The sequence below is a fragment of the Momordica charantia genome (genome assembly GCF_013281855.1).
Source record: "Momordica charantia cultivar OHB3-1 chromosome 9 unlocalized genomic scaffold, Mcharantia_2.0 BLBB01000009.1, whole genome shotgun sequence".
In the NCBI taxonomy this organism is placed as follows: domain Eukaryota; kingdom Viridiplantae; phylum Streptophyta; class Magnoliopsida; order Cucurbitales; family Cucurbitaceae; genus Momordica; species Momordica charantia.
In genome coordinates, this window is record NW_028275167.1 from 6,484,595 (window position 1) to 6,545,542 (window position 60,948).

General features: G+C 32.6%; 5 protein-coding genes and 1 pseudogene across 7 annotated transcripts; 1 reads left to right on the top strand and 5 right to left on the bottom strand.

The window, feature by feature from the left end:
• Window positions 1-10,287: 10,287 nt before the first annotated feature.
• Window positions 10,288-16,883, bottom strand: UVH6 (RAD3-like DNA-binding helicase protein). Of its 2 annotated transcripts, none has more exons than XM_022294585.2 (12): window positions 16,206-16,882; window positions 15,585-15,865; window positions 15,183-15,265; window positions 14,691-15,094; window positions 14,008-14,201; window positions 13,687-13,867; window positions 13,461-13,585; window positions 13,141-13,230; window positions 12,817-12,895; window positions 12,651-12,727; window positions 11,602-11,710; window positions 10,288-10,846 (listed from the first exon to the last, which is right to left on the bottom strand). In XM_022294585.2, exons 1-12 carry the CDS (start codon window positions 16,737-16,739, stop codon window positions 10,727-10,729), a joined length of 2,277 nt encoding a protein of 758 aa, XP_022150277.1. In that variant the 5' UTR covers window positions 16,740-16,882; the 3' UTR covers window positions 10,288-10,726. The 2 variants fall into 2 exon arrangements, 1 of the variants encoding a protein (XP_022150277.1); XR_015787431.1 differs by having other exon boundaries at window positions 10,817-10,846; window positions 12,812-12,895; window positions 16,206-16,883.
• A 1,471-nt stretch (window positions 16,884-18,354) lies between these two features.
• On the bottom strand, window positions 18,355-22,472 carry LOC111018414 (non-structural protein). Of its 2 annotated transcripts, XM_022294478.2 has the most exons (8): window positions 22,275-22,472; window positions 21,093-21,150; window positions 20,707-21,012; window positions 20,589-20,637; window positions 20,395-20,489; window positions 19,749-19,873; window positions 18,709-18,790; window positions 18,355-18,609 (listed from the first exon to the last, which is right to left on the bottom strand). In XM_022294478.2, exons 1-7 carry the CDS (start codon window positions 22,409-22,411, stop codon window positions 18,733-18,735), a joined length of 828 nt encoding a protein of 275 aa, XP_022150170.1. In that variant the 5' UTR covers window positions 22,412-22,472; the 3' UTR covers window positions 18,355-18,609; window positions 18,709-18,732. The 2 variants fall into 2 exon arrangements, with proteins under 2 accessions (XP_022150170.1, XP_022150169.1); XM_022294477.2 differs by having other exon boundaries at window positions 18,355-18,790; window positions 22,275-22,471.
• A 1,178-nt stretch (window positions 22,473-23,650) lies between these two features.
• LOC111018471 (uncharacterized) lies at window positions 23,651-26,653 on the bottom strand. Its single transcript, XM_022294571.2, has 5 exons — window positions 26,495-26,653; window positions 26,318-26,419; window positions 26,015-26,201; window positions 24,965-25,054; window positions 23,651-24,124 (listed from the first exon to the last, which is right to left on the bottom strand). The coding sequence occupies exons 1-5, from the start codon at window positions 26,579-26,581 to the stop codon at window positions 23,973-23,975; spliced, it is 618 nt and encodes a 205-aa protein (XP_022150263.1). The 5' UTR covers window positions 26,582-26,653; the 3' UTR covers window positions 23,651-23,972.
• Window positions 26,654-31,245: 4,592 nt separating this feature from the next.
• On the bottom strand, window positions 31,246-33,154 carry LOC111018495 (small ribosomal subunit protein eS19x). The gene is made up of 4 exons (XM_022294603.2): window positions 32,979-33,154; window positions 31,952-32,042; window positions 31,635-31,818; window positions 31,246-31,494 (listed from the first exon to the last, which is right to left on the bottom strand). Exons 1-4 carry the CDS (start codon window positions 33,060-33,062, stop codon window positions 31,422-31,424), a joined length of 432 nt encoding a protein of 143 aa, XP_022150295.1. The 5' UTR covers window positions 33,063-33,154; the 3' UTR covers window positions 31,246-31,421.
• Window positions 33,155-34,939: 1,785 nt separating this feature from the next.
• On the bottom strand, window positions 34,940-39,676 carry LOC111018434 (pentatricopeptide repeat-containing protein At4g21705, mitochondrial-like; annotated as a pseudogene).
• Window positions 39,677-40,142: 466 nt separating this feature from the next.
• Window positions 40,143-54,982, top strand: LOC111018454 (mitochondrial Rho GTPase 2). Its single transcript, XM_088117575.1, has 14 exons — window positions 40,143-40,408; window positions 40,886-41,018; window positions 41,120-41,269; window positions 42,328-42,504; window positions 42,608-42,859; window positions 43,886-43,954; window positions 44,092-44,147; window positions 44,579-44,660; window positions 52,611-52,822; window positions 53,003-53,072; window positions 53,311-53,423; window positions 53,859-54,009; window positions 54,215-54,401; window positions 54,522-54,982. Exons 1-14 carry the CDS (start codon window positions 40,215-40,217, stop codon window positions 54,593-54,595), a joined length of 1,920 nt encoding a protein of 639 aa, XP_087973701.1. The 5' UTR covers window positions 40,143-40,214; the 3' UTR covers window positions 54,596-54,982.
• Window positions 54,983-60,948: the final 5,966 nt, after the last annotated feature.

Consider the following 60,948-nt stretch of genomic DNA (forward strand, 5'->3'; position numbering starts at 1 on the left):
AATATAAATAATCTAAATAGGATTAGATAAATTAAGTCTTAGGATTTTTTAAATCATAATTAAATGGTATAAAATTTCTTAATAGAGATAAAAAAATATTTTTTAATATGATTAAACAAATCAAATATAAATAATTTGTTTCAAAATTTGAATTGAGTTCAGAGTTTTGTTTTGAAAAATTTAGGTTATTCTTTTGTTTTTGAAAAGGGTTTAAAATTGGATTATAAATTCAGATTATCTGAATAAATTTTTAATACAAGTTCTAAATACTTAATTAACTTGAATAATAATTGACTATTTAAGCTGATCGAAATTAAGTAGAGGCTAGCACCGTAACATTCTAAATTATTTATATGGTTATTTTATCAAATTATTTTATTTTTATGCTAAAAGTTTGAATGGATGGTGTTTGTATTATGTTTATTTTTATGCTAAAATTTTAATGTTTGTGTTTTAATTTTTTTCATATTACTATTTTCTGTTTCAGTAAAAATGATTTCAATATTGGCTGGGGAGAGATTGACCGGTGAAAACTATATCACATGGAAAAATGGAGAGGAAATTTTGAAGGGTGAAGAATCCAACCAAGTTAGTTTTGTTCAAGAAACTCCCCCTATCCTGAACAAAATTGCTTGTAATCTCCCTACTCTTCTAGATAAACTGCAAACCATTGGGACTATGATGAAAAATAAAGGCAAAAATGAAGAGGCAAATGTTACCAACTCAAGCAAGTTAAAGTGCGCAATTTCGATCTTGAGAACTGAGTCTATAGCTTCAAACTCAGTTTCGATCTTGAGAACTGAGTCTATAGCTTCAAACTCAAATTCGATCTTGAAAAATGAGTCTGTAGCTTCAAACTCAGCTTCGATCTTGAAAAATGAATCTGTAGCTTCAAACTCAGAGACTAAGAATTGGAAGAGGAAAAGTAGGGAGGAGCAAGATACAACTAAAGTTGCTCCAAAAAGAAAGAGAGCCAAGGTAGAAAAAGCTGCAAAAGGAGAGTGTTTTTATTGCAACGAGAAAGGGCACTGGAAAAGAAACTGTCCAAAATACCTAGAAGAAAAGAAAAGAAAAATTCAGAGACTAAGAATAGTGAGGAGCATAATACAACTAAAGCTTATCCAAAAGGAAACAGAGGGTAGAAAAAACATCAACAGAAAGTGTTTTCATTGCAACAAACAAGGACACTAGAAGAGAAACTGTGGAAAATGCCTAGAAGAAAAGAAAAAGTCGAAAGAAGGTAAACATGTTTACTAGTACTTGAATTATTGATTAGTGGAGGATGTTAGGTCCATCAAAACTGCATTTATGAGCCACTAATCATTGTATGTTCTTCTTTTCAGGAAAATGATTAACATGAGCAACTAGAAGACGGACGGATGACCTGCAAGAAATAATGTCTATAATACCAAAAGAAATTGATTTCCATTTCTTGTTTAGTTGAACAATCTCGCTTTTTGAATTTTATTAATAATAGTAATTGTTATTTCAAAAAACTATTTTAAGAACTATTCTGTAAATGAAAACAATTTGTATGTGCAAAAAAGTAATTGGTACAGTATCTATAATTTGAGATATGTTTGGGCATAATTTCAATGCTTCCAAAATTTCATTATCAATTTTTTAAAATTAAATTCTTTTCTTTTCTTTTTTTTAATCCTTACCAATGCAATATTAAAACTTGTAATTACATTATAATAATTACTTTTTTTATTCGAGATCGATGCGTCCTTAAAATTTCAAAGGTCAAATTTAAAAAATCGAAACTTATTTAGAAATGAGTCTCCAATTATAGATAGAAATTAGAGATAGAATAATATATTAAAATTTGTAATTACTTTAATTTCCAACCACTTATAATTAATCACTTTGGTTTATCAAACCTTCACCCCTCTATTATTTCTTTAATCATTGAAAATATTCTAATAATGGTTACAAATTTAATTAACTCATATTTTTTAGTACAATAAATAAGAGTGGGGATTTGAACTCATGACCTGTTCGTTAGGACAAATGTCAACGCTGAGATAAGTTTATGTTGGCAATTAATTGAGATTTAGTTACTAAAATTTATACATATATGTTCTATTTAAATAAATGTCGGAGTGTTTGCTTCTCCCATGCAAGTCATCCTCGCTTAGTGAACCTGCAAGCCCCACCCCGTATACCCAATCTTCAACTATTCCGATTAAGATCAAAATCCAACATGATAATTACAAATTAAAAGCATTTATCTAAAAAAAATACTTAAAATTTTAGAATAAATATTAACTCACATCAATAGACTATCAAAAAAAAATGTGGGACTCACAAAATTTAATCTTGTGGGGAAAGGTCGCTCCTATGAAAAAGATAATTTGCCATAGTTTTCTTAAAGCAATCAATATCCAAATTTTAAATTTTCACGTGAAAATCAATTCTAATAATTCAAAAAAGAAATCAGTAAAGGCGAAATTTCCTTAAGAACACGTCATCAAGCGTTCGACAGAGGACCATGTTCACAAATCTCACGAAGCAAGAGTTCGAACGTCAACACGGAGAACTTGACCCAATGAAATTGTCAAACTCGGAGAACTTGACGCATTGAAATTGTCAAACTCTATTGTTTGCATTGCAGGAATTTCCAACGTTCGAATGGATAACCACACAATTGTATCTCACTTTAACGCATATTTCACGTCTAAAATCTCAGAGATAACCGTGAATTTGAATACGATTATCTGAACTCCCTATAAATACCCTTAAGTTAAAAGGGAAACCTATAAATACCCTTAGATTAAATGGGAAATGTATGCAAACTTTGAGATTGAAACTGATATTAATTAATTTTTTACTTGTATTCTGTATTGACAAGATTTTGGAGTGCTAACTCTTTTTTTGTTGGATCTTATCTTCGAGTGTTGTTCTTGCATATCATATTATTTTAATCGAACTTTTTCGGTAGCAACATAAATAATGGCTACTTAACGAGTTGATGTAATTGTTTTTAGGTGTTATATCTCATCTACATTCCTGCCCCCATTTCCTTACTTATTCTCACCATATTTTCCATGAAATTTTGCGAGATTAAGTAGTGTTGGGTAAATATACGCTGTATATATGAACTGTGTAGTACTTACAAACAGATTACAACGTAACTGGCTACAAATGATATAAATTTGAACAACTGATGCACATCAAAACTTGATAAAATAGTCGAGGCACACTTCACCTGAACACAATTATTCGCCCTGCACAAGTTGCTAGTAGACTACAACAATCGTCTCAACAGGATACAACGACTAACTCCGGTAGAACTGCAACCTCAAACTACTCGAATCTGGCAGAACTCTTAGACATTTTCTCTCAATACAAACAAGAACAAGAACTCAAAAAGAAGAGAGAATTCTAGAGAGAGGGGGAGAATAATCAATTAAGGTATGCTTGGATATTTCAAAATGAAGAAAATCACAACTATATATAGTTGTGTAAACATGAAACTCCTCACACAAGAATTAAGTTCAACTTTAACAACATGGAGAAAAACTTCTCATTTGAAGTATAACTTCAACTTTAACGTGTAACTTTAACAATATGTAATTTTAACAAAATAAAGTTACATAACACAAGATTGAAACAAAAACAACTTATGAAATAAATAATGAATTTATTACAAATATAAAATAAGTTTCAAATTCTTAATACACAAATTTAATTTCCGGACGTCAAATTTGTATACTCAATAGTTTTCTCACTTTCTTTCCCATAGAAGGGTGCACTAAACTAGAACTCATAAAATTGATTTTTTAATAATGTCTCATAATTTATTTAAAAGCAAATCTACAAATTTAACTTTCATATGACAAATTATCAATACAATAAACTTTAAAACATAAACATCATTGCAATAATATATATCCAATAAATTTCAGATTCAAATATTTAAGTTTATGATTATATATATCTCAAATGAAGAGGTTGTAAGTTCACTCCCTACTCTCACATGTTGTACTAAAAAAATCATTTGAAAGAAAAAAATGTTTAGTTATTTATGGAAAATTAATTAGTTTGTAAGTTTAATTAATTTAAAAAAATTCATTTTGAAATATTGAAATTCATATTTAATATATTGGATAAATTAAATAATAAAGGAAATAAATTAAAGAGAAAATTTATATTTTATTAATCAATATGATGTAGTCATCAAATATTTACTTAAATGATATTTATATAATTTAAAAGAATTTTAATAGATGAGATATTAAAAGAACATCAGATTAAAGACAATTTTATATACAATATGTAGTAAAAATTTGATTTGTTTAAGGACATAAATTCAGTGATCGTTAAAATTAGGGCATTGAAATTCAAATTAGTTTCAAATTAGTGTTTTTTTTTTACTGTTTTTCTGTGACAAAAAAATAATGATTGCAAACTACTTCGAACAAATCAATTTTTTTACTACATATTATATACAAAATGATATTATACTCGGAAGGTTTTTAGGAATGAAATCAAAATATAAAGAAAAAATACATTATAACCCCTGTGTACTTTTTTTTTTATTTTGTAATTTTTGAATTTAAAATCTTTAATTTCTAAGATATCCAAAATATGCTAGTCAAATTTACTTAATTTTATATTTTTTAATATTTGAATGTTGCATGAAGTAGGTCATTTATATTAAAATATCATCATATAGCTTATGCATTATGCATATCATGTATTTGTTTTGAATATAATTCTTATATTTGAAATAATATATGATGATTCCCCGTTGATAATCTGTTTATTTCAAATTTTTAAATGATCTAAAATTTGAACTTTTTTCTGAAATATAAAAAATTTGTATTGAATGGATAATTATCATTTATATTTATACTCTGATTTAGATTTGGCTAGAATGTTTTTTTATAATAAAATTTGAATTGAATTGATAATTAGCTTTTATATTTCTAGTATGAATTGGATTTAGCTAGATTTTTTTTTTTTTTTTGATAAATAAAATTTAAATTGAGTTGACAATTATCTTTTATAGTACTGATATGATTTGGATGCTAGATTATTATTTCATTCTCGAGATATATAAATTTTGAAGTTGATTTGATAATTATTTTTACGTTTCTGGTAGGATTTGGGTTAGGCTAAATTTGTTTTTCTTTTTTTTTTTTTTGAAATACACAAAATTTGAATTGGTTTAATAATTATTTTTTATGAGGTTTCAAAAATTTTCTATAAATACAAAATTTGAGTAATCCAAGCTCACATGCTCTAAGAAATTCTCTCAATAGTTTTTCTTCCACCAACCTTGGTTTATTGTTCTTAGCAAAGAAATCACAAAGGTAATTTTCTTAATTTTGTCTATAAATATATTTGGTTTTCAATTCATGTTTTCTAAATTGTTTAGAAATTAAAATTCTATTGATACCTTTGAATTTTTTTTAAGAGATATAAAATTTGAATTGAGTGATAAAATTATCTTTTATTATTCAAATAGGATTTCATATGGCTAGGATTTTTTTAAATATATAAAATTTGAATTGAGTTGATAATTATGTTTTATATTTCTAGTAGGATTTGGATTTCGCAAGATTTTCTTCTGAGATACATAAAATTTTAATTGAGTTGATAATTTATCTTTTATGAGATTTGGCTAAAAAAAAATTTTATAAATAGGAACTCTAAATTCAAACATTCTAATTAACTAAATCTCTCAATAATTTTTCCAAAACCAATGAACCAACTCCGATCCATTGTTCTTAACAAGTGGTACTCTTTTTAATTTTGTTTCTAAATATAGGACGTTTGAATTTTATTTAGAAATAAAAATTTGTAATGATAATTATATATACACGTAATGCATGTAAGTGTTGTGGTTTTATTCAAATTTCTTGTTGAAGATTAAAATTTTACAATTTTAAATTAGAAGTCTTTAATTTTTAGTAATATGTCAAAAATATTAAGCTTAATTTATTTAATGATATGTTTTTTCAATATTTGAATATAGCGTTATGTCATTTGGATAGAAATCTCATTATAAGTGATGCATATCTGATATCCTGAATTATTGTTTTAAATATAATTGTTATATCGATAAATAATTTGTTTATTTCAAACTCTAAATGGTTAAAATTTTAAATTGAGTTGACAATTATATTTTGTTTTTTAAATATGATTAGAGAAATTAAGTCTAAAGTTTTAATTCAAAATTAAAGAGTATAAAATTTTAATAGATAAAAATTATTTTTTTAATATGATTAAAAAAGTCAAATATAAATAATTTATTTCAAGATTTTAATTGAGTTATGAATTATCTTTCTATATTTTTAATAGGATTAGGGATATTCTATTATTTATGTTCTGAAAAGGGTTTAAAATTTTGAATAACAATTGACATTGCGTTTAAATGAATTAGTTTTTAATATCATTAAAAACAAGTCTTACATGGTTTATTATATAGTTAAGTCAAGATTAATTAACTTGAATAAAAATTGACTATAAGAGAGCTAAGGAAATTTTAAGACGGTCGAAAGGGGAAAACTTCTAGGAACTAAGATTGTTTGGGAGTTGCATTATTCTAGTATAATTTTTTTTTTGTTGAGATTGTCTCAGTTTAACTGAGGCTAGAACTATAACATTAAAAATTATTTATTTGGTTAATTTATCAAATTGGTTGATTTTTAAGCTAAAAATTGAATGGATATTGTTTGCATAGTTTTTTTATGCTAAAAATTTAATGGTAGTGTTTTCAATTTTTTTAATATTACTCTTTTATATTTTAGTAAAAATTTATGCCTTGATTTCAGTATTCGCTAGGGAGAAATTGACCGGTGAAAACGTGGAAAAATAACATTAATATTATCTTGTTAGTGGATGATTTGAGATTCGTTGTGTCAGAATGTCTTCAAGAACCTACTGCAAATGCTACACAAAATGTTATTGATACATATAATCATTGGAAAATGGCCAACGAAAAGGCCAAGGACTATATTTTGGCAAGCATGATTGATGTTTTGGCCAAAAAGCACAAGAGCATGACTACAGCATAGCATATGAGATGATGAAGTCATTGCATGAAATGCTTGGTTTAGGGTAAGCATGATGCTCTCAAATACATTCATGATCCATGCATGAGAGAGGAAACATGAGTGCGAGAACAATCTACGGCCCAATTTAATGTAGTTGAGATGAATGGTGAAGAATCCAACCAAGTCAGTTTTGTTCAAGAAACTCTCCCTAATATGAACAAATTGCTTGTAATCTCCCTACTCTTCTAAATAAACTGCAAACCATTGAGTCTATGATGAAAAACAAAGGTAAAAATGAAGAGGCAAATGTTGCCAACTCAAGCAAGTTCAAGTGCGTAGGTTCGATCTCAGGAACTGAGACAGTAGCTTCGAACTCAGAGATTAAGAATCAGAAGAGGAAAACTAGTGAGGAACAAAATACAACTAAAGTCGCTCAAAAAGAAAAGAGAGTCAAGGTAGAAAAAACTGCAAAAGGAAAGTGTTTCCGTTGCAAGGAGGAAGGGCGCTGGAAGAGAAATTGTCCAAAATACCTAGACGGAAAGAGAAAGTCAGATACTAAGAATTGGAAGAAGAAAAGTAGTGTGGAGCAGGATACAGTGAAAGTTGATCCAAAAGAAAAGATAGTCAAGATCGAAAAAGCTGCAAAAGGGAAGTGTTTTTGTTGCAATGAGGAAGGGCACTGGAAAAGAAACTGTACAAAATACTTAGAAGAAAGAAAAGGTCCAAAGAAGGTAAATATCATTTACTGTACTTGAAATATTGATTAATGGAACATGTTAGGTCCACCTAGATAATTAATTCATGAGCCACTAATAATATAGGTTCTTCTTTTCCGGGAAGTAATTCATAGGAGCAACTACGAGCCGGACAAGTGACCATATAAAAAACGTCAAGTTAATTTTTTTTTGTTTTTATTTACTGTCGAACATTTATTTGATTCCTAAATTTAAAAGGAAATTGATTTTCCATTTCTTGTTTAGTTGAACAATCTCATTCTCTGAATTTTATCAATAATAATATTGTTATTTCGAAAAATGGTTTTGAAATCTATTTAGTAAGTGAAAATAACTCGGATATGCTAAGATCGACTAACACAATTCTATGTTAGGTTAGTAAGACTAAATAATGATTTTCTTTTTCTTACAGAAGTTCTAGTAGGGCGGGGATTTAAATTTTAGAGGTATTTAACTGATTTGAAAGTTTTTTTTAGTACAACATGTAGGATGGTCTTGGCATCCATTTAAAAGTTGTTTATTGACAAAGTGTGGTGGGAGGGTTTAATTTTTAGGTTAAATTATATTTTGAGTTGATAGTTTTCACCATCACTTCAATATAATTTCGTTTTTCTTTTTTAAATACAACAAATGTGAGGGTCAAGAATTGAATCTTAGATCTCAAGAAAAATAATTAAGGGTATGGTATGTATCGACATAGACTTGAACATAATTTCAATGCTTCCAAAATTTCATTATAATTTTCTTAAACTTATATTATTTTCTTTGCATTTTTGTTAATCCTTTCCAATAACATATTAAAACTTTGTAATTACTTTATAATAATTATTTTTTATATTCAAGATCTAAGTCAATGCAATCCTCAAATTTCAATGGTCCAATTTAAAAAATCAAATCTGGTTTAGGAGGGAGACTCCAATTATGAATAGAAACTAGAGAGAGAATAATTTATTAAAATTTGTAATTACTAATCACCCCCTTAGTTTATCAACTATATAGTTGTTATAGCTCAACGGTAATTGATATATAGTTACGAGTTTGATCTCCACACAACAATATTGTACTAAAAAAAACTATATAGCCGTCTATTATCCCTTTAATCGTTGAAAATGTTTTAATTATGGTTAAAATTTTAATTAACTCAGTTTTTTAGTTGCTAAAATATATACAGTATAATATACTTTCCATTTAAATAAATAACGCGCTGAGAGCGGGGATCCCAAAGCATAAAATTGTTTACTTTTTTTTTAATATATAAAGAAAATTGTTCAGTCTTGGAGTTCATATGATTTTATTATATATAGTGAATTAAAACGTCACAAAAAAAATTGAAATTGCATCTAAATGTTTGTGTGCTGATGAGATTTATTTGAAGAATTGCTAAAAGAATAATTATTTGGGTTCAATGGTCAATTTTGTGCACTATCAAACTTAATTTTATGCAAAGCTTGATTTTTCTGGTACTGGCAGGGGCTATTATCATGTTATTAACCGATCGAAACTTTAATACAACTTTTTTCTGATCTCACTGAAAGGGGAGACCCCATATTATACCAGCATCTCTTTCAGTTCTTCAGTCATCCGAGGTGTATATTCCCATTCTGCCTGGATCCGGTATCATAAGTCATATCGTTTCTACTTTTTCGGGAAAACCGATTTTCGGGTATCTAGGCATGGTTTATGCCATGATCAGTATAGGTGTTCTTGGATTTCTTGTTTGGGCTCATCATATGTTTACTGTGGGCTTAGACGTTGATACCGGTGCCTACTTCACCACTGCTACCATGATCATAGCAGTCCCCACTCGAATCAAAATCTTTAGTTGGATCGCTACCATGTGGGGGGGTTCGATACAATACAAAACACTCATGTTATTTGCTGTAGGGTCCATCTTTTTGTTCACCATAGGAGGACTCACTGGAATAGTCCCGACAAATTCAGGGCTAGACATTGCTCTACATGATACTTATTATGTGGTTGCACATTGTTTTTTGTTAAAATTATTTTGTGAATAAGCGGGAAGTAAACAGATGCTAAAAATTACCACACTTATCTAAGTCTATGGTCAAATTTGATGAAATTGATACAACTTTCCAAGCTTATGAATAAAAATTATTTTTTTTCTCAATAATATTTATTTATTTATATAATTTATATTCGGCCCCCTCATTTTTGGTAATTCTGGATCCGTTCCTGTTTAGAAACAAGCTACCCGCATCTATCGGTGAGAACGAGGCTTGGCTTGTACAAAGGTGTGAGATAGAAAGGTGAGGACATGGCTTGTTTACTTGTGAAAAAAACTCATCTAATTAGTTCTTCTCCAACTTGCTTTGTTAGGTCAAAGTATCGACGATGTCTAGACATTTATTTAAACACATGAATACACAACGAACATGGATTATTTTGACTCTCTAACATTCATCTAATGTAATTTTTCAGTTAAATTGTTAGTGTTACTTTAGACTACTCGATGGGTCAAGACAAGGTCGGGAGTGGTATACTATCCTTGACTCACACGATCAAACGTGTAATTTACCGTAATAATATTGACTGAAAAATAATAATTCAATTGATAGCAGAACAAACTCAGCCAGTCAGTTAAATATAGGAAACTAATGCAACAATAAACTTGTTGATAAATAACAGTGGTAGGCCAAAAAGAAAAACAAAAGAAAAAAAAAAAAAAGAAAGAGCAACATTGCAAGTCAAAAGGTAACAAGAGATCATTTATATACATATTACTATAAGCTATTTGTCAAAATTTCTTTTTTGGGAGAACCCATTCAGAAGGTTCTCAACCCTATTCAATTCCACAACCAGGCAACATTCAAATTTGAGTTCTTTGTCAGCAGAATCTCGGTAGGGGATTTCTTCTTTGAGTTAACGAGATGAGGACTCTCACGGTCTCGGTCGGTAGGATTCGGAGAAGAATGTTAAAACAGCACTCTCGCCTAAAAAAGAGTCCATTTGCAGGTAGTTTGATCCTTAATACAACATCTCATTCATGTTGCCTTCAGACATCTTTTCTAAGTCTTCTTGGGACAATAAGGTCTTTCTACCACTGCTCCCTGCCTTATCATAGGGTTGTGCCATCTTCCTAAGGAACTGCACCCACATATTTAGAGTTCAGATTCGATTATTTTATTGGCTATGAAAATTTTCCAAGGAATTTTCTGATGAATCTTAAAAGGCTTAGCAAGAATGCATACAGATTCTTCATAATTTTGAAGTTAAATAGCAAAAGAGATCTTATTAAAGATGCATTTTAGATAATAAAATTAGAATGCGAAGGAATCCATTTGAATGCCAAATATTCATAGATGTGTATGAAAGGGGAAAGAAATGGTAATTACCAAAAACACTCATGGTTTTAATACTACTTGAACTTCCATAAATGTTTCGAAAATATTCTTTGAGGCTAAGCAAACATTTGTTAATATGTTAATGTTTTGAAAGGAAAGTTGATGTAGCAATTAACGTCGCACTTTTGCCCTAAAAGTTTTCTTCTTTCATCATCAAGAGAGTTTGTCTACCCAATTTTGACATCATTCCCCCTTTAAAACCAATAACTTCTTCCATATTTCTTATCATTTCAGACTTAATCCAAGTACACTTCCACGTTAATTGCCACGTCGTTCCAAATTTTGCCATGTCAACTTTCCGTTCAAAATATTAATGGACGTTTACTCAAAGGGTATTTTTGAAACGTTTATGAAAAGTCAAGAATATTTTTTAAACTTTTGATTGGAGTATTTTTTATTGAAAAGACAAGGTTCAAAGGTATTTTTTGTAATTTATTGTAATTTAGCCAAAAAAAAATGTCTATATCTTGAACTATGAGATGGTAAGAAATTACAAACCTCCCGAGCTATGTGCAGAGCCATGTCTGTGCTCAAATTCAAGTGTGCATCGCGTAAATGTGACAATATCCATCCAGGCAATTTTGAGCGCTTGTCATGACGACTATACCTGCACAATGACAAAGTTTAAAATATAATATATGGTAGTTTCCTATAAAATCATCTTTTCAAACGATGATGTCATAAGAGACCTCAACAAAAATCACCCATTGAGGATATGATTTAATGCTAAATAGTAATTGCAAAATGTTTACCCTCCTGCCAACAGTTCTCAAAGAATACCAATGATATTAATGAGTTTTCAACTTAAAATGATGATTTCAAAATCTTTGCGATGTTTAATCTCCAGTTTACATATATCTCATAATGAAACAAAGAAGAGCTCGTGGCTAGCATGGTGAGCATCTCCAACCAGCAGTCACCATGAGCGCCATTTTATCCCTATGTTCACGAGTTCATGGAGTCGAGACAAATATCCATGAAACGAGAGGTAATTTTACACTTAATTTATCAAACAACTCAGCCATCTCTTCCCTCGATTCTCCTTCCCAGATAATTTCTGCTTCACACTGCAGAAAAAAAGCTTCTCGGTCAGACCTAGATTGCAATAGATTTTTCTTTCCAATGTTCTTTTCTTTTTCCTTTTCTTTAGTACTCCTTTGTCCTCCATCGTCTTTGTGTCTGTATTTCTCTTTTTTGGGCCCACTACTTCATCTCTAACTTTTCCACTTTCAATTCCCAACTCTGTTCCTTCTTTATCGCCCCCTCCCCTTTCTCACACCATTTCTCTGGGGCCCCCTCCCTCTTTCCATTTTCTTCAAGATTTTTTGTTATAGATGAGTTTTATTTATTTTAAGTACCAACTTCATTGAGATTGACATCTCTATCGCACCTCTACGTCAACTCAATTTCTGAATTTAAAGAAGATTCTTTCCATCCAATGAATCAGTAACTTGTGATTACTTCTTGCAGTTAAAACCGAAAATAAGTTCTGTAATGGAGAAATTAGTTGTAACTACATAGTCTAATAATTTAAAGAAAAATCTAACCTTTTATCAGCAAATATCATCATCCCATAGTCAGCCTTTGATCGGATAACTCGACCAACACATTGCGCAGCTTGTCTCTGTCCAAATTGTCAGAACCGATTATGTCCAGTCCACCATACACCAAAAAGAGCTTCTATAGAGAGTAAGAGGAGCAATTTTACCCTACCAAAGCATCAAAGGTTAAAAAATCTCCTTCCTTAATTTGAAATGTCTCCCGTAGATATTCCAACCGAGCAAGCAAAATTCTGAAAACAAAAATCATTATATATACTGTCAGAAACAACCAAGTATAAACAAAAATGGCCCCCCATCACCCTCCTGACAGATTCTGTTTTTGTTTTTTGATAAGACAGATCCTGTTTTTGTTAAACTTAGAAACAATGGTCATGTAATGATAACTCTAAATGGAAAGAGAAAAATGTTTTACATTGATTAATCATCTTTTTGCCCCACAAATTATGACATTAGAAAGTCGTAATATAAAACTCACTTGCTTAATGTATACTGGAAAGGAACACCAAACATTATCACCAATCTTCCATAATGTCGATCGAAATCTATACCTTCAGCAACTTTTCCCCTGCATTAACATAGATTAAACTCCAAATTACATCCGCACCATTCTTCTTGATCAATACTTATTTTTTAGGAAACCAATTAATTCATAGATGGTGCGAAATTACAAGAATGGAGAGGAGAGCCCAGCCCCAAGCGAAGAAAGATAAAATGGTTTGGGGCTGGGCTGGAAGGGTTCCAAAGTCAAGAAGGAAAGGGTAAAAAGGGGAAAGAATTGACAGCGGAATAGGATACCTGGCTACAGAGAAAAACACAGCACCTCTCCCACAATCACAAGCCTTGCGGTAGTTGTCAAGAGCCAGCGTAGTCTCCACCACATCCTGGGTCTCAATAAACACAAGTTTATGCTGCATTATTTCCTGAGAAAACGTATTCAACTGTTTAGTATGACCAGGGTCGATCATGTTAAGACTACTTTCCACTAAAATGTTGTAACCAAGCCAAACATTAGTATTGTCACCTTTAATATGCCAGTTTCATTCCAACTGTTTATAATCCCATCCATATATGAGTAACTGACGAAGAAACATACTATCCCATCAGGAACGGCTGACACCATCTCAAGCAACAGCCTGCCGTAATTCCTTACTACACCAAGATCGCTTCTCATATCAAATTTAGTACTTACTGGGAGCTGGTCGCTAGAGTAACAAAACAACCAATAGTCAATATAGGAAATCCTACTTTACTACTAAGAAATAAAAAATAGAATAGAAGAATTTCAATAATAATATGCAGAAGCCAGAAAGAAAACATAATATATTTCAATTGAAACGCACACCTGCCACGAGTGAGAACCATTGGGCATATGCAGTCTCTGGTCAAAGACATTGTAAAACTTCTACTAACAACAGGATTAAAATTGAGCAAACGAGGGTAGAGATCAATTGGGCTCAGAGTTCCCGATGTTATCACGACTGATTGAAATCGTTCAAACACAGGCTTGATAGCAAGCGAGGCATCATGACAGCTAAGCTGAGGAGAAAATAAATGAATATTTAATAAATCACTTTTAAACAAAAAGATGGACATAATTATTGAAAAACACAATATAAAGTTCAAATCAAAACTTCAGTGGATAGCATCATGTATAAGCTGGGGGATATGCAACTAGAGACTGGAGATCAAAGAGATTTTCACTTCTTCAGAATTCCGTTTCGTCTCCACATGGAAATAGGAGAAGAAATACGGCCTCCTAGCCCAGAGAAAAGGAGTTAAAAAATTATGTGTATTCTCCTGATCTCTGAAGTTTCCACTTCAAGATCAAAACTCTTGCTAAAGTAAAAAACCATCTACCGTAGGTCCGTATCTATGAAGGAACCCAACTCAAACACTTCTCTATCATCAAGAGATCATCTAAACCTAAGATTCCAACATTTATCATCCAAATTCCATACTCCTAAAACGTTTCAAGAAGAAAAGGTGTATATATAAATATATAAATTAAGACAGATATAAACCAACCTGCAGTACAGGATCAGGAATATGTGGCATTCTCTCATCAACAGGCTCAATTATAATTGAGAAACCCCGTGCATATGTTCCAATAAGTGTTGCAAAGTCACATATGGTCTGTATATGCAAAAACTCATCGGTGTCGGTAATTTCTAGAGTCAGCAAGAGGGAGTGGAGGCGATCATAACAAAACTTCAGGGTTTTTTGGTCAATTCCAGCCTGGGAACCAACAGAGCCAACAAAATTAACAAGCCCTTCCTTCTCGACATTTTCAGTGTCCAAACGCCCTTCAAGATACTGAACCAATCTCCGCAATACATGTACAAAGTGTTCGGCTCGACGTATATTTCCTGGCACAGCCTCCTTCAAAATATCATCTGGAAGGGCAGGGTTTGAGAGCCAGGTATCCGTGACTGCACCACAAAATTAAAGAGGCTGAGTTTATTCTACAATAAGAACAAAACACATTCAATTTTGTTTGAATTACAATGTCCAACATACTAGGTAGGTTCCCTCTTTGTGCCAAACCCTCTACCAGCCTGTTATATTCTGCACGCAATCTACCTGCATCAGTTTCCTTGAACCTTCCTACCATATCAAGGAAAAATACTAATTAGATACCAATTCAAGAGTAACAGAAACACCAAAATACCTAGACAATGCACAGAATCGGTCAACTTATTCATATTCATGCTCCTCTACATGAGAGACATGACATTTGAAGGAGCACAGAGACCTAAATATATCTCTAAATAAGAGACATTAGCACATTAACTCTCAAGAACATTGAAAACAAGTGAACCATGTCCTTTAGACTACCACTGATGTGGAAAATGCACTGTCATACACCATTTCCAGATATGGAATGATATTAAGAGAAATCAACTTAATATCTGATTATACCTCTCAATCTCCTGGCGCATCTTATTGAGATTTCTTCTGGCGCCTTCAATAGTCTGCCTCCTCACACTAACACTGAGGGCTTCAATACACACGTTATCAATATTGTGTGCCTCATCAAACACCACAACAGATTCTCGCTGCATTTCCTTGGATATAATGCTAGCCACTTTGGGATCAAGCAAGTACTGATAACTATATACTACCACATTTGCAAACTGTACCATATGCCGTGCCAAGAAGTAAGGACACCAACCCTTCTTTGTCCCAAAAGCCCTCAGATCCTATAAATCCAGTGGTGAAGTTACATGAATGAATTATTCAAGGTACAAATGATTTCCATCTATAAAAGATTTCCATCTATAAAAATGAATAAATAGAAGAATTTAAATGACTTAAGAAACAATTCGTCTTCATACTATAAAACGTAAAGTAAAGCCGTAGGTGACACTAGAATTTGATTTGGAAATCGTCATCAAAATTAAATGCTATAGAATTGATAGCTCTAAGAATTTCAACACTGTCTCACTAACTACACCAACACCCCAAAGAAGAGAATGAAATTTTAATTTTAAATCACCGTCAATGGTTAGAGAAAGAAATGGGGAATTCAACCAGTAGTACCTGCAACGTATAAACCCCCGGCGGCAACACCGCAGTGGAGCCGGCCTTTTCATACTGCTCAAAGAACTCACAAGTAGGCACATTCGGATTCTCCGCCGCCATAGCCCTAACCCAACTGGCGGTCAGCTTGCGGCAACCAGCGTCGACAGAATCCCGATTCTCGGACGCCAAAACCCTCGGATTGACACAGAGATTCTTCCTGGACGAGAGGCCGACAGCCAAGATCTGAGCGCGAGGGCCAAGCTGGTGAACCTGGTAATCATGGAGCAGTCTAAGCTCGGCGAGGGTCTTCTCCATTTCGTGGACAGTGCGGGTGCAGTAGATGAGCTTGACGGGGTTCTGGGGCTTGGAGAGGGTGTAGCTGGTGATGAGAGAAAGGAGGGCGATGGTCTTGCCGGTGCCGGTGGGCATCTCGAGAAGACAATGGCCCTTGGCGTCGAGAGCTCGCTTCAGCTCAAGCATGTACGCGTACTGCTCCGGGTATATGTGATCGTAAGGGAAGTACACTGTTACGTCCTCCAATTGAAACTTCATCGTGATTGCTCCGCCGGTGACGAGCTTACGACGGAGAACCAGAACGACGGCGGCGGGGAGATTCCAGAGGTCTCTGCTCAAACTCCTATGGCTCCGTCTCTTCCGTCTTCCCCCAATTGTTCTCAATTATTAATGCAAAATAATAATACCATCCTAAATATGAGATTTTGGATCCCATTTCATACTCTTTTTTTATTTATTTATTTAATTTTTTTCTCTCTTTTAAGTTGAATTACGGTGCAAATTTGAATTTCTAAACAAAATCTAAAACTTGGCAAGTATTTATTTATTTCTTTCTTTTTTTTGAGAAAATCTTGGCAAGTTTATTTTACATCAAATCTAAAAAGTTTATTCACTTGAATACAATATAATATTTCATCCCTCGCAAATCTAACCATAACTAATCGGAGGGATATCAAAATAAAATAAAAAGATTAACTGATATGGTATATATTTTCGACTAAAAAGTTATGAGTTCAAATTTCCACACCCACATGTTGTTATATTAAAAAAATATATATTATTTGATAAAACAAAAAATAAAATTGTTATCAAACGAGGTTGTAATTTTCAAGAACTTATTGACGTTAAAATTTTACTAATAAATTGTCGCGATGAAACTCATAGGAATTCCGCTCGAATTTTAAAAGTTAATGAAATTATAATTTATCATATGAACTATAAAAATATTATAAATAAAATATGCCTGAATTGAGTTATATTTGAAATCAAGTTTTTGGGGGCTCATTCTAATTGTAAATGATCCCACCCTCATTTCCTCTCTTTAAATAAATGGTGATTCCTTAGTTCGCTGAGTAGGAATTGCATTAATCATGATTTGAATAATGACGATCTCTAAATTATCTTTCTATACACTTTCATTTTGTCATAAATTCTAAAAATCCAAAAAAGAAAAAACATTTTATAGAAATGAATTCAACCTTAAAAAAAATAAGAAAAATAAAAGTGTTGTCTAAACTATTAAACTTTATTCAATTAGAAAAAAGATGTGATTCAAGATTATCAAGACTTATGGTCTTGGCTTAAGGAACATTTGCTTAGGATTCACCATTTCAAGCAGCCACTAAAAAGGTTCAAAACTTTGATTTTAGATGATGGGATTTGGGGAGGAGGGGGAATGATTCCAAAGGAATGTCGAGGAAGAAATGAATTTTGCTTAAAACAATTTTTGGTGGAATTAACCGACGAACAGAATTGGAAGTTATAAATTTTGTGTCAAATAAATCCACAAACTAATAAATTTCTTCTCAATTTTGTGTTTAATGAATTATTGAATTTTATATTTTATACTTAATAGATCCTCGATCTGATTGAAAATTTTTAAAATCCGAACTTATTAGACACAAAATTGAAGGTTTACGGTCTTGTTGGATAAAAATAAAATAAAATCAATGTTATGTCTAATAGATCCATTAACTTTTAAAATGTATACTATGTAAGGAGCTTATTAGACACAAGTTACGGTGCAAACACTTTTAAAAGTTCATAAGACCTATTGGACAAAATTTGAAAGTTTAGGGATTGTAATTTAACCTAAAAAATTTTAATATAAAAAGAGTATTGATTAAAAAATGGAACTAAAAGTTACCTGGAATATTAGTAACCATATGATATGTTTAACTTTGATTAAATTCGGGAAAAAGTGAAATATTTTTCACCTTAGTAAATTTAAGATGTGTTCCTAATTTTAGAATGATTTTGGATACATCAAGATCCCCACCATTCAAATTAGCTAAAAGTTTTCATATCCGCTTAACCAAATCGATTCCGTTTTTTTTTTTCCTGTTCAAAAACCGAACCGAGAATTTTACGCCCCTTCCAAAAGGATCTAAATCCTATTCCAGACTGCCTGCATAAGTAGAGCTAAATTCTCAAGGAGCAATGATTTTTGGTCTACAAACTACAATTAGAGGTTATTCATATGCAAAGTGTACAGGTTAGTGTTTACTTGTATCTTTGGCAATCGCCATTTTCAATCTTCATCGGGTCTGTTGAATGCTAGGCCCTTGATTGCATGTCTACATTGAAACCTGAAATGCAACAACCATATTATTTAATAATGATCATCCAACTTCGTTATTGTTAAAATTACGAATGAAATATTAGTATTGCAGCATAACATGATTAACAGACGGTTCTTTTCAACCTTAAAAATAGTATAGGTGACTTTTTGACTTGAGCATATAAATGGGCAGGAATAAGAGACGTAAAGCTCTCAATTTTGGCACATACTCCCCTAGAAAGTAGCTATATAATAGGAGTTATATTAACAAAGCATGTTTCAATAACTTTTTGGTTAAAATTATAAGATTAGTTCTTAAACTTCTGGCAATATCTATTAGATTCCAAGACTTTAAAATGCATGTAATAAATTTATAAACTTTTGAGATAGTATTTAATAGGTCCCCAAACTTGAAGAAAAAAAAAGTATAGTAGCTTTTTTAACTTTCAATTTTTGTATAATAAATCTATTAGACATTTTTTAAAAATTCAAAACCTCTTCGACACAAAATATTTATAGACTACTTAATCTGAACCCTTAAAGTTATTTATACTTATATTTTCTTGTTTTGTATCACTCCCAAGAAAAACACTTTGACATTATAGTTTGAATCTTAGAAAACAAAAGGAGATTTTTTTTTTAAGTTTTCCAAATCTGGCTAAAGTTTCACAAATGCTTTTAAAATTATACTAGAAAGATAAAGAAAACTATTAATAAATAAGCATAACCAACAAAAACAAACTTGGACCGACTCTAATTAACTGCCTTCGGATTTTGGACAATCGACACCATAAATAACACTATACATAAACTAACTTTATTTCTTAACACCCTCCTTTAATTCATAGCTGGAGAAATCAATTTGAGTAAGCTTAAACACTCGCAAAACACCACACAATGCAATGTCCTAACATACTTAACCAATAATTTTTACTTGAACATTGAGTAGAAATTAATAGTAATTAATGATTAAAGCATTCCTGTACCAGATTGAATCTTCGACTGAAGAGTTGGTAAGGTCATCACAGTTTCCAACTTGAGACTCACGATCAGGAGCATTCATCTTCTGGATTTGGCCTTTGCACTTAAATCGTAGTTTGAAAGGCACTATCTGAATCAAAGACCATTTTTAGATGATATCAAATTGATTATAAAATTCTAATGCAGATGCAGGCAATGGTGTTAAATGGTTTGGACAATCAAGATGATCAACACCCTTATTTTGACCTAAGATTATGCATTTGGATCAAACTGAAAGCTCTAATGACAAATGGTGTTGATAAATGACAGAGATGTAGTATATTCTATTACAGCAGTCAAATTCTTATGTAACTGGATAATCTGATATGAATAACAGAGAGATAGATTATAGAATCCCCAAGATCAATCTCATTTTTTTATAACGGGGAGTCGGAGCTTTAGTATCCTGCATCCCGGGACACTTGCACCACCCAGGAGACATAAAGGGCTTTTGATATTAAACTCCCCGGAAGATTCGAACCTAAGATCTCTAAACCAGTATGACCAAAAGACCTCAAACTCTTACCAACCGGACTGTCTCTTGGGCCGCCCAATATCATCTCATATCAATATCTTGGGATGAAAACAAAAGCAGACATATCTAACATTTACCTTTTTGCTGTATCGGAAGTCACGTTTTGGAATGAAGTGCAAGGGCAGATTGAAAGAAGCAGGGGCCTTCACCAATAGAAACAACTTAGTAGGGCCTAAAAAAATATGTTATCATTTCTTAATAAGAGAAATTTAGAGGGTGAGAATTCTTCTCCAAACTGGATCATTATGCTTTAACATGCACAACTATGTACCTGGATACGAGGAAGAGCCAGCGTCCTTAGAGATTAATGTTCGAATGGCCTGTAATAATAATGAATTTTGAATCAAACAATGAAGAATTCTAGGAAATATATTACAATTTACGAGCACCTTTCTTGAAAGAACTTCTGCTGCTTTGTGTTTGATGAAGTCATCGGCACCTCCCACCGCAGCTTTTCTTTGTAAAAAGCACAGCTGATAGACATGTTGAGGTCGTAGTGGAGTAGCTCCAAGAATTAACAAGACTTCCTCGATATTAGGAATCTCTGTAATCAACAATTTGATAGCAGATTGAAAACCAGAGACTGAATTCATTAACTTCTCCATTCTCTTAATTCCCTGTCTGACCTCCCTCATTCTCCCAGTATGCTTTCTTCGTGATGATGCTTTTAGTTCGTTTTGTGCCAGTTCACTTCCCTAAAACCGACACTTGTTATGATGCTCTTCATATTGAAGCAAGAAAATGTAAACGAAACTACCCATTTCAGCTGACATACCAGCTCTTTGTATTCTTCATGCAAAGTATCAAATTCGATGCTCATATCCTGTAGTATTCTGCACTAAGCCACCAAACGTCAGTAGAGTACTTAAGGTACAAACATAGGAAATAGATTTCTCGTTTAGTGGTGTATTTTCTTTCTGTATGTGACACGATTCAAATATAACTGATGATCTTGAAATAAGTTACGAAATGTCTCACGGGACAACCACGTGACCCTACGACATTTGGTGTCCATAGACACATAGAAATTAATTCTTAAGGTAGGTGGCCGCTATGGAGTTTAAACCTATTCCCTCCCTAAATTAATCATAGCCTCTTTGGATTAATGAACCACCCATGACTGTTACGAAATGTTTTAACTAATTGAGCTATGTTCGAGTTGATATCCCAAGACATAGAGGAGCAAGAGTAGGTTTTTTTTTTTTAATTAATGAACTTCTGGCTCAATGATGAAGATTAAATCAGAAATAATTGTCTACTGAAACTAAAAAGAAGAGAAGTCATTGACTCCAAAAAAGACATTGGCATACTAATTAATAATTTCAACACTTCCAAATGCTACATATTTTGTTTCTTCACTGCACATATGTTTCTTATGGGCGATCTTTTCTCCTCAACATCTACTTTATAAGGTTATTCTAGCAAGGGCTTCTTGTGATAAACTTGGGAAAGAAACAATCAAACAAAAGTTGCATCACACGCCCCACAATCTCGATGCAAAAAGCATAGAAGTACACACTTCAAAACAGATAAATTAATAAGAAAGAACTAAGCAAAATTGTGCAAAATAAATCTTCTGGTAGCTCAATAACATCATTAATTTAATCGTTTCGTGCAGAATTCATTTTAAACTATAACCATAGCAACTTAAAACTCCTGGAAAGAAGTCACTAAAATCATATAACATTTAAAAGTACTTCTCATTCTATACCTATCAGTAATACATAAATACTCATCAGTAAACATAACCGGAAATACTCATCAGAATCTAACGGAGCTCACATCTGATAGAATTCCTAATTTCTCTTCACAAACTGAAATTTTCGATCACTCAATTGTTTCGCAATCAGACATTTTCCAATACGTATGACAGCTGAATGCATTTTTTTTTCCGGATTCTTGCACTTTCTAAGCTACGGAAGTGAAAATAGGTTGGAAATTGAGGGAAGAAACTTACGAAGGGAGTTGTTGGTGCATGAACAAGACGAAGGCGGAGACATCGTTGATGATATTGAAGAGAATGGAGCTGTCGAAGTAATCGGCGGAGGCTTCGATCTCTGTATACTCCATCTCCGAGGAACCTTCCCCCTCCATCCCGTTAATTTCGAAGAGAGAGAAAGATAGAGAGAGAGAGAGTATTTATTCGAAATGAAATTGCAGCGGGAAACGGAACGCAGTTGAGGGACATTATCGTCAATAGACTGATTGGGATGGTTGTTGTGTAAGAGAATATACGACGACGTTTAAAGAAAATGATAATTAAAAAAATCATTTTTTTCCTCTCTGTGTCCATTTTTACTATAAACTTTCAATTTTATTGAATTTACCCTAGACTAGATAAAATGTTGCAATAGTTAAAGAATAGTTATATATATCATGTTGTCTCAAAAAAAAAAAAAGTCGTTATATATATCATGTGTTTCAATGAATTATGGAAGAAATTGATAGGATTTTAAGAAAATGACAATAGATAATGTAATGTTATGATTTCCTTAATAAAAAAGTGAAGTTTATTATATCATAATTAGGTGGAGACAATTAAATTGGCATTTTTTACTTATTATGCTTATGCTGGATTTCGAACTATCCTAAGAATGGGTGGGATCGGATATATGACTGAACTATCTAGAACGAGTTATGTGAAGAAAGATTTGTACCAAAGAAACAAATATTTTGACGCTCAAGTCAGTAAGAGTCTGATCTAAGCTTTCAAGATGAGAAATCAGATTGCTTTCCGTAACAAGGAGTTGAACGTGTCGTACTTCGACATATGGCTTTCCTTGACCAACAATTTGTTCGACAACCAAGCTATCGAGTTATCATTGGTCAAGCTAAATAAGTTGAACATTAAGTATTTCCAAGATAATGGGAAAATACCTGGCAAATCGATCTTTCATTATTCTTCGCATGACCACATGTCCTTTTTGACCCTTTATCAAATTATATATTTATATATAATGGATATACAATTTTAAGTTAGTGAAAGACACAATAAATAGTTCGCTATGAAAACGATTGTTTCTTAGTCATCCAATCTCTCCTTGAGGTAAGTAAATCTCTGGATAAAGAATGTAATTAGATCTCTTAATAAAACATCTGATTGTTTAGTCGCAATCTCAAAATCTATGGTAAGAGTGACTATTGATGATTTGAATTCATTATCTTTTCACTGACCTCAACAACTATTAAGTTAACTTACAGTGAGATCAAAATTTAAGTACTAAAATAAGACATTTGAAAGTTGAGAAACTGTGTAACATTAATTTTTAAAAATACCAAAAACAAAATAACTATAAAAGTTAAATAACCAAAATAAAAAAGATATTGATTTGTCATAAAAATGAGCATTACAATTTTGACATATTATTCAAATGATTACGATGAAAGCATTTGAAGAGCTAGTTAGCCCTAACTTTGCATCATGAAAGTTTTCATACCTGAGTAAAATATGAAGAATGATACTTCGACTTACAGTAAGCACTCATTTTTCTTGTTGATTACTATTAAATTTTTGACAAATAAGATAGAGGAATGTAAAAAAAATTTTCTTTGTCTAGACAGAAAGAGTACCCAATTTTTAATGATGGTCAACATGAAGATGGGTGTTAACCGATAAACGTCCGGGTATTATTTAAATATGAATATTTTGGATCTCTTAATATGTCCATTCCTTGGGAAGAAATATCTCTTGGGATGAATTGGTTTGATTTTGGGACATGAAAGAGCAATTTGTGGATGTTACATCTTTGCCCTTCTTGTTTTTTACAGTTGAGTTGCACTCTCTACCCTTTTGGTTGCCGTTGGGATCTGCGAATAAGTTATATATCCAAAATAAGTTATAATTTGCATTTAGTCGTCACTTTTTCAATTTATTAAGTTCATTTTCATGGGGTTTTTTCTAATCTTCTAGAAGTTCTTGAATTTATTACAATTCACAAATATAGTATGTTATATTATTAATGTTATAATTCACAACAATATTCTTGGTAGTTTTATTTTATAAAAACCATCACAAGTCTTAAATAATTGACTTATTTATCATTTTAGATATTACGGTTAGAAATTGGCTAAATATCTCTTGATCCTCTATTTTTCGACGAATTTTATCTTCAAAAGTATTAAAAGAAATTTGATGAAGTCCTTGCATGTTCTTTTCTATTGGCTAGATGAGGTTTCTTAAATCAAGTGAAAAAAGGACAACGCATGATATTATTTATTTTATTGTATGATAACATTGACACGACTAAAAAGTAAGAAATTAGAGCTTTTGTTAAACTAGTTATAATAATAAAAGAACTTTTTATATATTATAAAAAGAATTGAGATTCATGTATCTGACTCAGAGGTCATGGGTTTGTACTACTTCTTAAAATTTTTAGAATCGAAAAATTATATAAATAAAGTTATAAGGTATAACTTTTGTCCCTTAAAAAAAAAAGAAAGAGAAAAAAAAAAGAAAATTCTATTCTAAATGATAATAGTACTTCCGAGGGTCATTGAATTTTATAATGAGTTACAGAGAGGTTAGTTTCTAAAAAATAATTTTTAAATTTAAAATTTTATTATTCAATTTTAATACATTTTTCTTAGTACAACCTAAGATTTGAACTAAAAAAGTAACATTTTATTGAAAATATATCATCATACCTTTTCGAGGAGAAATTTGAAATCCTAATGCTTGAACGTCGAGATTAAGAGCTTGAACAACACGAGCAGGGAGAAGAACGATGGAACAAACTACAAATAGATTCACACTTTATTAGTCCAAAATTAGAAATCAAGGTGACAAAGTTAGGATCATAATTCAGAAACTTAAAATTATATTTTCAAAATTTTGTTATATAGATTAATCTTTAAAAACTGTTTCCTTCTTCACACTAATTTAAAAACATACTACATTTGAATCAAACTACACTTAAAAAATAATCAGATTATATATGAAAAGTAAATAATTCAACAAAAGATGAAAAGAAAACATATTAAAACTTAAAAAAAAAAAAAAAAAAAGAAGAAGAAGAAGAACTACACTATAAAACAAGATTTCCGCTTCCAAGTTCCAAACACATCCTAAATCTATCAAATATAGTAATATGACTTTATATGGAAGAGTTCATTGATATTTATTAATAACACAAAAGCACTTGTATAAATGGTAGGTTGTTTTTTTTAATATATATTTTTAAGATACGTGTAAACCATGACTATAATCTCATTTAATACGATAACAAATACTAAATAGAATCTTTTTTTTTCTATTTTGAGTTCCGCCAAATAGCAAATTTGTTGGATTTAAATTTTTTGTTATATTCTTAATTCGTCGAATTTCATTAATTTAATAATTATGTCATGTATTCAGAATGTATCTTGTTATCAGAATCTCAATTTAATTTGATCAACCATTTTTAGTTTTAATTAATTAAAATTACAAAGAGTTGCACATCGTGCAACCAAAAGGCAAATTGCCAAATTTCTCTTTAAAAAAAAAAAGAAAAAAAAAACTCTCTCTCTCTCTCTTCTGTAAATTGATTGAAGAGAGAGAGAGAGAGAGAGAGAGAGAGAGAGAGAGAGAGAGAGAGAGGGAGAAAAAGGTACGCACGAAGGCAGAGTTCTTTCTTGTTTGCTTTATTTTCTAAATCTCTGGACGGAAATATTATTGATTAAATAGATGTTAAAAAGAATATAATCAGAAATCCCTACCTGGCTTCTTGTTTGGTTGGTAACCAGTGGCTGCTCCTCGAGGAAGAAAAACGCCGGTGCCGCCTAATTGCCGGCCGGAGTCGAGGAAAATCGCTTGCATTCCAGGTCCTCCGGCCGTCCAATTGGCCGCCGATTTCTGCTTCTGATGCGGCCGAGCAGAGACATTACCGTACTTCGATTTCTGATGCTAATTCGATTTAATTCACCGAATCAAAACAAAATCAGAATCAACATAACTTAGGGCGCTAGCTAGCTTCACAAACGAATTAACATCGGAATCGCAATCGAAATGCAGTAGCGTACCGGTGGAAGCGCGAAATGATCCGACGGCGGCGATGACAGAGGACGATCATGGCGCCGTTGCCGGTGGAGGTAAGGCTTCTGCTGTTGTTGCCGCATATACACCTGAAATTTAAAAGAGATCAGGCGATCTATGGATCGATTGATCGATGGATGAAGAAGTAGAATTAGAAGTAGAACCTTGATATCGCAAGCCTCGTCGAGAACTTGACTCGGAAGCCATGGCATTGCTTCTTCTACAGCAAGCTCGAGGTCGTCGGCAGCCATTTTTCTGAATTGTTTCGGTTTCTCTCTCTAGAACAGAGAATCGATGAGAGAGAGAGAGAGAGATGAAAGAAGTCCAATGCGTTCACCTGTAACTCAACTAAATATATATAGTTATGTGGTGGAGACCGAAAAGGAGGATCCAAAAAATCATTACATTCCATTCATTCATATTTCATTCACGGGCTTCCAGAAAAAATAATAATAATAAATAAATAAACCGTTATTTTCACGGCGTCGTTTTACTTTTACCTTTAAAAGTTTTACAAGTCAATATCTATGAAAATATCGATATCTCAATTTTATATAAAATGTCAATGTCGATGGATATTTCTATTAGAATTAGAGAAATTAAAAATATATCAAATATTTAAATTAATAAATAAACATTTTCCTATTTCAAAATAGGTTAAAAATAATTAATATTAATATTATATATATATATATATTAGTGAGATTTTATTAATATTTTCCGTATTTTGTCGAATTTTTTTATACTATGATGGAAATGTCGATTTACCTTTCGTGTTGATGTCGAACTCATAGAAATATGGATATGTTGATGGATATTTAGAACCATGGGTGAGGCTGTGAGAGAAGATCCATTTTTTTGGGTTGAAATAATTTGACCTTGATTTGTAATGCAATTTACGCAAAAACCCTTTAAAAAAGGCCTACGTGCTTAAATTTTTTATTTTGTGTCAATGAATTTTATCTGTTATTGTTTGTTCAACAACGTGTAAGAGTGGATATATATTTGAACCTCTAAACTTTTTGTAATATATATATATGTGTTTGTTTTAAATAGTTAAGTTTATGTTCAGTTAACTAATTCTGTCAATTTAATGTTTACGTAATATACATGGGCTATATTATTAAAGATTATGTAGTGTGGCATGTGCCATAGTTTACTTGACAAAATGAAATTCCAGTTTCTCGAAACTCTAATTTGAAATCATAACAAATGTTGATGCTGAACTTTGTCGAGCTATAGTCGAACTACATAAGAGGGAGTTATACCAGAAGTGACCAACACAAAAGGAATAAAACTCTGACACCCAAGTAAGTAAAGGTTCGAGCTCAGTAGGTCGTTCTTAGACATAATAGAGTCAGATAACTGCCGTTCATTTTATAGGCAAAGTGAGGAGATAAGTCCCTTAGGACCGGAGGTTGGGGAAATTATACGGATTTTTTGGCTGAGGTTGGTACCCTCGAGTTGGTAGAAGGGAACTTGGTAATTCTCTGGTTCATCTTGTCTTAACTTAATTTCAGGACGGATAGATAAGTTGTTTAGACGTTATCGAACTAAGATGATTGGTTAACATGGTCACCTTGAATTTTACTCTCCAACAACAAATTTTATCATTTGATATTATAAAAGGTCAATCAACTTCATTCACTTACCCATATTTTATGTATTAATTATTATTATTTCTTTTCAAGTGCTATACAACTCAAGTGGTTAACCAATCTTGGTAATATCTCCGAAAAATCAGAGGCTCCAAATTTCCTCCCTCATTTCTACTCTTAAAAAATTGTTTTATAATAACAATTTTTTCAAACATAATAATCACATTTAGTTAGAACTTTTAAAAAGAAAAATGTGGATTTATGCAAAAGGGGTGGAGGTAAATGTGTAATAAAATAAAGGGTAAAATTGGAATTTGGAGGGCAAGAAGTAAGTGGAAGGAGTTGGGTTGGATTAGGCTAACGAACCTGCCCTTCACTTTGGTTGTTGCAGTTATTCTGCAAATGTTGCTACTCCATAATAATTAATAATCCTTTTTTTTTCTTTCCAAAAAATAAATAAATAATCCTTTTTTTTTCTCCAAAATATTTTACTATATTTATTTTTTCAATTCAATTTCCTTTGTTAGTAAATTATAACTTAAACAAAACTCTTCTACTTCTCAACAACCCAACCCAACTCAATTTTCTTAACAACAAAAACAAATTTTTTTCCAAACCCTTGTTCTAGCGTAAGAGTATAATCATTGTGATAAACTATTAATAAAAAAAAGTATCTAAAAAATAATTATAAATAATAAAATATTAGAACATACATTTAGTCAATCGAATTGTTTTTTTTTAGTATAACCATATATCCAGGTGAGAATTCGAACCTCTGATCATTTTGATCGAGCATATATGTTTTAACCAATTAAGTCATGTTTTTTCCTTTTTTAGTACAACAAATGGGAGTGGGAATCGAACTCACAATATAATCTCTTGATTGGTAATATATATTAATTACCGCTGAACTATGCTCATTTTGACACAACTGTGACATGATGTAGCTAATAAATGATCATAACTTATAAATATATATTTTTAATGTTGCAATACATTTAGAGCATTACAGTCTAAATAGGAAGATAGAGATTTTAATTTTTAATCCAACGAACACGTGGCAATTTGTGGTGGTTATAGGTTACCAAGTTTGGAATGGAGTACTAAGCATAAGGATAAAGAAATTGTACGGTGGATTTGGTTTTTTTTTATTTAAATCTTTAAAATTAAAAAAAAAACTAACAATTGAGTCATTGACTTATTTTTCATAAAATCTTGTCATACGGTTTTTTTTTCCAATATCTAATTTAGGATTTAATTTTAATTTCATACTTTGCTGCAAATTTTTGTTTTTCTGTAATAAATATGAGAAAGCAGCATGAAAATTCAATCATAAAGAATCTCTGTTATATATTTTTGTTTTAATTGGTTTTGACTTTATGAAATGAAAGTCTCATCTGATTAAACAATATGCAATAAAGGAATTAAGTTGGTTGGGTTTTCAGTTCAAAATTATAAAACCAAACCAATTAAGATGGAGTAGGTCAACCTTTAAAACAAAAAAGCTTGTCCATTCTCAAAAAGCGAATAAAAAAATTGTTTGGAGCTCAAACTTCAAATTGTAGGTTCAAAGTGGATAAGGAGGAAAAAAAAGAGAAAAGGTCTTTTCTTTAACTTTTATTATTTTAGATGAAATTTTTTACGCAAAAAAAAATATATATATATAACTATCAGGTTAAAATACACCCTTTTATTTAGGTTTCTCTTTAGTCTCTAAATTTCAAAAACTAACGACTTGATCCTTACTTTAGAAAATAGTTTTAAAATGTCCTGGAGTCAAATTATCAAATGACGTGGCAATGGTAAGTTGGCATATAACAATATTTATTATTTTTATATTGTTTTTAGATGAAGTGGCATTTTTTCTTCCTCCTCCAATGCTCCATTTTTTCATTCCCTTGCCGTTCCGATTTAATAGTTTCGATAAAGGGGCATTCAATCTGAAAACTGAAATTCATCCATCTTCTCCTCTTCTTAATTTCCAACTGTATATTGCCATATAATCTTCAAATTGACAACTCATCGTTGCCATCCTTCTCTAACGGAAGTTTAACTCCAAGGACTTTTTAGGACTATTTTCTTATGGTCGATGATCAACTTGTCATTTTTTAAAACTTAGGGACTAAATAAAAACTTATTCTCAAACTTAGGGACCAAAAGTGTATTTTACTATAACTATAAATATTAGGTGTAATACTTAATCATTGCACTTTCTTAAGGTTCGTTTTAATCTTATACTTTTCAAAAGTGGCCATTTTGGTCACTCAATCTAAATTTTAGCACAACATTTCATTCACGACATTTTTTAAAATGTAATCATAAATTTATATTAAAGAGTTTCCCCTATATATAAAATTCATGTTAAAATCTTATAAATATGAATTAAAATAGTCACTTTTAAAAGTATATAAATCATAAATAAATAAATATATTTATTTATTTATTTATTTATTTATTTATTTTGGAATACATGGATTAAAATAAACAAAATTTAATGTCTAATAAACAAAATAAAATTTAAAAATCCAAGGACAAAAATGCATATTTTGAAAGTAAGTAGATATAGAAAATACAGAGAACAAAGCTATATATATATATATTTAGATAACCAAATCAATATTCAAACCTTAATAATATAAATCATAATATTACGGTTTCTAGTATTAAAATTTTAACCCTAATAAAGGATGATAAAATAATTAATTTTGGTCTATGACTTTGGTCTACATGTTTTTAAACTCGATACTTTCATCTTTTAAAATCAACATTTCAGTCTTTTAAGTCGAATTTTCATTCTTTTTTCTACTAAATCTTGATGCTAACATGCCATTTGCTTAAATTTTTAATATTTAATAATTAACAAAAAGAAAACAAGTATATCTCTGTTTTTTTAAGAAAAATTAAATCAATGTGTTTAGTGATTTTTTTGTATGATATATTATTAATAGATTAAAAATAAAATGTTAAATTAAAAACCAAAACAATGTTTAACCCAACAAAATTATGATAGGAAACCATTATATTGTAAATAGATATGGGGTCTCCAGCGAACGATAAAAATTGCCTTATTTGTCCAAAATAAATATCTATCACCTCTATGTTTCACTCTCAAATCTAAAAGTAAAGATTTAAAAAAATATATTAAAAAAATTTATTTATTTAAACAAATATAACACTTGTATGAATTATGAACGGCACAACTAACAAAGCAATTTAAACAAGATTAAAACGATGATAAAAATATCTTAATTATTGCAAATATATTAAGAACATCTTTTATCCAAAGAAACACACAAAAAAAGGAAAAAACAAATAACTAACGGAATAGAAGATTACTTTAAACCATTCAGAACCCGTGAGAAAAACATGAGTAACCATCTTCATCTGAAAATCTTTAAACAGCTAAATCCAAAATTTTAATGGCGCATAAGAAATTAATTGTATCTCATCAGGCAAAACATAAGTCTAATTATCAAAACAGGTAATTGATCGCTCACGGGGCAACAACAATCCGTCCAGCGACTTGATCGAGATCCCGTCGACCGCTTGAAGTGATTCTCCTTCCACTGCAAAAGAATATCAATGGACAATATAGCATTGGTTACAAATGATTTGAAATCAGAGCAAAACACAAAGCATATGGTGGAATCAAAGACAGGAAACAGAGAAGTTATAACTAAGCTAACTATTAGAATCTTGAACTCACCCCTTCGGGTCAACATCAACAATGTTCATCTCCTGCAATTGATGTAAAATGTGACGGGCAATAGCACCGCTGCTTTTGCAGAAGTGTGGTGGGCGACTTCCATTCCTCTGGCTTCCACCATAAATACGCTTAAATGCTCCCACACCAAGACCTCCCCTCAAGTAGATCTTCCTTGCCATGGATGCTAATAAAGTTTGACAAAGTAATCAACAGAGCAGCACAAACAGACCACAAATAATGGCAGTAATTAATTTTAGTTTGTTTTATTTATATCATATGAATATATGAAATCAAAAAGAGGAAAGTAGGGGACTAACCAGCTCTCACGTAATACCAATCAGGATCATAAGGAGCAAGCTCTTTGAATCTTGCAGTCTTCACTATATCTGTCCATGGTGGGAGTTCAACCTGCTCGGCAATGGTTTATGCAAAGGATAGCAATTTAAAACCACATATATTGCAAATCATAATTGATTAATTGGTTAAATAAATCTAATAGCCGTTACAGGTTAAACTTATCGTAAACAAGGAACATATAATGTACAAATTCATACCAATTTTTTTAATGGGAATATTTTGATTAAGTTACAACAGCATGCCTATTAAAATCATTGTCATAGAAATGGAATTCAAAAAATATATAATTCTTACTATGGAGATTCCAAAATGTCTTCTAATTTGTTCCTCTTTTAATAGGAATCATTCTAGATAGTCTAATAATATTACAACAGCAGGGGATGCTAAACCACGGGCCATTTATGATTACAAAATATTTTTCCATATGGCCAAAAAATCATTTATACTCGCTTGGATCCCAGAAACTCAAAAGCTCTATTGAACATTACAAAATTCTTTACACCAAGAACGTGTCTTTAATAGATCCAAAAAACACTCCGGAGCAAGTATGAGTGCAAGAAAGTAAAATATTTCACACCACCTCATGAGGTGCAAAAAGCCAGTAAATAAAAATAAGAGAATATAGTACTCCCACCAACAAATTTAATCAACGGAACAGGGAAATTCAAAACATTGAGAGGACAGTCCAAAAGCAGGAGCAGATCGATCAAAACGTCTACGCCCTAAAACCTACAAACTATTTGTTTTATTAGGAAGAATAAAAAAAACTAAGTAAAATGGAGGCCTGGAGAAGCCGATAAAGAAGGCAAACAACACAGAAACAAGCACACCCCACAACAGAACCATCCCAGATGAAACTCAAATTTAGCATTCACTCCGTTCTCGAAATCAACATCACAGGATACTCTCTTCAATCGACAACCTAGTTCTCTCGTCCAGAAAATCAGAAAGGAAAAAAAAACAGAGTATATAAGAAAAACCCGATACCTTTCCAGATCGCTTGAGATGAGCGGCATAGGCCTTGACGAACTCGTGAGGAGATACATCCTTGACGGTCTTAGCAGTAGCCATGGCTGTCGAATTCAGTGAGCAAAGGGCGGCAGAGGCTCCAATTGCAGAGCTAGGGTTTCCGCCTTTCTCAAATCGCTCTAGGGTTTTCGGGAGTGATAACTGCCCTCTATTTATATTCTGAAAATTCTTGTTTTTAACCTGTTTGCAATTATACCCTCACAAATCTTTTAGATTCCATAATTGCCCCTTCACGCCAGGTTATTTTTATTATTATTATTTTTTTTTAGAGAAACTTTTCGTTTGGAATATCTATATTTTCGTCCATTTGTTTCTTTCTCCGAATTTTTAATTTATTTTATAATTTTAAGTTAATTTTTTTTTCTTTAAACAATTTTCATATTAAAATAGTCAAATTTCGCATATTTTAATTTCAAATAATATTATTTATCAAAATTTATCCTTTGATTTAAAAATTATGAATGACATGTTATATTAGTCAAATATTTTAATTATTTTATTCTCTAGTGAACGTCCAACAAAAAAATAATACTCATATTCATTTTAAATATTTCTCATTCAAATTTTTTTTTATTAGAAAAAGCACCGCATCAAATTTTCAAATGTTGTGGTTTAATTTTTTTTTCTCCTTTTTTTTTAGAAAAAGGTTATATTACATCTACACCACATAATGACGTTATTTACAAAAATAGTAAATTGTCAACTTGAACTTGAACTTAGCTAAATAAAGTATATAATTTAAATCCTCACTCACTTTTTAAACTAAATAAATAAATATATAATAATTTGAAAATGTTTACAAAATTCATCTTCGTGGTTTAAAATTATGGGGAAAATCCCGTATTTTACCGTTATAGAATAATCCCAACAGTGTATTTTTCTATTTAATTCAGACTTTGCCTTCAATTTGACAACTTCTTGTAAGATTTAACCTTATTATTAGGTATATTAATTTTGGTTAAGCTTTAATCTTATTTTTAAAATGAATAGACTTGTACAAAACGAACAAATATCTCATTTAATTGTTAGAACATAAGTCAGCAACTTGTTAAAGAGCTTATTAACGATTTCACATAATAAATTTTTCTCTTTATTGTTAACCATTTATAAAAGAAGTAAAAACATCCTAGATTCCAATTCTCAATCTCATATATTGTTCAAGTAAAAAAATATAATGAGAAAAAAGACGCATAATTAAAAATAATATATATCAAACTCATCAATATCTCAGTATTCCATTAGTCAGAAATGCTAACTCCAAGACCTTTTAGAACTATTTTCTAGAGGTTCGAGACTAAAATGTCAATTTTTGAAAACCAAATAGAACCCTATCTTCTAATGACCAAAATTGTATCTTACCCAAAAATTAAAGTTTTTTTTTTTTTTTACATTTTTCTTATCATTTTATGGTGTCAATTATGTTATGATTTTAAGAAGTTTAAAATACCATTAAACTAGGTATAATGCATGTATTTTTTAACTATCCACGAACTATGCTCAAACTAGCTGATCCGATCCTAGTAAAGAGGCTAATTAATACCAAAAATGAGTTAAATCCTATATTCAATCAAGCAATTGAGAGCAAAATACAACATTTAGGGAGAGCTTTGGAAATAATTTAATTTGTAGTACTCATCAATGTATATCAAATACCCAAGCAGCTTCAGAATTTGGCTTTGGCTGAGCTGATTGTAAATTCATGATTCATTTGAGAAGATTGCTAAAACACCACATCAAACTAATATTGCACCGGCAAAAACTCTCAAGATTCTACAACCTGCTGAGCAAATTCCCGAAAATCGCTAGTATCAACGAGCGAGTTAGTTCGGGTCGGTTCATGTCATATATTTTGCCAACACCAACATCAACTGACATATAGGCCAAAAATTCCTCAAGAAATCTAACCTGACTTGGACTAAAATATACTTCAAACCAATTGAATTCAGTTAGTTCAATCAGTTTGGTCGGTTTTTCGGGTTTCGTAGTAAACAGTGCTCGAAACATCACTCACACACATCTTGCTGGTCAATTTTATAAGCTCACGAGTCTCTTCATCCAACTGAACATCATCCTTTTCCATTCTTTCAGCAACTATGAGTGGCATTTTACCAGCTTTTGCACAAGTGCGCAAAAGAGAATTGTAAATCTCAGTATTAGCATGACCTGCATTCCTAAGAACAATCAATAACTTTTCTGCCCATTCAATGTTACCCTCCTCCTCAAGTTTCTTACACACTTGTTTAACCAATCTCTCATCAGCATTCCATTTCTTCACACTGCCAACAGCATTCTTGAAGAAATGCAGCACTTTCTCCATCTGATTCTCCTTCAAATAACCCCACGTGAGGAGCTCCCAAGTTGTGTAAGATGGAGCAATTCCTTTTAGCGACATCCGATCGTAGAAACTCTCAGCTTGTTCCATTTGATTATTGTTGATATATGCCGCAAGCAGTATGTTTGGAACCCGAGCTAGTATCGCCTGTCCCAGACACCGACTCCCATTCAGTATAGAGTTTCTCGGCCTCCTCTAGCTCGTGGAGTTTCACGAGAGAAGATATCATGCAAGTATTACTCACTATCACTCATCTTTCGGAACGACGTATTCATCTTTTTCCATATCATCCAAACTCCATCCTTATCCCCCAAATTGGTGTATAGGCTAAGAAGAGAGGAAAATGTGATTCTGTTTCTTTTAGATGCCATTTTCTCCATTTCCTTCAAAGTAGATGATGCTTTTTCAGTAAGTTGCTTTTTGGAATACAGATTAGTTAATGTGCTTAATGTTACCCAGTCCCGTTCGATTTTCATCTTCTTCATCTCGAGGAGAATATTTTCTGCAGCTTCAACGTCATTTTGCAAAGTATAAACATTCAACAAAATCTCATTACAAGTGATGCATATCTGATATCCTGAATTGTTGTTTTAAATATAATTGTTATATCGATAAATAATTTGTTTATTTCAAACTCTAAATAAATTGAGTTGACAATTATATTTTGTTTTTTAAATATGATTAGAGAAATTAAGTCTAAAGTTTTAATTCAAAATTAAAGAGTATAAAATTTTAATAGAGATAAAAATTATTTTTTTTAATATGATTAAAAAAGTCAAATATAAATAATTTATTTCAAGATTTTAATTGAGTTATGAATTATCTTTCTATATTTTTAATAGGATTAGGGATATTCTATTATTTATGTTCTGAAAAGGGTTTAAAATTTTGAATAACAATTGAGATTGCGTTTAAATGAATTAGTTTTTAATACCATTAAAAACAAGTCTTACATGGTTTATTATATAGTTAAGTCAAGATTGATTAACTTGAATAAAAATCGACTATAAGAGAGCTAAGGAAATTTTAAGCCGGTCGAAGGGGAAAACTTCTAGGAACTAAGATTGTTTGGGAGTTGCATTATTCTAGTATATTTTTTTTTTTTTTTTGTTGAGATTGTCTCAATTAAACTGAGGCTAGTACTATAACATTAAAAATTATTTATTTGATTAATTTATTAAATTGGTTGATTTTTAAGCTAAAAATTGAATGGTAGTGTTTTCAAATTTTTTAATATTACTCTTTTATATTTCAGTAAAAATGTCTGCCTTAATTTCAGTATTCGCTAGGGAGAAATTGAACGGTGAAAACTATACCACATGGAAAAATAACATTAATATTATCTTGTTGGTGGATGATTTGAGATTCGTTCTGTCAGAATGTCTTCAATAACCTACTGCAAATGCTACACAAAATGTTATTGATACATATAATCGTTGGAAAATGGCCAACGAAAATATTAGATGCTTTAGTATCTTAGGATGCAACACTTTTAGATTCCCTCATGTAACATGGATTTTTAAGATTCTCGTTTCGAGAGCATTTGACAATTTTGTCTCTCGTTATTTTTGTTTTATAATACTTTTTTCATCAATAATATTTACTTTCCCTTTTATTTTAAAAATAATTGTATACATTAATTCACAATTAATAATATATAAATACAATTTTATTTATATGCTACATTTAGATATAAAATAAACATTAGTTGGTATAACATCTTAATTTATTTTTAATTCAAACCTAGCGTGCAATATCCATTTATTTTACTCTTCCAATAGTCACCAAACATAAACTAAAATATAATACTAAATTAACTCAAGTAAAATTTTCATATGAATTCAAATAATAGTAAATTTTACATATAAATTATATGATGACCGGTAGGGGCATTTTTTGAACATTAAATAAATTTACAATTTTCCCACCAAACAAACACCCCTTAACATATATATATTTTTTATTTATTTATTTTCACAACCTCTTAGTTGGAGATATATGTCAATTACAGCCGAGCTATGCTCACTTTGGCTGCGTGTTTGGTTTTTTATTTTCCGATAAAGTTGTTACATTGTGTTTATGTAAACTTTTGATTTTCAATAGAAAAATAAGACTTCTTCATTCACTTTGATCGTCAATTTCAAAAAAACAACGATTACTTTAGATTATTAAGGATGTATTCAATAAAATTTTTGTTTTCTAGAAATATAAGGACTTCGGTTACTATTTGCGTTTATCGTTCTTCATTATTGAGAAACGTTTCCATAATTATATACAAATTTTGGAAACGACAAAATAAAATTATTGTTATTGTTCGTCTTTTTTAAAACATTTATAAAATATGAACAAATTTTAGGGAGACATTGATAAAATATGAACCAATCAAGCTATATTCAGGTAGACTTATGGTGAGTTACTATCAAATTTTAGGGGAAAAGAATATGAACATAATAACAAAATATAATTTCATTGAATTGGATTCTTTATCATCCTATTTATAATAAGATAATCTTGCCTAAAAAAAATATCCTAATAAGACATTTAAATCAAATAATATCTAAACAAAAGACTCTAATAAGACATCTAAATCAAATAAGATATCAACCAAACACATTCCAATTATAATAGAAACCTAAATCATATCCAATCATATCTTAAATCATATCAAATTATATTAGTTACTTATAAAATATATAATAAGTATTAAAAATCAAATATAACCAAATTTTTTTTAATAATTGAGTTAAAAATGAATTCTTAATATAAACAAAAATTACTTTTTTTTTTCTTTTTTTGGTTAAAAAATCCCATAAATAAAAATCAATTACTTAACACATAAATATATTTTTATTTTGTTAAAATATAGAAAACAATAAACAATAAATAAAAATGTCACCGACGGACCCTAAAATTTGATGTGAGAATTTGAATTAAAAACGGTTAAAGAAAGTATCTCACACATTACAAACTCATAACTACGCTTTATAAATTTGGTCAAGTGCCCCAATTTTGGTTAGGACATAAATGTATTATGAAGCTTGTAATACATCATCACTATAATATGGATATGAAATATTTATTTAAAAACACGAACATTAATATAAACATAAATAACATGTCGACAAGCATGATTTTTATTTGGTAGTATACATTAGTTGAACTTATAAATTAGAGTTAGAATTACCACTCGTTGACTTTTATTAATAGGAGTTGAACCTCCAAGAACTTTGTTTTTTTATTCGTTTTATTTAAAATAATAAAAAATAATTGTTTATTAATATAATTAGTTTGTTTAATTGAAGAAAGAAAAAACATTTTTGTATAAGCATTTATTGTTTCTGGTTTTCTAAAGGTCTAAATACAAATTTTATGACAAAAATTATATTAAATATTTAAATTTTATGTCATTTATTTTTATATTTTGTATATAAAATAATGTTTCAATCCATGTCTAAAAAGACACCTGTAACAATTGGAATCAATAACAAAAACAAAAATTAATTTAATTTCGATGTTTCTAAAATTTATACAGGATTTTAAAAAACAATAAACAATAAAATAACCTAACAATTATATTTCAAAAAACCTATAGACAATAAACAGTGAATAAGAAATAATAAAATAACATTATTATCTCCGATCATCTCAATAGGCATACATGATTCCCTACTCATTTTAAACTTTGACACCTTCGTTATGCTAAAAAACAATAAAGAAAAGCTTTAGTCCCTCACTATCATCGCCATTTACCAGAGCCACTGGCTTTCTTTTAGTGTGTTTTGTTAATTCATATCCTTTTATCAAAAATATATACACATTTTTTACCATAAACTTTAAATTTTATTAGAGTCAACGTCGTCTATTTTCTTTAGTTTATCAGATCAAGGTGTGGGTGATTCAACTATTGATTTTGAGAAGTTATTGAGGTTGTTTGATCACAAAAATGATCCAGCTTGATCGCAATGCTTGAATTAGGTACGTTGACCTACAAAGCATCTGCAAAATAGAGTTAGTATTTCGACGCTCAAATTAATGCACAATCTAATATGCTCTCGATAGATAATATAGTTTCGCGTACCTTACGTGAGAGATAGGATCTCCATTCATAAACGTTAACTCTCGACAAGACTTCTGATAATATTCCAACAGCTCTCCACGGATCCGAAACTGCGACACTTTGTCGGAGAATGTGTCTGTTGCTTTCGTGCCTGCAGATGCTCTTCAGGGTCAGATCATACTTGACAAAGGTCGGTGGGAAGGTGAAATGTGTAGCTATCGACTCGGCTTCCACAAGCGAGTGACTTATCAAAATGAAAAGATTCATTTGGTTCTTCTAATAATCATAGTGATTGAAGGTCTATGATGTTGACACGTGATAGGTGCTAATTCGCCTCAAACAGAAGTCTTATCGACTATTCTCGAATTAATTATCCTCACCTTAGACTTATAAACTTTTCGATTTCCACAGATTTAAAATAAAAACCAAGTTTTGCCTAAAATTAAATTTGATAGATGTACAACATCATTGAATAAATCGGTTAAAACTCACCATTTTTCGCATGATTCTCCAGACAAAATCGCATCAAAAGGTAAAAATTGCTGTCATTCAAGTTTTAGTTAAAATTTACAACGTATCAAAGTTTAAATTCAATTCCACGATATTGAAAATTTAGAGTAAAAATTATTTGGCGGTAAAAATTGTTAATTTTATTTTATTTTTGCTTTTTAAAATTATTAGCATTAAGGAACTTAATTAGAGTGAAATTTAAAATGCCAATTATAATGCCTGCTACACACAGCTCATTTGCGAATTTTCGCGCAATAAAATTCCTCTCTCTCTCTCTCTGTTTTTCGCTGTTCCAATGACGACCGGCGTCCGCACTAGCGTTCGAATCGTGGTCGCCGGCGATCGAGGCACCGGAAAATCCAGTTTGATAGCTGCCGCCGCCACCGAATCATTCCCCGACAACGTTCCCTCCGTGCTTCCTCCGACTCATCTTCCCGCCGATTTCTACCCCGACGGCGTCCCACTCACCATCATAGATTCCTCTTCCAGGTAGGACACTGTTAGTATTCGTGTTCCTGTGATTTCTGAGTGATTCGAATGTTATATTTGATAAGGATTCGTTTGTGTTCTTCAGTTTTAGGAAGTTTTTGTGTTCATTTATTTTTCCTAAATTTTTTCATTCAATGGTTCAATGAAAAGTATTTGTGTAAATGTGATTTCTGAGTGATGCTGTCATTCGATATGGATTTTTTTATAGTTTAAGTTTTAGGAAGTGTTAGTGTTTAACGTGACTTAATTTTTTCTTTCCTTAAAATTTTCATCCAACGGTTCAATGGAAAAAGATTGTTGCATCTGTGATTTCCGAGTGATTCGAATGTCGTATTTGATATGGATTATTGACGTTTTTCAGTTATAGGAAGTGCTAGTGACTAGTGTTTATCCTATTTTATTCTCCTGCACGTAGCGACTCCTCTTTTTACTGCGATTTCATTTTGTATCCATTACTTATAATCTGTCTATAATTAGCACGGATAACAAATCTAAGCTCAATGAGGAATTGAAGCGTGCGGATGCAGTGTTATTGACGTATGCATGTGATCAACCGATGACACTTAGCCGTCTGACCACATACTGGCTCAATGAACTGCGTCGGTTGGAGGTATGCGGTATAAATAGCTTATGGACTCTCCTTTACTGCTGTTTTTTCTTTGTCACCATCTAATACGTCTATCTCTTTGATTGCGGCATTGGAGTGGATAGGTGAAGGCACCGGTTATTCTGGTTGGCTGCAAGCTAGATTTGCGAGACGAACATCGGCCAATGAGCATGGAGGATATCGTTGCACCGATTATGAAACAGTTCAGGGAGATTGAAACTTGCATAGAGTGCTCTGCAGCTACGCTACTTCAGGTATTTGATATGCCTTTCTTTTGTATAGTTTACTTGTTCATTATGCTTCGACCTTTCTTCTTTTGTTTACTTGACTCATTTAGTGTTTAGTTGAGAAGTGAGCTTCAGTAACTTACACACTCTTCAGTAACTTACACACTCATCTGTAGTTTTTATTGTAGTTATTAGATTTAACCACCATGAATTCTTTTGTAGCAGTAAGTTGCACCTTAATGCTATCACTGTGTAGTGAAGTTGATGGAATGTGTTCTTCTATTATTCCATTTATAGCTGGAACACAATTTGATATACTGGTCATGTCACATGTCCAACTTTATGGAATATAGTTCAAATATAAAAAATTCAAAGAATTTTTTTAATGAAAGAAAAGCAAAGGATCTTACCAATCACACTTCTCATGGTTTCCAGTGTTATCCTTATCTACTTTATCACGAGTTAAAACGATCGAAGAGTTTTGAGTTGAGTTATCAATAAAAGATTTGTGTCTGGTTGAGATAATGGATGGGTAGTGTACTTGCAGTCCATTTGTTTGAGTCATCAATAAGGTTGGTATCATGGTACGAATGAGAAGGTTTTGGTTGGGAAATTTAATGTTTCTCTTTGCCTTTTGAGCACTTTTCGGTTTAGAAAGCTTTTATTTGACAGTTTCTTTCAATAAGAGTGCTCTTGCATATTGAAGTTGGGCATTTTCTATGATTTTTTTCTATTTTCATCAAAGGTTTCTAGATCTTATTTTCTTCCAGGCAATAGCCTGTTGCAGCTTGGTGGGAGTGGTTTTGGTTGCTTTGGCTCGTTGGCTCGTCCAGATCTTCTTAGGCTCCTTCAACGTTTTCTTTTTAGCTCGTCACTTTATTTGGTTGTTTGGTTTTCTTTTTATTACCATTGGGAGTTGTATCCTTCAATATTTTTCTATCGATGAAAAGTTTGTTTCTTTTTTATTTTTATTTTAAATGTCATAGTGCCACTTAACTTTCTCTGTCAATTAAAAGCCATACTGTGCATCTCAGGTTTGATCCTGGTGAATTTGAATCTTAAAACTCTAAACTAATTGTCCACAGGTGCCTGAAGTTTTTTATTATGCTCAAAGGGCAGTGCTTCATCCAACAGCACCATTGTTTGATCTAGAAAGACAGAGCTTGAAACCTCGATGTAAAAATGCTTTGAGAAGGATATTTACTCTTTGTGATCGTGACATGGATGGTGCCCTCAGTGATTCAGAGCTGAATGAATTTCAGGTCACATTCTCTTCTCTCTCTCCCTCCCCCCAGAGGAAAAAGTCCGATACTTTGCACTTTCTCCCTCTTCCTTTGAGCCTAACATCTTTCGACTATTAAACAGGTTAAGTGCTTCAATGCTCCATTGCAGCCTGCTGAAATAGTGGGAGTCAAAAGAATTGTTCAAGAGAATTTACCAAGTGGAGTCAATGATCGTGGTCTTACGCTTCCTGGGTTCCTATTCCTTCATGCTTTATTCATAGAAAAAGGCCGCCTTGAGACTACTTGGGCAGTGTTAAGGAAATTTGGATATGATGATGATTTAAATTTGAGTGGAGATTATCTTCCAGTTCCATCTAAGCAAGCTCCTGATCAGGTAGTTTCCATTTTCTTCGACCCATCACCCTTTTTAAAGATGAAAATTGGTTTATTATTCTAGATGAAAGGCCAAATCTCCAGCACTTGGTGGCGGATGGATTCATTTGCATACCATTTGACTGACCATGCTCTTCTTCTTAATAAGCTCAACCCCACTATCTTTATGCTACTATGGTTTCTTTCTAGTACCGCTTGCATGCCAAGGAAGAGTTTTTTTGGTAACTTCCTTTGGGTTTGGTCTCTCCTCCTCCATCTTTTATAATTTTATGAATCAATTTGGTTTATTCTCCCATAAAAAAAAAAAAACTTTGATCCTTATTAGATTTCTTTTTATGTTCTCCAAAAGTCTTGTACATGAAACCACAGAGTTGGCTACATCTCAACAAAGGGATTTTTAAATGTAAATTTCTTGGGGAGTGGGGAGTGGGGAGGTGTGGGTTGTAATACATCTTTGGGGTCCCTGTCCTTAGAATTTATAGATTTTCATTTTTTCTTTTTGACAATTTATGGTAATGTGGGGTAGTTGTACCGTGATCCTTTGGCTGTAGGCCTCCTGTTGTGCCTTTTGGGTGGGTCTTTTAGAGGCGAACTTTTCCATTTTTCTTTTTGAGAGGTTGTTTCTCTCCTCAAGCAGCCCCATTTCTGCCTTTATGTCTCTTAATAAGGCCTCTAGTTGGAGTGCCGTATGTGAGGATTTTTGTAATTACTCTACGTTCATCACTAACATGGACTGGGGTTGCTTCTTGTTTGCCTTTTTGCTTTTATCTCTCTAAGTTCTGCTCAATATTTTCAACGAAGTGGTAGTTTCTTTTTAAAAAGTGTTATTTCTATTAAAACAAACAAATAGATGAACAACGACTAATGTTAAGTAGGTTATAATTAGAAAAACAGGATCCATCAATAGGATTGCTTTTCACGTTTGAATTTTCCAGTTGTATCTACCGTGAATAATGATTTTTTCCTCCGCTACAATCTATTCAACAGATGTTTGTGTATAAAAATACTTACTGGATGTTATTGTTAGAGCATGGAGCTGTCAAATGAAGCTTTGGATTTCTTGCGTAGTGTATTCCAATTGCTCGACACAGATAACGTGAGTATTTGCCTACCTTGAGATATTCTTGCATCATGAATTTGTTTCTACTGTAGTGGTATATGATAGTTAAGGCTGTTTAACAGTGTTAACCTACTTTATCTGAATCTCAAAATGCATTTGCTTGGGATTTCTAGGATGGAGCTCTGCGTCCAATAGAGCTTGAGGAACTATTCAGTACTGCTCCAGAAAGGTAAAATTTGTTACTTTAGAAACCTTTTCTTATGTTACATATCATCCATTTCAATGTTACGCATTCTATTGCTTCTATTAAGTAATTGACATGTCCTCCATTCAACTTCAATTTTGTGCAGATCCAACATGGTCATAGACTCATAGCATGCGATTGAATCATAACTTTTATTTTAAATTTTAAATTCTAAAAAAAATTTCGTTCTATCTTGGAATTAAACAGTTCTATTTTTTTTTTAAGGTTATTACAAAATATAGTCAAACTAATTAATTATTATTAAAAAAACTTTGTTGCTTATGAATCTTATGGGTATAATTCCATTTAAAAAAGTTATTTCACTAATTTGTGTAGATATTAGTAATATTTAACTGCTCATACTAATATTTTCACGTTTCAATTTTTTTTACGTTTGCTTTGCTTGTTTAAATCAGTCCTTGGGATGAGCCTCCTTACAAGGATTCTGCAGAGAGAACTGCTCTTGGGAATTTAACTCTCGATGGGTTTCTATCGCAGGTATGTTACTGGAAGCTATTTTTGCTACATTAACTGTTCCTATATGTTTATGTGAATATGAGTTCTGTCGGTATGTAAACGCTGGTAAGAGTGTTGCAACTTTGGAAACCTGGAGGTATGTTTGTAAGTTCGAAGCAAACTGTATTGTTAAGGTTGGATTTTTTTTCTTTCCATTTTCTCTCTAAATTTTGAGGAATGCTTTAATATATGACTCTATAAATTTGAAAGTTGTAATTATTCTTTTGTTCTTTTATTTTTTGCCGTCTTTTACTTCTTTCTTTACTTACTTATTTTCTCTTTTCCTTTCTATCTCACTCCATTGGGAGTTTGTATCTTTGAACAATTTTGTTCCTTTTCATATCTTCAATGAAAAGTTCGTATCTTGTCGAAAAAAGAATATATGACTTTCTATGCCCCGCTGCGTTGAACCAAAATTTTTCTATATTCATGGAGACCTAGAAGGAAGATAATTCAGTAGAGGCAAGTGAGGCATGGGTTTTACTTCCCCCCACCTCTTTGTGCTATTCGCTGGTATGGTGTCTTCAGTAGGCTACTGGAAGCCAGAGGGTCTCACTGAAGGCGTTTAGGTTTGCAATGATGCTATTCCTCTAAACTACTTAAAGTTTGCCGGCAACACCTTATTTTTCCTCATCCACCGATAAAATTAAAGCTGTTAACTTATTCTCACAACTTGGTTAGAATTTTTGAGCTCTTATATAGTCTCTATGATTCTTCCTAATTTGTTGGTTGTTCGCACTAATGCTGATCCTTTTTTCGTTAAAGTGATGTCGAAAGAGTATAGTTGTAGGGTGGGGGAGTGTGTCTCTCGAATATCTGTATCCTCATTAAGGTTGCCCAGAAAGCAAGGAGTTTCAGTGGCCTGGTGGATAAGATTTCTAGCATGCTTAGTAAACTGAAGAAATCTATGTTCTCTAAAAATAGACTGATAGCCTCGCTCATACTAAAGCAATTCTCCCAGCTTATTCCTTTAAATTCTTTATTCTCCCTTGCTCTGTTGCCAAGAAGACTAATAATGTAATTAGAGACAGTTTGAAAGATCTTCTTTGAGATTAATGCCTGTGGAAAAGGACCCTCCATTACAGTTCGAAGGCATTATTCTCTAAATTAAACTTGAACAATTTTTGGAAGTTAAAAGTAAATAATATTAATAGTCATTATAAAATACAGAATCGTATATAATGTTATAGTTTTTCTTTTTTTTTTTTTTGAACAAGATACGAAATTCTCATTAAGATAATGAAAAGGAACAAAGAGGAAAAAGAAGATGTCTACACCCTCTCTCTCCGTTCTCTCTCTTCCTCCCTACCATCCTTCTGAAAGATGTCTCACCTGACCTCGTCGCTGGGCTTCCGTTTATCTCCTTCATGGCTTCACGGAGACTAACCACTAAGATTGAAAACAAATCTTTCTCTTGCACTTTTGACCCAAGGTATAAGGGAAGAGTCGTCCAGATCGAAGAACAACATCTACAAAGGAGGTTTAGTATTTCATTCGAAGAGGTGATTATAGTATGGGTGATAGATATGGTCACAGACCTTCTCCTTTCCCCCCAAAATCAAAAATTCTTCCGGAAAACACCTTGTGAGAATGGTTTTGTGTGGATTCTAAAAACCACAAATAAGCGCGAGAGCTTCATTGAGTTAACCAAGGTGCAAAACTCAGGGGGGAAGAAAAACATTGTAGTTCCGGCCAGCGAGGAATACAAAGGCTGGAATTCTTTTAAGCAACTTCTTCTAGACTTCCTTAATGGTTTTGAATCATCAGGTTCTGCAAAGAACTACACCAGAACATCGGTGGACAAATCCTATGCAGCTGCGCTAAAGAGCTCTTCGCCTACACGGAAGAAAGTAGAGGTACAAATTCAGAAAAAAGAAATCAGGCCGGTAGATTGGAACCAGACTCTTGTTATCACTAGGAGAGACTTCCACGACGACTGGGGGAATATATTGACTACTTTAGAGAATCAACTTCAGAAAAAGCTTATTCTCAATGCTTTCCAACCGGATAAGGCTATCCTTAAATGCCCAGATGAAGATTTAGCTCGGCTTTTTAGCATGAATAGAGGCTGGGTTACTTTCGGCGCCCTCACTTTGAAAGTGGAAAAATGGAATAAAGAAAGACATGGATTTAACTCAGTGGTTCCTTTTTATGGAGGATGGCTGAAGCTCAGAAATGTTCCGTTGCACTTATGGAGCGAGGATCTTTTCCGCAAGATAGGTGACATCTTCGGAGGTTTTATTGATTTTGCAGATGAGAACGCGGCGAGAATAGAATGTATGGATTTAACTATTAGAGTTAAAGGAAACTACTGCGGCTTCATTCCGGCGGGGATCAAGATTCAAGACGCAGACACCACTTTCATAGCCCAAGTGGCGACCTTCGAGGATGTGAAGCTGCTGATCGGTAAAGAAGCTAAAGTCCACGGAAGTTTTTCGCCGGAAGCAGCATCACGTTTCCACGGCGGATCGGAGGGAAGGACAGATCTTTGTCCAGTGGATCTTTGGAGGATAGAGGACGGCTTCTTTTACCCAGCAGTCAAAGTCTTTTCCCCTTTAGAGTTTGATATGGCAGCTCTGAGACAAACAAGGGCAACCACATACATTTCCCCAACGGTGACAGTTCCTGTAATCTCGGGTCACCCTTTGACAGGGACAAATGAAGGGAGAGATTTTAAAAAGGCTAGAAGTCAAATGGGCCCCATTGAAGAGTACAGATTTTCAGAACCCACTTTAGGAAATGTTGAAACCCACACGCAAAAGACAAAAGTCCCTTTCATAAATGGGGGGGTTGTTAAAAAGAGCAAAACTTCAAATGACACAAACCTTGCTCAAAACCCTAGAAAAGTTGTTTTTAGAAAAGGACAAAAAGACTCTCCAAATTTCAAAACAGGGGTAGTTTTTACTACAGAAGAAGAAAGACGGGAGAAAAGAAGGAAGGAAAGAGAAAAAGAAATTGCAGAAAATGAGAAGAAAAAAGGAATACAGTTAGAGGTCTCTTCAGAATCCTCATGGTCCAGTGAGGAAACCCCACGACAAGAAAGTCCCATGTTAGTGAACCCATCCACAGAGATTCCAGTGGGCTACCAAAGCTGTTTTGAACATTTGGTAGAAGAAGAGACTCATATGATTTTTGAAGAACAGGGAACAGAAATCGCGATAGTCGAGATGGAGCCTCTAGATTGTCAGCTACCGGATCTGAGGGAAGGAGAAAATACAGAGGATCAAGAGCACCCTCCTCCAAAAGTCTTCTCTTTTACAAAAAATATGGTGATGGAGTTGTGGGAAAACAATCTTTACATCAGACCGATTCCTAAAAAAGGCAGACCAGGAGGAAAGACAAATCCCTCAGAGAGTAGAGAGGTTAGGAATCTGCTTGCTACATGGGAGAACGAAGCCAAGATAATAAAGAAGGATGTAGAAGTTGGGCCTTCGGTTTCTAAATGAAGCTCATCTCCTGGAATGTGAGAGGCTTAGGCGCGGCCTCTAAACGTGCCTTAGTAAAGGACCTTATTCTTAAATCTGACCCGGATTTGATTTGCTTGCAGGAGACAAAGAAAAGCTCTATTGATCGGAGCTTCGTTAGATCTCTTTGGAGCTCTAGACATGTGGGCTGGATTTCCCTAGATGCAGATAACACAGCAGGGGGTATTCTAGTCTTGTGGAATGAACAGAAGATTAAAATCTCAAACCCGTTTATGGGCTCTTTCTCTATCACGGTACAGTTTTGTCTTTTCGATGGCAGGGAGGGTTGGTTTACAGGGGTTTATGGCCCTTCTTCTTCTTCTAGAGGTAGAACAGATTTCTGGAGGGAGCTGAACAGTCTTCAAAAATAGATGTCAAGGTGCTTGGTGTACAGGAGGAGATTTTAATGTGGCCAGATGGCTTTCTGAAAAACAGAGTACGAATAAGGGGCGTATAACTCGGAGTATGAAAGAGTTCAATGATCTCATTGAAGCCATGAACCTGGCTGATCTTCCTTTGGACAATGGTTCTTTTACTTGGTCTAATACGAGGGATTCACCAACTCTTTCCAAGTTAGACAAATTCCTTGTCTCTAAAGAATGACTGATTGTTTTTGAAGATCAACGAGCGTCTAGGCTTTTCCGCACAACTTCAGATCACTTCCCTATTCAGCTTGCATCCGAGACAATTAAGTGGGGTCCTATCCCTTTTCGCTTTGAAAACGCCTGGCTCGATTCTCCTCAATGGCTTCCCATGGTAGACAAATGGTGGAAGGATTGCCGTCTGAGGGATTGGCCTGGATATGGCTTCATGGAGAAACTCAAAGGCCTTAAGGGACTCCTTATCAAATGGAACAAGGAGGTCTTCGGACACATTGGAAATCAAAAGACAGAGGTGGTGAGAATTATCAATGATCTGGATAAGAAAGAAGAATTACAAACTCTTACAGCAGAGGAAATTGAAAAAAGAATCAAATGAAGGTCCAGCTTACAGATCTTGTGATAGACGAACAACGAATATGGATGCAGAAAGGGAAATTAAGATGGCTTGAGGAAGGGGACGAAAATTCCCACTTTTTTCATCGGTGGACTTCACACAAGAAGAACCGCAATTGTATTAGAGAAATAATCTCTGATCAAGGAGTCTCACTTACCTCTGGGGAAGACATAGAGAAAGAAATCCTTAATTATTTTGAGGCCTTATACACCACTACAACAGCTAGATGCTATATGATTGAGAATTTGGATTGGTCCCCTTTACAGGAAGTTCATAGACAGCAGCTCGAGGCTCCCTTTAAAGTAGAAGAAATCAAAAAGGCAGTGACAGATTTGGGTACCCTCAAGTCTCCGGGGCCAGATGGGATGAGTAACGAGTTCATGAAAAAAGCTTGGAATACTTTCAAGACAGATTTGGAGAGAGTGTTCCAGGATTTTTTTGAGAAGGGGATAGTCAACAGAAGAACAAATGAAACTTATATTTGTCTTATCCCTAAAAAGACTCATCCTACTTCAGTCAAAGACTTCCGTCCCATAAGTTTGGTAACATCTCTTTACAAAATCATAGCAAAAGTTCTAGCTAGTAGATTAAAAAATGTGCTCCCTTACATAATCCATGACGCTCAGGCAGCTTTTGTTGAAGGGCGTCAGATTCTCGATGCTATTCTAGTGGCTTCAGAAGCTGTTAGCTACTGGAGGAAGGGAAAAAAGAAAGGTCTCCTTTTAAAGCTGGACTTTGAGAAGGCCTACGATAAAGTGGACTGGTCCTTCTTAGACGCTGCCCTACATGCTAAAGGTTTCAGCATAAGATGGAGACAATGGATACACGGGTGCCTGTATTCTACAAATTTTTCAGTTATCATAAATGGCTGCCCAAAAGGGAAGATTTTGGCTAAAAGAGGGCTTCGGCAAGGAGATCCCCTCTCTCCCTTCCTCTTCACCATAGTGGGTGACGCTCTTAGCCGCCTGATTCACTTTTGTAACGAAAGGCAGATTCTTAGAGGTTTTTCTATAGGCACAAACGCCATAGAAGTAACCCACCTTCAGTATGCCGACGATGTCTTAATCTTCAGCCCTTTATCACAGAAGAATATGGAAAAGTGGTGGGGAGTCATCCAAATTTTCCTTCACATGTCGGGTCTTTCGTTAAATATAGCAAAATCGGCAGTGATTGGGGTAAATTGCAGCGAATCAGAAGTTAACCACTGGGCAAACACCCTTGGATGCAAAACAGAATCATTTCCCTTTACTTATCTGGGTTTTCCTCTTGGAGGTAATCATCGACATTACAGATTTTGGGAATCAGTGGTGGAAAAAATGCACAAAAGATTGGAAAAATGGAACTCTTTGATCTTGTCAAAAGGGGGACGCCTTACTCTTACACAAGCAGTCTTGAATAGTATCCCTACATATTTTTTTTTCGATTTTGAGAGCTCCAAAATCTGTGATTGAAGCAATGGAAAAACTCATGCGGGACTTTATTTGGAATGGAGGTCATTATAGACCGATTGGGAATCTTGTAAAATGGTCTTGGACAGCATTACCTTCACAAAAGGGAGGATTGGGAGTCGGTTCCTTAGCTCTTAAGAACAAAGCCCTTTTAATGAAATGGTTATGGCGGTTTGCAAATGAAAAAAACAGTTTTTGGAGAAAGATTATTGTTGCTATTTACGGGGAAGAGCCTCTTGGATGGTGGTCCAAGTCTTCTAAAAACTCTTCAATAGGCCGTCCATGGATTGAGGTACAAAAATCTTTCCCAGATTTTGGCAGATTCATTTCTTTCAAAGTGAATTCGGGGGCGGCGGTAAGATTTTGGGAAGACACATGGATAGACTCTTGTCCATTGTCTGTCTCTTTCCCTGACTTATATGCTATTTCAAATAAGAAAGAGTTCACTATAGCAAACTGCTGGAATACAGAGTCCTTGACTTGGGATTTAGGGATGAGAAGGAATTTTTTTGAAAGAGAGCTTGACAGATGGGCGGTTTTCATCGGAAAACTTGAAGGTATGGAGGTAGGCCATGGTAATGATTCTTTATTCTGGACTGCAGACAGAAAAGGGGAATTCACGGTGAAGTCGGCTTTCGAGGCCCTTACCACCCCCTCACCGAAACTAAAGGCAGCCACAGCTTCTTTTATTTGGAATTTCAAGATCCCTAAAAAAGTGAAGGTGTTCCTTTGGACTCTTTTTTATGGAGGAACGAACACAGCAGAAAAAATCCAAAGGAAACTTCCTCATTGGAATCTCTCACCTTCAGTTTGCGGCTTGTGCTTTAGAAGTGCAGAAACGATGGATCATCTTTTCATACATTGTACTTTTGCAACATCGGCTTGGAATTTTCTGGCTTCACACCTAAATTTGGCTCTCTGTCTCCCTAAGAAGATAGATGACTTCATTGAGGAAGGTTTTGGTGGTTTGCTGCTCAAAGGAAAATCTTATATTCTATGGAATTGTGGCGCTAGAGCTCTCCTTTGGCTACTTTGGAAGGAACGGAACTACAGACTTTTTGACGAGAAAGAGGCTTCTCCAGAGGCTTTTTGTGAGAATATTAAACTCACTGCTTCTTGGTGGGCTTCGATCCACAAGAAGGTTTTTTGTAACTACGGTTTTCTTTTGACTCTCCAGAGTTGGAATACTTTGATTGTATAGGTTCTTTGGAGGGGGTCTCCTTGACCCTCTGCCTCTAGGTTGTATGCCTTTTTTTTTGGGCTCCACGTCTTGAAGAATGAATTCTCATTGTTTATTATCAAAAAAAAAAAAAATATAATGTTATAGTTTGACATACGGATATAAAAAAAAAATAATAATGTTATAGTTTGGGCTGAAATGTTATAGTTGATCTGTGAACAATGTATTTGAGGGGTTTGACTACTTGTGGAAGATTTTGAAGTTGGAATCCCTAAATGCTCTTCTTTGAGTTGGTGTTTCCCTCCCAAAAATGGTAGCAAGAATGCTGATCACTTTTTATTCACCTGACAATTGCATGCTTAACCTTTTTGGTGTTTGGCTGCCCTTGCTTTTAGATTACCAAAGCCTTACTGTTCCTCCTTTTTGGTCAAAGCTTCAAATGTCAGGTGAGCGTTTTGTGGGAAGTGCTTTAGACAGAAACAAGAGGACGTTTCATGGAAGGGAATGGGAAAGTTTGTGGGATGTTATTCTGTTCGTGGCCTCTTCTTAGAGTTATTTTCCAATTCTTCCTGGAGAGTATCTTTCTTTAAAATGACTCCTGGAAGTTTCTATCCGGAACCTTTTTGTAGCTTTCTTGGTTTGGAGTTTTTGGATGTCTGTCCCCATGTTTTTGTAATTTAATTCCTTCAATAAAATTATACTTTCTGATATGAAAAAACTCCCGGCAGTTTCTAGAGGTTATCCTTCCCCTTGTAACTTGTTCAATATTCAATGAAATGATATTTTGTTTCTCGTAAAAAATATCGATCTATTTGACAACAGTTACTTCATTATGTTACTGCAGTGGGCTCTAATGACGATATTGGATCCTCCGCGTAGTTTGGCTAATTTAATATACATTGGATATGGTGGTGATCCAGCTACAGCACTCCGTGTTACTAGGAGAAGATTGACAGATCGCAAAAAGCAAAAAACAGAAAGAAACGTGTTTCACTGCTTTGTTTTTGGTCCTAAAAAGGCTGGAAAATCTGCTCTACTGAATACCTTAATTCGAAGGTGTCATTCCTTTGCTGACCTCATCTTGGTGATGATTTCACTAATATCTTTGCCTCATCAGCTCTATTGAACAACCTTTTATAATATCTTCAGTATTACCATCTTCAAATTGCTTTTTACTTTTTCTTTCCTTAATTCTGTTTTAGTATTAACCTACTCTGCTGCCAACTCCTATTACAGGCCTTTTTCAAAAAATTATAGCTCAACAACTGAAGATAATTACGTTATGAATATGCTCGAAAGTGCTCAGGTGACTAAAGATTGATCTGATATACTTTTGTGCTCTTATTCTCTCATCCTCACTCAAAAGGAAAAAATGAAAGCAGATCTTCATATCTATAAGTTTCACAGCTGAAACAAGCATTGAGTTCAGTGTTTGCACGATATTAAAATTTTACATCTTTACCTTTTATCTTATAGTTTTTAGTCTTAAAATCTGGATTTATTTGTCTTTTTGGTCATGTTTATTATGCTGTTTACATTATTAGGGAGGTCAGAAGACACTTATATTGAGAGAGATACCTGAAGATGGTGTTCAAAAATTTCTTTCAACTCAAGAGTGTTTGGCAGGATGTGATGTTGCTGTCTTCGTCCATGACAGGTGACGTCATCTTTTCTAGATTTTCATTGCTAACACGATAGATAAAAATGCAAAAGTTCTCTATTGTTGCATTAAGGGTAACTGCAACTTTAAAAGTTGAAAATTGGCTGATTCTGATGCTTAAATGTGCTACATGTTATTATAATAAGAATTTTGCTTTGTGAGTAGTCCACATAAACGTACGTGATCTAGGATATTTATAAACACGAGTTTAGTAAGTTGAGGCATACTTTGATATGTCACATTTACATAGTTTTCTAAATTACGATGACTAATATTAATCTAAAAGCTAATATTAAAATTAGTAACTGCTTGCGTGGATCTAATTGGTTCTTGCTGAATGTAGTCTTCACTATCAAGGTGGATTATTGTGTGTGAATTATATTTCTTCCTCTAATATGAAGCTTCATTTCGATATTGATTTACTCTTTCCAGTTCAGAAGAAAATTCATGGAATAGATCAAGAGAACTACTTGTAGAGGTTGCGAGGAAGGGAGAAGAAAGTGGCTTTGGAGTTCCTTGCATTGTTGTTGCTGCCAAGGATGATCTCGATCCTTCTCCGCTTGCAGTACAAGACTCAGTGAGGGTATACTTACCACTCATGCTCTCATACACGTATTTCAAAATTTCATGCATGGTTTTTATTCTAATTTCTAAGTACCTGCTCCCAAATGTGAATGGATAAAGACAATTTCACTTCCAACTTCTTTGTTTTACGTTAGTGAGGGTTAGCAACGAATTCCGTACATCACTCGATAGAATATTAGTTTAATTTCAGTCATATGTTATAGGTTTGTCAGGGATTGGGAATAGAAGCACCTATACCTGTGAGCTCAAAATCAGGTGACTGTAGCACAGTGTTCAATAAAATTCTAAGTGCAGCAGAACATCCTCATACAAGCATTCCCGAAACGGAGAGAGGGAGGAACCGTAAGCGGTATAACAAACTTTTTAACCGCTCTCTGATATTTGTCTCAGGTATTGTGGTTCAATTTTTTTATTCCCTAACGCCTTACAGGAGAAAGAACAGAAACATATTAGATATTACACGTATTAGATCTACCATCACGCTGATTGCTCTTCTGTTTCAAATTACAGTTGGAGCTGCTGTGGCTGTTATCGGACTAGCTGCATGCCGTGCTTACGCTGCCAGGAAAAATACCTCAAATTAGCTGCAAGGAATCAACTTACTTGGTAGCGGTTAAGTACTGCGATAATATTGTCTTAATTTTTTTTAGTTCTACGCCTTGATGTAACATAGAAATATTTTTAGTTACTTGTAGAAAAATATTTTGCTATTTATTTCGAGTTGGGATTTAGATTTCGTATGAACCAAACCTGGATGTCTAGTACTGAACATCCTATTCTTCCAGCCTTTGTTATTTGTTTCAAATTATTTGTCTAACTTATATTTATAGAAATGGACCAGAAGGAATTCAAAGAAAAGGATTTGGGATGCCTGTCCTGTGTCTGGTAAGGAGTTTGTTGATGCTACCAGTTCTCCATGTAACTGATACTGATGTTATATTTTAAAGCAATTATAATAATGAAGTTATCGATGCTGCTCTCTCATTGTATAATAATTTTTTTTTTATAATTTTATTATTATAATTATTTTTGCTAAACTGCCTCTCATTTTGCACTGTGGCTGCGTAGCTGCTCGTCCAGGTTCATTCGATCTCTTGTTAACGTAATTGTTAATATGAGCTTAGATGTTGCTAACATGAGCTTCGCTCAACGGTAATTGACACGTCTGAGTTTGAATCCCCCACACCACTTGGAGCTTGGTTGTCTATTTCCGATCTTCTCTTTCTTGCCATTATGTTCATTATTTCCTTCATCTTCATTTTCTTGAGTTTAAAGGTTATTAGTCAGAAAATAATTTGTATAGTTCAATTATATTATTTTGAACACTATATCGATTACTTTTATCTTATCTGATCTTTGTCTCCATCTCCAGGTTCTCCCTCCTTGATTGTTTCATATGTTGGGTTTCTCCGCTGCTGCCATCAATAGTTTGTCCATCTTTTTCTTTGCTTCATCATTGAATTTTTTGATCTTCATGATTCTTTACATGTTTTTTCACTTGATTATTTCGTTTAAAGAAAATGATGATCAAGGAGCGATAGCGATACTCAATTCGAATATTAGGCTTAATTTTCTTACTAGGTGTTGCTTTCTTTTACAATATTCAAATAAGTTAGGACCTTATTTCTCCCATTTTGCTCATAGACCACCTTAATCTCGAAGGAGGTTTTGCCACTCCATGGAAGACAACAAAGATTTTAAGTTGTGAGTAATAGCGCGAACTTTCTCATTTTGAATCTTCATTTACGAATTCAAGTTTCTCTTTTCATCGTATTTATTTATTTTAAGAAAGAATGACTCTCCATCTTCTTTTATCTCCAGTCCTGGATAATATGGTATGCTATAGGTTACCAATTACCATCAAAGTTATTAGGGGAATACATATGCAAGTATGAATATATGAATCATTGAAGATTGTATTGTTTCGACGTTGCCTCTTTGGAAATTTAAGTTCCTATCCTCCCCACAATGTTCCTTACACAAGTTCCATGTCATTCTCATCGTCGATTCCATGCTTCTAAACGTTTTTCAACCGTGGCCAAACTGGTAAACATCCCCATTCAAATTTTGGATTAAATGGAACTAGGTTTAATTGAATTCAAGCTTTTCCTGTCTTTAAGTAATTGATGTGTTATATTCTACGGTCTTTTTGGGTTGTGATAATTTCGGTTAGAAATATGATAGATTATTGGTTACCATCAAAGTGATTACAGGAGAAATGATATATATAATGTAATATAATATATATTATGTGATAAATATATATATATATAGAGAGAGAGAGAGAGGGTTGTTATCATTTGGGTTAGAAATGTTGGATCATGCCATTCTTACACTGTAACCTAAAAAGTTTTATTTTTGTTTTCAAAATTGGGGTAAAATTCAAATATGTTTTTAAAGAAAGTGAGTAAAAAATTACGAGGAATAAGGCATAATTTTATTTAAAAACGTAAAGAAAAAAGAAATGATTATTAAATGGGCTTTATTATTATTACAATCGAGCCCTCTAGATTCTCCACTTTGCTCTGATAAAAAGTAATGAAATCTGAAAATTTTTCAACTCTAAGATCTGCAATACCTTTTGAATCCAGAAAACAGACTGCAAAATCTAGCAAAAGCACGCACAGCATGCACTTGCTTTTGCTTCTGTGTCTGAGTGTCCTTTTCTGACCCAATCATCCATGCTAATTAATTATCTTACACAGAGTTAAAAACAAAATGAAGATGAAAATTTGAACGAATAGCTTTATTTTTTAAAAATATTTATATAAGTTTTCTGGTGATTATTATCGTTACAACTATTGGTGATCGGTAACAAGTAAATGTGACAAGTTATTCTTGGATATGATAATGTGTTTTACGATGGGATTGTTGATTTTAATGAAGTAAGAGTTAGTTGATAGGTTTGTGTTTTTTTTAGTACAACAAATATGGAGTAAGTGTTGTTATTGGAGGAGTTATTGTCTATCATTGGACTTTGTGGCAGATGATGCAGTCGTTCAAATATACTTAACCGAGACTTATAATACAAGTGAGCGAACAAAACACAAAACTTGGCTTGCATGAGATGTGTAAAGCCCCAAATCCAAGGCATTGAAAATGGCGCAATGATTGGTGTTTTGGATTGTTGTGTTGCAAATGAAACCCACTTGCCAAATGCCATAAAAAAAGAATTCCAAATTGTTGGATTCTGCTTGTGGGGAATCTATCTTGGCCTCCACACTCAAAACACTCGCACCAAAGATCTCCTAACAATTCATCCATCTCCATCATCTCTCTCTCAGAGTAGTTCTGAAATATTTGAGACAGTAAAATGGCCATTTCTGTGTTGCTTTTTAGATGGATTTGCGCATCTAAATGCCTTCCAAACAGTTCGATTGCACGGCCCAACATGCATCTTCTTACGCATCACAGAAATAAAAGCTTTCAAGTAACAAACAAACATAGCTATGCTATACCTATAGGCCTTTTGTCAACCACAACACCAGAACCCTATTACTTCCAATCTCGATGTAGGTGCTCCACTACCGACTTTAGCTTTTTCTTTGGTGACTCTCAACAAGATTGGTCGACCTAAGAGGGAGATGCGGATGAGTATTGTCACGACAACTCAATTTGTCCGACAAACTACTGACTATCGAAATCGAACCTCTGAACTAAGTGGGCTCACATGACAGAAATGTTACCTGCATAGTAATTTGGGATCTTAATTTATATGAATATATAATCTAATTTCAAAGAAATATTGAATATAGGAGGTCAAAAGATAGAGACATAGCAATAGTAATTTCTTGTTTTCAAAATTTCTATACAATTTTTTGAAAGTTTCTAAAAAAATGAGAAACAAGAAACATAGACAACTATCAAATGTTTAAGAATCTTAATAAATTTGGAAATGAGAAACAAGAAACGAGAACGTTACTAAACTTGTCCTCTATTTTTGTTGTTTCCAAAAATTTTTGTACAATTTTGAATGAGAAACAAGAAACATAAATAGTTGACAAATGCTTAAGTTTGTTAATAAAATTGAAAACGAGAAATTCTACCAACAGGCTCGTATGTTTCTTAATAAAGAGAAACATAAATGTTATTATCAAAGGTCTTTAGTACCTGTCTAATTATTCTAATTGATACTTCCATTTTTTTATTATAAGTAAATAAAATAAGATGAAAATTCTTATTATAACGTAAATAAAGTAAGGTACAAAATTCTTATTGAGACAAAAAAAGTATATATAAAAATTCGATCCATTTCTTCACTTGGTATAAGTGCTTTTGTTTCAGGTCGCAGATGTTCCCAATATAACATAGAAAGATCTTTTTATCTATATCGAATCCAAACAAACAAAATGAGATTCTTAATTATGGGATCAAGATTTTTTTTTTCTTTTTTACCTTTTATCTTTTTCTGATTTTTTCCCTTGTTTCCTTCCTATAGTCTACTACCTTTAAAAGTTGAAATGAAAAAAGTTTAGCCTATATGGCTTTAGGGGGGATTTTTGAAAAACTGAAGACATTTTCAAAGTAAATTGGAAAAACGGGTGAGTTTTGAAGTATTTGGATTTTAGTTTATTGTTAATTTTTTTAATTTTTAGTTTTCTTTTGTTGTAGGAACCGTTCAAATTTAATAGAAGTAGCAAATTTGGAGCGAGATTTTGTCTACAACACAGGTATCTTTAATTATTTTATTATATATATTTAAAATATTACATATGATTGTTGATATATGGAAATATTTTTTAATATGAATTTTATTTGAGACATGTTTTTGCATATTTTTTTTAGTAATTGAAGTTCAAAAGTGCACGTGTATTTCATTGTTTTTTTAGAACTAACGTGGATTATGAAATTGATTTTTTTTCTTTTTTGGTTTGTGAGTTTTGATAAATGAAAAGAGAAAAAAATAGTGAAAATTAAAAAATATATATAGTGAAACTTGCCGTAGGTTTTTTATGAATTTGTGAGTTTATTTACTTTTAAAAACATTTATAAAATTTAAGCAAAATATTGAAAACTAAAAAAAAGTATTTTTACTTTGGAGCAGACAAAAAAATAAATTCATACCGTTACAAAAAAAAATTTACAGATTTTTTAAAGATATTATATATATTTGAAATATTATGTTTGGTTTTAAAGATTTTAGAAGTTTCGGAAATTTATAAAAGATATTATATTATACTTTAGTTTCAAAATATCTCTCAAACATTTCGAAAATATAAATATTAAAAGGAACAAAAATTGAAACTACTAATAGTAAATAAAGTATTTAAGGACTAAATTAAAGTAGTATTTAAAATGGTATATATATATATATATATATATATATATATAATACTAAAAACAGAAGGATGATGGTTTACTTTATAACTTTTTTTTTTTTTTGAGAGAAAGTATAACTTTTTTGTTTTTATCACTTTTCAAAATCTATTATACATTACCTTATTAATTGATTTATGGTGATAAATTTATAGCAAAAAGATGTAAATATATGAATCCAATCTAACCGTAGCATTAAAAAGTATATCATTGACTAAAATATCGTGAGTTTGGATCTCCATCCCTCCTGTTGTTTTAGAAACGTTAATATGCTTTTCTCACTTGTTACACACTCAATATTAAAACGTTCCAACACCGTACTCCTAAAAAGGCAAAAAAACAACTTTCTCACTTGTTGCATTAGAAAGATGGTAATATGCTTTTCTCTCATACCTTGCTTCCTTCATGTTCGATATTATGTTTAAAATGTATTTAGCACAACTTAAAAAAACTATAACATACTAAAAGAATATGTTCGGATAACCTCCGAGAACAAACTAGTTTGATTATAGCTCAACTAATTAAGACATAAATCGTCGACAAAAAAATCAAGTTTGAATTCTCATCAACCCATATTGTTAAACTAAAAAAATTATACGAGAAAAATAAATAATCATGTTATTTTTGACAAATTAGTATTAGTAATACTTATGTAGATATATACTAATACAAAAATTAATTTTGTATTTTTGTTAAAGGAATATGATTAAGTTAAAATATATACTACATGTCAACAAAATAAAGAAAAGGAAACCAATAATGTAGTTTCATTATATATTTTTATAATCAAACTCTAAATAAAGAAAAAAATTCACCTATCTGTAAATTTAAAAAAAAGGGTTTGGATCCTTGTTCAAATGCTAATTTGGCGCAATGGATCGACCAATAAATGAACCACCTTTTTATCTCCAAATTTCTCGACACAGCCGAAAATGAGTAGACACTGGGGTTTTCTTTATTCCGCATCAAACAAAACGAAGCCTAGAGAGAAAATTCAAAATTGATATAGGAATTAGAAAATATTTGAATTTTAGGCGAATAAAACACCAAAAAAAAAAGTTATTAAAGGTTATTAACGGCTAAACCCTGAACCCTAAATCAAACCCTAAACTCTAAATCCTAAATTAAACCCTAACGAACCCCTAAAACTCTAATACAAATCAAACCCTAAACCCAACCCTAAAACCAACCCTAAACCCTAATACATAAATCAAACCCTAAACCCTAAACCCAACCCTAAACTCTAAACCCTAATACAAATCAAACCCTAAACTCTAAAACCCTAAAACTCCAATACAAATAAAATCCTAACCCTAAACCCTAATACAATTCAAATCCTAAACTCTAAAACCCTAAACCCTAATACAAATCAAATACTAAACCCTAAACCCAACCCTAAACCCTAAACTCTAAAACCCTAAACCCTAAACTAAACCTTAAACCCTAACCCTAACGAACCCCTAAAACTCTAATACAAATCAAACCCTAAACCCTAAACCCTAATACAAATGAAACCCTAAACTCTAAAACCCTAAACCCTAAACCTTAAACCCTAAAACTCCAATACAAATCAAACCCTAACCCTAAACCCTAATACAAATCAAACACTAAACCCTAAACC

Coding starts and splice junctions, on each gene's coding strand:
- UVH6 (XM_022294585.2), bottom strand. CDS start 16,739: ATGAAGTTTCAATTGGAGGACGTAACAGTGTACTTCCCTTACGATCAC. Junction 13,868..14,007: donor ATGGTTCTCACTCGTGGCAG/GTGTGCGTTTCA, acceptor TTGTTACTCTAG/CGACCAGCTCCCAGTAAGTA. Junction 12,728..12,816: donor TTTTAACCTTTGATGCTTTG/GTAGGGTAAAAT, acceptor CAATTTGGACAG/AGACAAGCTGCGCAATGTGT.
- LOC111018414 (XM_022294478.2), bottom strand. CDS start 22,411: ATGGAGGGGGAAGGTTCCTCGGAGATGGAGTATACAGAGATCGAAGCC. Junction 21,013..21,092: donor ATGAAGAATACAAAGAGCTG/GTATGTCAGCTG, acceptor TGTCGGTTTTAG/GGAAGTGAACTGGCACAAAA. Junction 20,490..20,588: donor TGGCTCTTCCTCGTATCCAG/GTACATAGTTGT, acceptor ATATTTTTTTAG/GCCCTACTAAGTTGTTTCTA.
- LOC111018471 (XM_022294571.2), bottom strand. CDS start 26,581: ATGGCTGCCGACGACCTCGAGCTTGCTGTAGAAGAAGCAATGCCATGG. Junction 26,420..26,494: donor ACGAGGCTTGCGATATCAAG/GTTCTACTTCTA, acceptor TTTAAATTTCAG/GTGTATATGCGGCAACAACA. Junction 24,125..24,964: donor TCAAATTTCTCCTCGAAAAG/GTATGATGATAT, acceptor ACTTATTCGCAG/ATCCCAACGGCAACCAAAAG.
- LOC111018495 (XM_022294603.2), bottom strand. CDS start 33,062: ATGGCTACTGCTAAGACCGTCAAGGATGTATCTCCTCACGAGTTCGTC. Junction 32,043..32,978: donor ATCTCAAGCGATCTGGAAAG/GTATCGGGTTTT, acceptor ATTGCCGAGCAG/GTTGAACTCCCACCATGGAC. Junction 31,495..31,634: donor GTTGATGTTGACCCGAAGGG/GTGAGTTCAAGA, acceptor ATTCTTTTGCAG/TGGAAGGAGAATCACTTCAA.
- LOC111018454 (XM_088117575.1), top strand. CDS start 40,215: ATGACGACCGGCGTCCGCACTAGCGTTCGAATCGTGGTCGCCGGCGAT. Junction 40,409..40,885: donor ATCATAGATTCCTCTTCCAG/GTAGGACACTGT, acceptor GTCTATAATTAG/CACGGATAACAAATCTAAGC. Junction 42,505..42,607: donor CAGAGCTGAATGAATTTCAG/GTCACATTCTCT, acceptor ACTATTAAACAG/GTTAAGTGCTTCAATGCTCC.